Source organism: Pinus tabuliformis, chromosome 4_2 (genome assembly GCF_031772625.1).
Source record: "Pinus tabuliformis cultivar Carrire ecotype Pingquan chromosome 4_2, CPIR1, whole genome shotgun sequence".
NCBI classification, from domain to species: Eukaryota; Viridiplantae; Streptophyta; class Pinopsida; order Pinales; family Pinaceae; genus Pinus; species Pinus tabuliformis.
This window is the reverse complement of record NC_142304.1, coordinates 25,766,068-25,838,156: the sequence shown is the minus strand read 5'-3', so window position 1 is coordinate 25,838,156 and position 72,089 is coordinate 25,766,068.

Sequence of the window (72,089 nt, the reverse complement as noted above, 5' to 3'; positions counted from 1 at the left end):
GAAATCTTTTACCTTTTCTTTCGACTCCATCTTCAAACTTCCCAACTCTTTGAGCAACATGGTCGAGGTCTTGTCATCAGCATTTTTTTCCAAAAACACCTGTTTGAAGATACCACAGTTATGGATGGAGCTGATAGGAAGGTTGTGATACCATACCACTACACATCCATCCAAGGTACATAGAAACAATCTACATGCAACGTCATCGTACGGTACCTCAATTGTTTACAGTTGTAGGTAGAAGTTGTCCAAGTGATCTTCAGCCTTCACTGCTCTGTCAAGGTCATACTTTGTGAGCATTCTTTTCGAATGCTTTGGCATCCTGTACAAAGTGCCTGGGAGAGCCAATGGTCCCTGAGTCATCCATTCCAAGTTTTGTTCAACCATGTCTTCTTCTTCTTCTTCCTCCTCCTCTTCTTCAAAATATGACAGTTTCGACTCTGAGTCTGTCAATTCGTCTCCACCTTTGCCTCCTCCATTGCCTTCCCCTCCGCCTCCTATCCTAGAGTCTGGGTCCAAGATCACGAGGGTGTTTCATTCTCCCTATCACAAGACTGGAGGTTCCTCTTAGTTCTCAACAGCTTCTACCAGACCTTCAATCATGGTAAGAACTGATTCTTCCATCGATGATACAAAAAATCTTGTGGGAGTGGTCTTTGGATTCTTTGATGCATATGGAAGGTATTGTATTCCTGGGATCAGTCTAACTTCTTTGGAAAACTGACAGGTGATGGGACAGATAGAGGAGAGGTGCTGATACTAAATTTCATATTCACGTTAGGGAGGTGAGCAGTAACCAACTTCAGCATTTCACATAGGTGAGAGGGAGTGCGAGTTACTGCCTTGGCTAGATGATTGATGAGTGGGGATGAGAGGACATTCAGCCATAAACAACTAACAACCCTCCTCCTAGCACCAAAAATGTTGACGGTGCTAGACCCGCCAACATTCAGGGGATCACCCCGATATGAAGTCCCAACTAGACCTCACACCATTTGGTGTAGGAATCTCATCTAGTATGATGGCCTAGTTTCCATTTTCTTAAAGGTTTTCATTATCTCTTGCTTGTCAACACATGAGAGTGGTTTTCTTTGTCTTCGAACAGTGAGGTTCACGTGCCTGGTGAGTGCTTAGTGTTACTTGTGTCAAGGTTCTTTCACTACAGAGGGAGAGGGTGACAGTGAGCCTCAAGTCGAAAGGGAATAGTCTCAACTCTGTTTGAGACACACAACACAGTAAGACATGCGTAGCTTCCTAAAGAATAGTTCACATAGATGCAGTAGTTATAAACACATAGTGAATAGATAGCACATACAACACCCAGCGGAATAGTCCACACGATCATGAAGGTCATTATAACAAGTGTTTTGAGAATGGTTTTTTCGAGTGTCTGGTGGAATATTCCACATGGGTGAGACAACATTAACAAATTATAAAACACATTTTTGAAAGCATATGTATTAGAACAATCGAAATAGTTCAATTGTCTTAATACAGGTTAAATCAACATGCATTGCAACCATCCAAAGAATAGTCTTACAAACGAATACAATACATGTGTGAAATTGTGCTGACTTGTTATCAGGCTTCTGAATTAAGAGAAAGTTCCAAGACACGTCATTACACCATTACATCACTAGCCTCGATAGTGGGGCATTGGAGCCATTGCTCGCTCCTCAAAGAAAATACTATAGACTCTCAAGGCTATGTAGCAGGGCCAACGTGAAAATTATGCTTTGCATGTACAAATGAGGGGTATATATACATGTTGGTTTAGGGCTTCCTAACCCAGGTTTAGATTTAGTTGTGCCAAATAAATCCCTACACTACTGGCCCTTTCGGCATCAATCCATTGTGTGCAGACTAAAGTCTCACCTGAAGCAGTATGGGGGGATGCTGGAACCAAGTTTCTGCACCTAGAGATCAGTGTGATGTCCTTCTGTGACCTAGATCTACCTTCACGCAGATCTCTAAGCCCTTATGGATTATCACTGTAACTTCCTTTAATCAGCCTCTAGACCTCTGCGAAGGTCTATGACTAGCTTTTGCAGACCCTGAACAGGCTAATTAGTTGTTTACGCACACCCTAGATTACCCTTAGATCAGTATTTACTGGGATCTACCTAAGTGTTTAATAAATTTAACCGAAAGTGTTAGGATCTTCGTGTAATCACTTAATATTAATTGTTTTTAGATAATAATACAAATCAAGTAAAGTCACGCATCAATGCATCATTATTTCATAAAGACATCATTCATCACAACATATATCGCAATCATACATAATAGAAGTAAAGAGATAAAACATAGGAAATTCTATAACAGTCTTCTTTATTAATCTTCAGTATAAGTTTACAAACTCAATACTTCCCTGTGCACTCAGCTGCAGGCATCCATGCACTCAACTGCAGACACTACTCTAGGCCTTTGCGCACTCAGCTGCAGAGCCTTTTCCTCCTCTAAGACTTCTATCTCAATATATCTTCTATCGACCCATTAGATCCATCATCATCAGATTATGCCTTAGACTCTCTAAGACACATCTATTTATATAATCCCATGGTTCATGGACCATGGGTGGATCTCAAAACCGACTCGACTTTTCATGAATGAGGGTAAAAACCCTTTTTGACTCTTAGCTAACTTCACACTCCGCGTCCACAATTTGCAGAGACTTTACATCTTGTCACGTCAAAACTTGGGCTTTTTCCCCAAAACTTGGGCTTTTGCCCCAAAACTAACCCAAGGGATCCCATCCCAACAGGCCCCCAACACAAAGGTCGTGACTCACCCTCAAGTCACTTGGCTAGCATGGTGATCTTGCTGCGAAGATCCCCCATCTCTACCTATACAACTGCTACTTCAGCTGCACTCTATGTGGTTGCCTACTTCACTTTCTCAACTAGCTGCTAGGTGGCTCGTCCTTCACTGGCCTTCTTAATCTTCTGTTGTGTGAGATGCAAGTTCGCCAACTTTTCCTATGTATTAGCCGAGACTAGGTAGGCTTCATCCAACCAAGGACCCAACTGTGCCTTAAGCACTACCTCTTTTTTCTACACATCTTCCACCTATGTAAGGAGCTACTTTGCCTCCTATAACTTGGTGAGGCGTTGCGTGTTGGGTTGTGTTATATTCTTTCCATGACTAGCCCACATAGTTAACCGGGGGACTAGAAAGCAGGCCGAGCCCCCCCTTCGTTGCACTGATTGCGTAGTGCGAGGAGTCACAGGGGGTTTGAGGGATGCAGATAACCTCACTCTACGGGGTCCGGGGTAGCACCCCAGAAAATTTTGTTTTTGGACCCTATGTTAGGTTGGGCAGACCTACCTATGGTTTTGTGCATGATTTTCGCACATGGTTTTGGACGTGATAGTTTTCAGTCCATGGTTTTGGACATGATGGTTTACGGTCCATGGTATTGGATGCTTCGACATGTATAAATATGTATTGTAACATTGAAAGGAACATAATGAAAAATCAAGCTGGTAGTCCCGGTTTTGGGATCCAGGGGAAAATATCTATGTATATGTGTTTTATGTGTTATGCTCTCGCATTGTTTATTTTCTGTGTTTTAGAATTCGTATGCAGGTAATTTCCGTATGGGGTTAAAACCTACATTTGGTATCAGAGTTGTTTCGGCTTCAACGGGACACCTTTGTTTCTAAGGGGTTTCGCTTGGGCCTATGCTAGACCCTATTCAGCGGGAGATCTGCGAGATCAATTCTAGTGGTGAAAGAAGATGGCGAGTAGTGGAAAGATAGAGATCGAAAAATTTAATAGTCAGAATTTTGAGTTGTGGAAACTCAAGATGGAGGATCTGTTGGTGGATAAAGATGAGTGGATAGTGGTAGATCTGGGTACTAAACCAATGGGATTGTTTGATGAAGAATGGAAGAATTTGGATCAGAAGCAAAAGAGCACAATATGATTGTGTGTCTCAGATTCAGTATTGCTGAATGTATCAAGGGAAGCTACGGTGAAGGCTTTGTGGGACAAGTTAGGGACTTTGTACCAATCTAAGCCTCTGGTGAATAAATTGTTCCTATGGAAAAAGTTGTATAACCTAAGGATGAAAGATGGAGACTCGATGACAGAGCATCTGAACACATTTAATACTGTGGTAAGTCAGTTATCATTTGTTGGTATTAAAATTTCAGATAAAGATAAGTGCATCAATTTGTTGTGTTCTCTACCAAATTCGTGGGATAGTCTAGTTATTGCAATAGGTAGCAATGGAACTTCCTTGCAATTTGATGAAATAGTCTCATCCTTGCTAATGGAGGAGATGAGACAGAAAAATATGGAGTGCCAGAATGGTGATGCCTTGTATGTACGAGGACGGTCCCAGAACAGAAACAAAAATAAGTCATCGAGTGGGAGATCTAAATCTAGAGGGAGATCTAAATCTCCAAGAAAACCTGTAAAGGTGGTGTGCTGGAAATGCGGAAAGGAAGGGCACTACAAAAGGGATTGTAAATCTAAAGCTCCTGACAAAGGAAAGGGATCTGATGATGCTCCTTCTGCTGAGGTGAAAACCACCTCAGATGAGGGTGGGGATGTGTACTTGGCTTCTTCAAGTACACATGTAGATCACAAGGCATGGTTGTTTGACTCAGGTGCATCCTTTCACTTCACTCCCCATAGAGAGTGGTTCTGTGAGTATGAGAAATATGATGGTGATGATGTCTTCTTGGGGGATGACAGGAAAGCTAGAATCATTGGTCGCGGAAAAGTAAAGTTGAAGTTGCAAGGTGGAAGGGTTAGAACACTTCCGGGTGTTTTTCATATTCATGCATTAGCTAGAAATCTAATTTATGTAAGTAAGATGGATGATGCAGGTGTAAAAAACAATGTTCAAGAAGGATACCTCCAAGATGGTTTAAGGGGCACTGGTATTTATGCGAGGAGTTCGAATTGGAACTCTGTACAAGTTGCAAGGTAGCACTGTTGTTGATGGGTGCAACAGTTCTGTGGTTCCTGAAAGTGGAGCAGAAAATCTAGTGGTCTCTGGAGAGAAGACCATGATGTGGCATCAAAGGCTTGGACATATTGGAGAGAAGGGCCTTCAAATACTTCATGGTAAAGGTATGGTAGAAGGTATGAGTAATAGCTCTCTGGATGTTGATTTTTGTGAAAAATGTGTATATGGGAAGAAGAATCGGGTGGGTTTCCCCTCTGGTGGTAAGAGGGCAAAACAGATATTAGAGTTTGTGCACAGTGATGTGTTTGGACCTGTGAAGGTTCCATCACTGCGTAAGTCTATGTACTATGTATCCTTTATAGATGACTTCTCAAGGAATACATGGATATATTTCCTTAAGAATAAATCTGAAGTCTTTGACAAGTTTAAAGAATTTAAGGCTCTAGTGGAAACCAGACAGAGAAGAAGATAAAGGTGCTGAGAACAGATAACGGTGGAGAGTTTTGCAATAAGGAATTTGAAGAATTCTGTAATAAGTGTGGTATAGCATAGCATAAGACTACTCCATATACACCTCAGCAAAATGGAGTTGCAGAAAGAATGAACAAGACGTTGATGGAAAGGGAAAGAAGCATGCTCAGTGGTGTCGGGTTATGACAAGAATTATGGGCAGAGGCCATGGAGAAAGCATGTTACCTAGTCAACAGATCATCTTCATCAGTGTTGGAGGATAAGACTCCACAAGAGGTATGGACTGGTAAAAAACCCTCTCTTTCACATCTGAGGGTATTTGGATGTGATTCATATGTACATGTTCCAAAGGAGAAACGAACCAAGTTGGATAGTAAATCTGAAAAGTGAATCTTTATTGGGTATAAGGATGGTTTAAAGGGTTATAAGCTTTGGAAACTAGTAAGAAGGAAGGTTGTGTAGAGCTGAGATGTGGTGTTTAGAGAGGTGAAAGATGTTATTAAACATGAGTCCAACGAAAGGAACCTAAGAAGATAGATTTTGAGCTAAAGGAGGAAGAATCATACTCTATAGTAGAGGAGGAATCAGAAGATGAAGAGCCACAAACTTCGAGCATGAGAAGATCAGTTCGAGAAAGAAGGCAACCAGAAAGGTATAGTCCATCTGCTTTCTGTTCAAATTTTTCTTTATCTATTACTGATGATGATCCCAAAACTGTGAAGGAAGAAGTAGATTCAGAGGATGGAAAACTCTGGAAAGAGGCCATGGTTTATGAAATGGCATCTTTGCGCAAAAATGATTGTTGGGATCTAATGGAGTTGCTGACTAGAAGGAAACCCATCAGCAACAAATGGGTGTTCACGAAGAAGACAAATGTAGAAGGAAAGGTGGAGAAATACAAAGCTCAGTTGGTAGAAAAAGGTTATTCCCAGGTGCCGAGAATTGATTTTGGTGATATTTTTTCTCCTGTTGCCAAGGTAACTTCTATTAGATTACTTTTACCTATTGCTGCTGCTTTTGATTTTGAGGTTGAATAGATGGATGTGAAGACAGCATTTCTTCATGGGGATCTAGAAGAGGAAATCTACATGAAGCAACCTGAAGGTTTTGCAGTGAAGGGTAAGAAAGAACTGGTATGGAAGTTAAAGAAGTCTCTATATGGGTCAAAACAATCACCAAGGATGTGGTATCAGAAATTTGATACATTTATACGGGGACTTGGGTTCACCAAAAGCAAAGAAAATCACTGTGTGTATTTTAAATTAATTGGTGACCATGTTATTTATCTGGTCTTGTATGTGGATGATATGTTGCTGGTTGGAAATGACAAAAAAATTATCCAGGATTTGAAGTCCCATTCGTCCTACAAATTCGACATGAAATGTCTTGGTGATACAAACTATATTTTTGGCATGGAAATTAAAAAGGATCAGACAAAGAGGAAGCTCTGGTTAAAACAGAGGAAGTATGTCGAGACAATATTGTAGAGGTTTAATATGCAGGATAGTAAACTGGTGAAGTTTCCTATTCCTTCAGGTGTAAAGTTATCTGCTAAACAATGTCCCAAGACACAAGAAGAGGAAGAGGACATGTCCCATGTTCCATATGCAAGTGCAGTCGGTAGCCTGATGTATGCGATGGTCTGTACTAGACCAGACATTGCACATGTAGTGGGAGTATTGAGCAGGTTTATATCAAAACCAGGGAAGGAGCACTGGACAGCAGTGAAGTGGGTTTTCAGATATTTGCGTGGAACTAGTGATTATGGTTTGTGCTACCAAGGAAGACCAGGATTGGAAAGAGTGTTGGATATTCGTGGCTTTGTTGATGCAGAATGGGCTGTAAATCTGGATCAGAGAAGATCTACAAGTGGGTATGTGTTTAACCTATTTGGAGGTGCAGTCAGTTGGATCAGTAAGAAACAATCTATAGTGGCATTATCAACTACAGAGGCAGAATACATGGCAGCCACTCATGCAAGCAAGGAAGCAGTTTGGTTGCAGAGATTGTGTTCAAGTATGGGCTTAGTACAGGGAGCTATAAGGATAGTCTTTGATAGCCAAAGTGCAATTTTCTTGGCAAAGAACCCTGTATATATTTCAAAGACAAAGCACATTGATGTTCAGTATCACTTTGTGAGGGATATGATAGAAGACAAAAAGGTGTTGTTGGTAAAGGTTGACACTTTGAAGAATACTGCAGATGCATTGACAAAATTGTGAGCTCTAAGAAGTTCTCTTGGTGTAGAAAAACAATGGGCCTTGCATGGCTGGATAAATGACCAAGCTCTCTTGTGGCCCCCTGTGGAAAGAAAACAACAAGTGGGAGAATGTTGGGTTGTGTTATATTATTTCCATGACTAGCCCACATAGTTAACTGGGGGATTAGAGGCGGTGGGGGGGGGCAGGCGAGCCCCCCCCTTCGTTGTGCCAATTGTGTAGTGGGGGGAGTCACAGGGGGTTTGAGGGGTGCAGGTAACCCCACTCTATGGGGTCCAGGGTAGCACCCCGGAAAGTTTGTTTTTGGACCCTATGTTAGGTTGGGCAGACCTACCTATGATTTTGTGCATGATTTTCGCACATGGTTTTGGACGCGATGGTTTTTGGTCCATGGTATTGGATGCTTCGGCATGTATAAATATGTATTTTAACATTGAAAGGAACATAATGAAAAATCAAGTTGGTAGTCTCGGTTTTGGGATCTAGGGGAAAATCTCTGTGTATATGTGTTTTATGTGTTATGCTCTCGCATTGTTTATTTTCTGTGTTTTAGAATTCGTATGCAAGTAATTTTTGTATGGGGTTAAAACCTACACTACGCTGTAGTAGTGGACCCCTATATCGCCCTCACTTCATCATACTACTGCTGGAACTCATGGATATTTGTACTCAATCTCTACAGGGTAGGATCTTCATGTAGGGTCGTCACCACTTCCATGGCCTGTTTAAACAAAGTTGTGTAGTCTATGACCATGACATCCACAATATCTATCCCTTCCTTGATGACTACTTCACGCTATTCCCTGACTTTGAGGGGAGTGGAAGGTTGTGACTTGAGTTCTAGCTCAGTGATCTTCATATTGAGTTCAAACTAAACTCTAGTCACCTCCACCTTTGCATCATGGATGCCGGCAGCTAGCTTCTGGATCTTGGCCTCGAGCATTGCCTCCTCATGCATGTGCAACTTTGGCACTATCCTCCATGCCTCTGAAACCACGGTCGCCAACTGGGTGCTCTACGTCTGGATCGTTTACTTTTCATTCAGGGCCTCCATCTTCTTGGTGAACATTTTCTCATTGTTCACCCGATACCCACTTATTAAGTTGAGAGCGCGTTGCTCCCGCGCTCTCAATTCCATTTTCACACCTGTTTGTAGCGTGCTTCTCCCGCACTCTCAATTTCGTTGTCACACCTATCTAAAGCGCGTGAAGATATCCATTGGGAAGTGTTGCAATGTTGAGGCTGATTTTCTTTAGAGTGCTAATGATGACCTTATCATCGGTCGATTCCGTGCTTAGGGATCCTTCTAATAGCGTGACTGTCTGGAGATCCACTATCCTGACCAACTCTGCAGCCTGACTTGTCCCTAGAGGTAGGCTTGTCTATGCAGCACCCACCTGACCTGTTCCCACCTGTATATTGTTGGTCTTGATCTGCAGTTTGCGCAGATCCTTCTAAAAACTACCCAAGGACAGTGTGAACTGTTGCTAAAATTGTTACAACAATTTGGAGGTGGTGTCGTGCACTTTGTCCCCAATCTCTTCAAGATCACCCTCCGTCAACATAATGGAATCCAGCGGTGGCTTAGATGCATTTGTCTTCTTCCAAGACCCCTCCTACTATTGTTCCCTGCACCCTTTTACCCAAAATGGAGTGCTTTTTCCCTCATCGCCTCCACCTCCCTACGCCGACTACTCTTCCTCTTAAGTTTCAGGCAAATGGGATTTACCGCTCTACTTAGAGTCGCACTACTCCTATTCATCCTACTGCTTTGCAGTGCTCCTTTTCCATTCGAGCCTTCTCCTCGGCCTCCTTTCTTTGTTGTGTGGCTAACTTCTGTACCACCTGTTTCACTGCCTCCTTCCTCTTTTTCTCTGTTAAACTCCCCACGCCTTTTCTTGTACTTGTGGCCAAGTCGGACAGAGTATGCCAATATTCTGGCCAGCACTTGATTACCTCATAAATCGCATCCTCCATGGCAAGATATGTTAGATTAAACCACTTCTGTTTCGGATCCTTCCGTGCCCGGATATAGATGCGGTGGAATTCTGCCTTGAATTCTACATACTCTCATAACTATTCATACACAGTTGGGGACAACATTGGACGCTAGTTGATGACCATGTGAATGCTCATCTCCATCAAAACCCAGAATATCTTCATTTCTGTGAACCACGAGGGGTCCTTTACCGCTCTGCTTAGAGTCGCACTACTCCTATTCATCCTTTTTCTTTGCAGTGCTCCTTTTCCATTCGAGCCTTCTCCTCGGCCTCCTTTCTTTGTTGTGTGGCTAACTTCTGTACCACCTGTTTCACTGCCTCCTTCCTCTTTTTCTCTGTTAAACTCCCCACGCATTTTCTTGTACCTATGGCCAAGTCGGACGGAGTATGCCAATATTTTGGCCAGCACTTGATTACCTCATAAATCGCAGCCTCCATGGCGAGATATGGTAGATTAAACCACTTCTGTTTCAGATCCTTCCATGCCCAGATATAGACGCGGTGGAATTCTGCCTTGAATTCTACATACTCTCACAACTATTCATACATAGTTGGGGACAACATTGGACGCTAGTTGATGACCATGTGAATGCTCATCTCCATCAAAACCCAGAATATCTTCATTTCTGTAAACCACAAGGGGTCCTTTGTGGCCCAAAGGGAGAAAAATTGTGCAGCCTCCAGTAGTTCCTAGGCAACTAGCACAATGGAGAGCATCAACCACACATAGTGGAAGGTCTTGCTCTCATCTTGAGCCTCATGACAATTATGAAGGAACTCGCTACATAGACAGCACGCCCAGTTAAACTACACGCCCTCTGCACACTGTGCAGCTAACGAGATCATGATCGACAAAACCTCGTCTGCGCAGCACTTCCTCATGACCTTGTCGGCTACTATCTACATGGAAATTTTCACCGCAGGGTAAGTGATGGATTTTATGGAGTACCCACATGGCTTCTTAAGAAGCTTAAATTTCTTCTTCATCTTCTCAGCCAAGTCCCACTCACTTGTTTTTCCATCAAACTCCTTAGCCGGATTCAAGCCTTCATGTGGCAGGAGCGTGATCCTGTGGATGAGCATGTCCATGATGGGGATACACGTCCCGAGCCATAGACACCCATCATGCACCAAAGTTAGTAACTGTTGTATGCAGGTGGTATTAATGTTGGAGTGGTGATAGTGGGGAACCCACATCAGGTTCAACAACCCCAATTGATTTACTCTACGAATCCACTCAACTACCTCCAACATTGTGACACCAGAGTCTTTGTAATATACTCTCTTCATGTAATTATCCATTGCAAGGAGGGGGAACCTCTCATGGTCATCCAAGTCTCAATCCTCCATTTTTAAAAGAGGAACCCACACCTGGCGCAGACCTTCAAAGGTGATGTTTTTTGGTAGCAGGGGTGTATGAAAGAGGAATTTCTCCGCGTCTGGGTCCTTTGTGACCTTCACCTTTCCTTTACGTGGAGGTATATACTCTGGCAACTTGGAGATGGGCTCCATTCCCTCAGTGTCTATATCCTCAGTGCCCTCTTCAGCCTCCAAATCCATAACCTTCTTAGGTTGCTTGTCCTTCTTGTGTGCCTGGGTAGCAGAGTGCTTTCTAGGTGACTCGCGCACTGGCAACGGCATTTTCTGCTTGTCTTTCTTCAGCTTATGGGTCTCATGCACTAGTGTAGGCTTCAGCCTAGGTGACCTTGGCGCCTTAGGCACCGAAGTCAGAGCCTCCATGCTAACAACTTCTAGAGCCGCTCCTTCGGAGGCAATAGTTCCTCCGATGCTTACAATCTCTCCTAGTCCTGACATACTACTGTGAATGAATTGTTGGGTTTCCTCAGGTAGATTATCAAACACGAAGCTTGTGACCAAATACTCAAAAAACTTACGATTTATAAGCGATGGACAGCATAGCTCAAAAATTCTAAGAGTGAAAATTCTTCTCTACTAGACTAGCATGCATAATTTATAGGGAATTTGAATTCAAATTCGACCATTCCCCCAAAACTTCACTCATTAATGCTAATTTCGCGATAGATCTCCAAATATTTCAGCCTTAAATGCTACCCACCTACTCCCCTTAACTGTCTCATGGTTGTAAATTCATGAACAGTGACCCTAACAGTCATTTTCTAGTTGTGCGGCATGGTTTTACCCTCCACACAGCTCCCTTCGCATGGCTTCTGGTACTGTGACATCACCCTGTTTCGCTCAGCCCCCCTGTCGCAGAGTCCCCAAAACTAGGCAATGTAGTTTATAGCCCCGCACTCCCTTACAGCTACCTAGAGCACTAAGACTATTCTATCGTCATGTATTCATTGAGCTGGATCTCCCACATACAGCTTCAACCAGCTCCCATTCACCCTTCCCAAGAAAGGTTCTTCGTTCAGCTTCGCTAGCTGAACCGTGCCTCCATCTATGATTTCTTTGATGACATATGGCCCCAGCCAGTGCATTTGAAACTTTCCTGGAAATTTAGCAAAATTAATATCATATAATAAAACCAATTCATTTCCCTTGAACGTGCACATCTTGATGTGTTAATGATGACATGCTTTTTCATGTTCCTTTTGTACTTGTTGATGCAATCTATCCAAGAATTTGTCCTCTTCAAGCTCCATCAACTACATGAGCCGTTCTTCCAAGCCTCTGCAGTCCACCATCCCTGTGAAAGTTGCTATGCGTAGACTAGGCATGATATATTCCATAGGAATCACAACTTCTACACCATAGACCAACTGGAAAGGTGTCTGACCTGTCAGTTTTTGGCAAGTAGTCTTTTACGCCCATAATACTACCGGTACGTGCACATCCCAATAATTTTGTTGTGCACTGCAAATCTTTGTCAACACATTCTCTAATATCTTATTGAAGTCCTCAACTGTGCCATTAGCCTGAGGATGATATAGCGTACTCTTCTAATGATAAACTGAGAACTCTTCGGTCAGTGTGCTAATTGTTTCATTGAGGAAGTGCATACCGCAATCACTCGTCAACACTTTTAGGCAAATAAACCTAGTTAACATATATTCAATAGGAACTTTACTTACATGGCCCTCGTACAATCCTTCACAGGCTGTGCCTCTGCCCATCTGGTCAGATATTCTGTCACGGTGATGATATAGCATGCACCTGTTTTCTTACCTGGGGGTTGAATTAGTCCTACAAAGTTAATAACCCATTTCTCAAATGGTTGTAACAACACCAGCAGATTCAATGGAAGCTCATCCCTCCACGATGGTCTGCTCGTTCTCTGACATGCAACAAAACCATTTGTTGGCTTAAGGGGTCCTGACCCAGGTGTAGAGTTAGTTGTGCCAAACAAATCCTTACACTACTGGCCCTTTGCGCATCAATCCACAGTGTGTGGACTGAAGTCTCACCCAAAGCATTATGGGGGGATGTTGGAACCAAGTTTCTGCACCTAGAGATCAGTCTGATCTCCTTCTATGACCTAGATCTGCCTTTGCGCAAATCTCTAAGCCCTTATGGCTTATCATTGTAACTTCCTTTAATAAGCCTCTAGACCTCTGCGAAGGTATGCGACTGGCTTTTTCAAACCTTGAATAGGCCAATTAGTTGTTTACGTGCACCCTAAATTACCCTTAGATCATTATTTACTCAGTTCTACCTAATTTTTTAATAACTTTAACCGAAAGTGTTAGGATCTTCACGTAATCACTTAATATTAATTGCGTTTGGATAATAATATAGATCAGGTAAAGTCACGCATCAATGCATCATTATTTCATAAAGACATCATTCATCGCATCATATATCGCAATCATACATAATATAAGTAAAGAGATAAAACACAAGAATTTTTGTAACAATCTTCTTTATTGATCTTCAGTATAAGTTTACAGACTCAATACTTCCCTGTGCACTCAGATATAGGGGTCCGCGCACTTAGCTACAGACACTACTCTAGGCCTCTGCGCACTCAGCTGCAAATCATTTTCCTCCTCTGAGACTTCTATCTCAATCTATCTTCTATCGACCCATTACATCCATCATCATCAAATTATGCCTTAGACACTCTAAGACACATCTATTTATACAATCCCATGGTCCGCGGACCATGGGTGGATCTCAAAACCGACTCGACTTTACATGAATGAGGGTAAAAACCCTTTTTGACTCTTAGCTAACTCCATGCCCCGCGTCCACATTTTGCGGAGACTTTACATTTTGTCACATCAAAACTTGGGCTTTTGCCCCAAAACTCACCCAAGGGACCCCATCCCAACAATACCCAAGGGTGAAACTGACCCTTGTGATTTTTGAACTTCCCTCATGACTATTTGACTTACATGACTCTTCAATTTTACATGACTCTTCAACATTACATGTGGATCTCTTGGACTTCCACGTTACCTTAATTTGATTACAATAGTATGGCCAACAGTAGCAATGCGGCCGAGATGACTCATTACATGACTCGACATGACAGAGCTGGTATGTTCATGTTGTTGTCGGTGTCCATGTCGAGCTATAGGGTTGATGAGTGATGAATGTGCTCTTGGTGTATCATAGATTCACCTTCGCATGGCAGGGTGTGCAGAGTCTTCAATGGTCTTGGTGTTCTCTTGATGTTACACATGCATGTCTCTCCTTCACTTGTACTCGACATGCTTCATGTGTTCACAAACAAGTCTCCTAACACACGCTCCTTGTTCATCCTATTCAGTGTCACACCATGTCTCATCCATGTACCTATATCTGCAATCACTCGTGATGAGATGACCTTACATCCATAAATCTCCTAGTCTACCATGATGTATCATCATTTCATTTTCAGGTGCAAGTGATCAAGAGAGAGTTCAAGGCTCTGAAACTGCACAAATCACATTTCAGGCTGGGATGCGAGATTTGGGCACTGTCAAGGGAAATTGCACAAAGGTCATTTGGAGGCTGATATGGGTAGTCTATATCAGTAGTGACTATTTGTGGGATTTGGATCAACTAAAGGGTAGATCTGTGCAATTTTTCCAGGGAGATAGTGCAGGAAATAGTGAGGACACTAGCAGTGAAAACTACACAGATTCTCTGGGGAGGCTAGCAGCAAGTTGCGGGAGCTTGTTGGCCAAAACTACCCAGAACTAGGAGGTTAGCCTCAAAGACATCTCTGAGCAGTTTTTGGGCTAAGTCAAGAAGTTGGGAGATAGCCCATGCAAACTAAAAAGTTTTAAGGAGGATCAGGAGGTCAGTTGACGGGGTGACTGACTAACAGAACTACATAAATTTCGAGGACAATGCGGTGACAGGCACTGGGTGCCCATCCTTCATGTCTTCGCAATTTCTTTAGTCAGCAAAGTCAACCATGCTAGTTGCTTCTGTAAAAAAATTTGGAGGAGTGGAGCACAGGGTCACTACCTGCTCAAACTCTCTGGTTGACCAGCTAGAGGCTTGATGGATTTGCTTCTGGGCAGTGTGGATTGAGATGGCTTGATGAGGAACTTCTGCGTTGTTCTGGGTGATAGTCAATCGGGTCAATTCTAGGATTGCATAGTGCAGACTGCCTGGGAGGCAGCCTCAAGCTCTACGTAATTTTGGGTAGTAGTACATCCTCACTAAGGGATGAGACTACATAGTGCAGCTCAGTGGAGTTCTAGTTGTTGGGGGCTAGTCCAGTCGATAGAGTTTCAGCAAAATTATTAAGTGTGTGAGCGAGTGAACTTGTTCATGCATTACCTTGCGAACACACACTCATCATGACTCAACAACAAGACACCGAAAACCATCAATACAACATACACTCAGTTTGACTGACTAATGGGTGCAAGCAACAAGCGTAACACTTGAGATAGATTATTGAATGACCGTGACGACACTTGTGCAACATTACATACAACTTCGTGTGTGAGTGCGACATATGCCTACGTAGTGAATACAACTTGTGCACACGAAGATGGACTTTGTGTATAGCTAGAACATGGTTGCAAGAATGATGTTGTGACCAACATACTAAAAGATGTCCATCAAATGGTTAAGCGAGAAGGTTGTGAAGACTCAAAATGAGCTCATGGGATGAGCTCGAGTGCTTGCAAACATCAAGGAAAATCCCAAGGGAGGCTCTGAATTTGGATGCAGGACAAAATTTTGGAGGGTATTGTAGTTGCTACAACATAGTCCCATCCAAAATAAAACATGTCTACTCTTTACTTAAATATACACCTTGGCTTTGGCAATTAGCATAAGAGAGAAGCACAAATGTGCTTTTGAATGAGAAAGAAATTGTTCCTTGTGAATCTTTGATTGTAGATGTATCAAGGTTCTTTCACTGTACAGGGGAAATAAAGGGAGCCTCTAAGAGAGAAGTAATAGTACTACCCTAATGGAGACACACATAAGTGAGAAAGGCTCATTTGACATCAAGCGAAATAGTTCACATAGACGCAATGTTCATTACAATCATTACAACACATTTCCAATAAGTTAAGCACCAAAGTCACCAAAATAGTTCAATTGCTTTAGTAAATGTGAGATCGAACATGAATCATAAACATTCAAAGAGTAGTCTTAAAACATCCACAATCCATGTATGAAAATGTGTTGGCTGAAAGGCTTCATGTATTAAGAAAAAGTTCCAAGATACATAAATACAATGAACATCACTAGCTCCAATAGTGGAGCATTAGAGCCACTACTTGCTCCCCAAAAGTACTAACTCTATCTCTGTAATGCCTTGTGGGAGAAATCAAGGTTAAAAGTCCTTTGCATGAGTAATGAGGATCCTTTTATAACTTGAGGCATGACTTTCACATCCTCGTGACTCTTGGCTTTCCAACTTCTAATAACATTTATACTTCGACAATCTTTGGACTTCCAAAATGAATTTTGGAATTACATATGACTCTTAGTATTATATGTATTTTGGACTTCCATGGCTCTTTCGTCCATACATGACTCTTGGAATTCCACATATTTTTCTTTACAATGATTACATCATTACATCTTAACTTCCACATCATCATGTGATGAAGTGGAAAGTCACTATCCCTAATGGTTGGCACTAATAGTGTGATAACATGGAATTTCTGCAATAGTGGCATGGCTTCCACTCATGTCTTTGTTCCAGATGTAGCTTCCAATTTTTGATGTCTTCACCCTCTAAAGGGTCTTTGACCTTATGGAGTATTTAGAGTACTTAGATCATCAATACCTGAATGTGTTATTTTTCTTTTAATGCTTCCTTTGTTTTCCTTCTTTACCTGATCTTCTTCATGCATGCTTGCCACGATGTTCCTGAAATACCTGTAGCTACAATCACTCATGACAAGAAACCACTAGCCTGAAAATATATTACTCTGACATGTTTCATGCATATTTTTTGTTCATGCCTTAACAATGTGCTTGGGAAGAGCAAGAGAAATTTTGGGCGCACGGACACACTTTGAAACATTGAACGGTTGAAGGGAAGAAGCTTCAAGGCTTCTGGATACACTCACACTCAAGAGAAAGAGGCAATCAAGGGAGGTCATAGGGTGCAAGTCCGAAGGACCAAGGAGAAGGATTTGGGATTCACAAGTGCATTATGCACTCAAGGGATACAAGGAGGGCGCATGGCATAGAGCTGAAGGCTAAAGGGAGAGGTTGCAAAGCTTTAGGGTGTGCTCATGCGCTTAAGAAAGAAAAGGATGGTGCATGGCACATTCTCGAAGGGTGAAGAATGAGGCTTTAGGGCTTCAGAGTGAGCTCATGCGCTCAAAACGTCAAGGAGGGAACATGACACATTGTTGAAGGTTGAAGGAGTTGACCCTTCAGGTCTTTAGGGTGGGCTCATGTGCTCAAGGGGGGCACACTTCTTCCAATCGAAGGGGTGCACTCAAAGAAGACTTTTTTTCTCAAAGGGAACAGTTTGTAACAAGGAATGGAAAAGGTATCTTAGGAGTGCACTATGTGGTCTTAAAGGGCACAAGGTGCACTTCCGAAGAACAAAAGGTTCCTTCTTGAGTCTTAAGAGTGAACTCATGTGCTCCTAGCTGCGACAGGTTCACTTTGCAACCAAATTTTGTCTAAGTCTGGGTTATAGAACAAGGGGTGAACACAATGAGCTTAGACACAAAATCATGTTCGACATGTACCAACTCATTGAGAAAACTTAGACAAGCTTGAACAAGGATAAGTACTTTACATACATTCCCCAAGTACAACGGACAAAGTGTGTGTGACTGCGACCCAAAAGTGTTGTTTTAGAGTAACAAAGGTATTATTACCATGACATGTGTTAAATATGTTCTAATCAATGCAATGACACAAAAGGATGATCAAGAACACTTGAAATATATAGAATAACCTGAAATGACACTTGTCAACCAAAGCGACACTAGATACGATGGTGAAGTAGGCTCCAAAATTTAAATGTAGTGAAATTTTTGGAGGGTGTTGTAATAGCAATAACAAGTGGAAAATAATTTAGTACACATGTAGTCATCTATTAATTAGAAATGAATTCTCCAATCCCTTGAAATTGGCCTCCCAATTGTGGGATCTTCATAATATATGTTGACATATATTCATCCTTCGACATCCTTATTCTATATAGTTGATTCCTCAAAGATATTTTTTGACCTGATGTACTTATAGAGTACAACTTAACAAATTTTTCATATATAGCCTTAGATGTAGTGGTGGGCTCTAGTATTGCAGCAATAATGCTGCAACTCCTGGGACTCCCTTCTTTACTTTTATCAACCCGGTAGTTCGTAACAAACTTGGAAGCGACGGTGCTATATGCACAAGTACTAGCTCTTGCCGCAGTTGTCACTTGGTCAGCTGGCACAACTCCGTTAGGGGCTTAAGCCAACTTCCATGAGCTCTTAGAAGAAGCTTTTTAACTGATGGATGAACGCTAACTAAAAGGAAGCTAATCTACTTGCAAAAAGAAACTGAAAGCAAAAAAGTAACGCAAACCCTAATTTTACCAGCTAGTCCTACTGATGCAAAGGAGAGGATGCAAACTATTAAAAGAGATGCCATTACTTCTATGAAGGTAAAATGATGTGTCTAGACTACCTCTATCTAAAGAAAACATCTTTTTGTGTTTTTGAATAAGTTATCAGAATTATCATGCATGTGTTTTTAACTGGCTTTTTACTGTGCAGGGGTGGATCAAGGAGGAGAAATTCTTGGAAAAGGTTGGGAAGGTTCAGAGGGGGTCTAAGGAGTCCCTAACACTCTTCCGAAGAGTTTCACAAAGTTTGGCTATCAAGAAACCTCATTTGTGAGCTTCTACAGGAAGTCTGCAGGGGTTCCACAGGATGTTTTAGGAATTTCTACAAGATGTTCAGAAATTTCTACAGGATGTTTAAGAATTGGATTTTGGAGGATGGGTGAGTGAAGGAAGATGCATGGATGGATGTGAAGATAGGATAGGGGTTTGAAGTGGCACAGGGACTGATGGATGGAGTTGTGAGAGGGTGTAGAAGGCTGACTTGGCTTGAAGAAGGCTAAGACAATAGAGGAGCAAGAAGGTAGGGTTACGTGGGCAGAAGAACAGTTGTGAGACAAGGAACCTAACTAGGAGATGGAGCAGCTGGCCTAGACGAAGCTTAGGTGTATGAGAGAGTGGTGGAGATGCCCTGCACGGTGTACACTTAATCGAATCAACACAGTCCTGCACACAATCAGAGTCTTAGCTAATCTACTCTAACTGTCAATGAAACAAATGAACAGCAGCTTTATTTGTAAAGATAACCATGTACATCACTCAAGCAAAGAAACATTTCATAGGTTTGAACGCATAACTAACTTCTACAAATGAAAACATTACACCAAGGATTGCATGGTCAAGCAAACTAGTGTTTTTGTTGGGGCAGCATTGTTTCTACAATTCCAGCCCCTGATCCAATAAGGATGAGGTGAAACTGAGAGTGTTGTCAACCCTTTTCTTGGAGCTTTATCTGATATTATCCTACCAATCTATTCTACACACCTGCAGCACTTCTATTTATCACCAGTGACCTATTTAACCAACACAACTAAATCTGCTCAACAAAAACACGTTTCCAATGCATAAAAGGAAAATCACGATGTATAAAGAAAAGATAACAGTACAAAGAAGGAGGCCCTAGGCTCTCAGGTTGGGCCCAACCCCGAGAGCTATGGCTCCTATAGAAAACTCAGAGCTGATATCAAATTGGACTGCTTCTCATTATCAAAAAATAATCATAAGTCAAGAGTTATGCCAAAAATGGCTACAATAGAACAAAAGAAAGCTAGCAGCACTGTAGTGCAAGATATGCAAGAGTTTCCAAAAAGTCCCTCACGAAGGCTGACGCCTTAAAATTTATACACCACGAGGCCCTAGCTGGCCTCCTAAATCTATGGGACTTGGATACCCAAACTGTGAGTGAACTGCTCCTTCCAAAATCTGTTTGGCTGCCTTCTAGATCCGGTTTTGGTAGCCTTTGGAGCTCGGAGTTGGGGTGAGGATCTTGAGGAAGGCTATTTAATGCCATAGACAACCCCCTTACGAATCCTCAACCCACGCTTGGTTGTCTTCTAGCCCATGATTGCTTGGTTTTTCTCCAACATGTGTCAAAAAACCTGAAATGAGCACGTGTTAGCCACCTAGGAAGAGTGACTACCCTTATTCGTACAAATGACATAAACATACTGAAAGATAATGCATAAGTTATGAAAAATGAACGATTGAACAAGGATAATTAGGCCAAATGAGCCCAAAATGTTACCAAATGTGGGGCTCATCATCACCCCCCTGCTAAAATGATTGCTCATCCCTGAGCAACTAGTCCAGCTCCTCGTCTTTCATTGCTTTAATTGCCACCCTCACATCCCAGGCTTCTGAAATAGTATCCTCCTCACTGTCATGGAACCCGGCCTACCTTTCCACCTCTTCCCACTGCTTATGCTCTTCTTTTTATGTGCTTCCTTCTACCAATCCCAAAAGCAAAGGTGGGCTTAGCTTGAGGCCGATCCAGTTGATCTGGAGGTTCTGCATGGACTTCTTGTAGAGAGGCACCCATGCCAGGGCCTCCCTCATTCTAGTTGGAGTGTGATATTCCCTGATTTTGAGGCTGTGGGACAGTGTGTTCCACCTACGGGTGCAAGCATGAACACAGTTGTCCCCTAACAACCGCTCCATATCCTCGAAGTGTGTTATGGCTTGAGCCTGCCGATCCATGTATTCTAATAAAGCCTGAGAGTTGGTTGCTAGGTGTTGGTGGGCTGATATCAATGCGGTGGGGTCCCCTGGCTCTACTCTAATCAGAAGTGGCTCATGTAGCTCTCGGTTCATGACATCTTTGACCTCTGCCGCTCTCTTTTCTTTGTGGTTTAACCATGAGGTCATTACCATTAGCTACATATCCCCTACTGCTGTGTTGGGGTCCCATGAGGTTACATTTGGAAGGGCCAAATTATGAAGGTATAACTCTGATAGCTTGGCCTTGTCCTCGGTTGAACTGTTGTTACATAAATCTGTGAACTGCTGGGGGTTTTGGATTTGGGAGATACCCCTCTGTGCCAATGCATTAATTTGGAATTGCAGCCATTGGTCTCGTAGGTATAGGCCATAAGATTTGGTCGGCTGCCTACATTGCAGAGCGTCCATTGCCCAACTGGCCATACAGGCCAGTTGTGCCTCCTTTTCTTGCACCTGCTGTTTTAGAGCTTGTATCTCTATGCTTGCCTGCAATTCTCTTTCTTGTAGTTGTTAGATTAGTAACTCAAGATCAGCTTGCATTCCTTCTTTTTCTTGGGGTTCTGTTGTGGTGTCCTCTGGTGTTGTGTCCCCTTCTTTCCTCTGTCCTAGTAACTGTAGTTTGAGCTTCTCATTTTCTTCCTGTAGAAATACTCGCTGGCAGTTTCCCACATGTTTTGCCATATCCAATTCTCTTCTTGCCTCCTTTAGTTGTTCCTCCAAAGGGCCTATATCTGCTACTCCTTTAGACTTGGCTATTCTCATCCATGTGTGGGTCCTCACCCTTTCTTCCTCTAGTGCAATGAAAAGCAGCACTGTGACTTTCTGTGGAATGATTTTTCCGGCCTCCAAAAAGTTATAATAAGAACCCAAGCTGTGCTGGGGGCTAGGTTCCATAATGTGCTCTACCTCTTCTTCCTTTTGTGGTGTTTTGGTTGCCTCCCCTTCCATTCTTTTGGTCTCCTTGAGCCTGGCTAATGTTTCCTGTAGAACGGCTTCAGCATCCTGTAGAGAGGCTTGTGAACCCAATCTTTCCATTCTCTCCCTCCAGGTAGATGTCTTCGAGCTCCCCCGCTCATAAGTGACTGATACTTTGGAGGGGGACTTCTCCCTTGGCGAGGTAGGGGTGTCCTCAATGGTAATTGGGTCTTTGGATGAAGGTTGGGGTCTACCGGTTTTAATTCTTACACTTCTTCTTGCTTTGAAATACAGAGGAGTCTCCCTCTTTCATTTTTCCTTGGCTTGGGAGAGGTACCTAGGGTGGCCAGCACAGCTGCTGCCTCCCTAGCAATAATTTCAGCCATTTTCTCCTTCTGTTTTCCTTTTTCAGGACTTCCTGTAGAAAGCCCTATAGTGGCTGATTTCTGGCTTCCTGTAGAAGCCGTTTTTGAACTTCCTGTAGAAACAGGCGGCACCATTTTAGCCTGCTTGGCTGAGGGTGATTTTTCTTTTAACTTGGCTGAGGCTACCTTAGAGGTGCCCTCACTGCCTTGGACTTTTTCAGTCCTTTCTACCCTGCTCTGTAGTCTTTTCTCTCTGGGTGTTGGTGTAGTTTTACCACCCCCTGTTTTGGCAGCTTGGCTTTTTTCTTGTGTTTCCTTCTGCTCTTTCTTTGGTGTTTTTCCCAGGGTTTCTTGGCCTTTACCTTTCTTCTCTGCTTGAGTGTGCTCCTTCTCCTCGCTGCTGGAGGAAGTGAGCTCCTCGGCCAAAATTTGGATGTCATCATCCTTAGTCAGATTCCGAAAAGTTTCCCAGGAGAGAGGGACGGTGTAAGTGTGGAGTGCATCTTCCACGAGGAGCTTGATAAGCCCATGATGGGCTAGCTATTCTGGTGTCCCCTCTCTTAGTTTGGTGGCACACTCAATCATGGATTGCAGGAGGAAGTAAGGAATGCTCAACTTTTGCTCTGAGGGTAGGTCCATTTGGTGCCTGAGTTCTGTGAGCAACCGAAAATGATAGCCATACACGATGCTAAATCGCCCCTCACACGTAATATACTTCATAATCTGGAGGCTAACTTCACTCCAGAGTGGCTGTAGGCTAGTTCTTCGAACTCCATTCTTGTCCTCTGAAAATTGTTCCTCTGGCAAGAAGAACTCCTTCTTAGCTTTCTGACCGAGTTTTCTCTCCTCCTTATCCCAGGGTACCCCCATCGGTAGATCAGTTACTCTGCTAATGAGCTGTGGGGTGAGTATGAGGGTCAATCCTCTGAAGTTGACAACGGCCAATGTCTGTGACTTTGGCTTTAAAGACCTCAGGAACTCTTCTGTAATTTCGTCATCGTGACCTTGCAACTTGTCACAGAATGACATCCATTATGCACGGGAAAACAAGTCCACCACCTCAGGGTTTTCCTGTAATTTCTTGGAGTCCGAAGGCTCTTTTCTAATGAACCCTCCCGACATGGTAAAAAAATTGTTTTTGGTTGTTCTGAGCTTTCCTGCTCGTGTACAGAAGGAGAACTTCGGGGTTTTCTAGATAGAGCGCAGAGCTATGTCTCTGTTATGCACACAGTTATATAAAATCCACAACTTTCTACCAGTGAGCCTTGCTAGTGGCTCAATTGTAATTCAAAACCCCAGAGAAAATCCTGCATACATACTACGACGAAAATTCTCATGCAGCGATAAGAAAACGGCTTGTAAATTCATGAACAGACTTTTATTCACACTTTCCTACCCCTTCAACACGTCGACTTCACCACCTTTTGAATCAATTGCATGGGAGAATTATGTTCAGGCTTACCTTATTCCAGAATTTCCACCTTCGACATGAACAGTCCAAATTCCTCCGTAATGCTGGGCTTCCTGTAGCACAGCTTCCTGTAGGAGTCGTGCATGGATTCTGGGGAACGCTTCAGTGGTTTTGGACTTTCTGTGCAGCAACAGGACGTTGGAACAGGCCGAGAACTCGGGCTAACAGCCTTCATAGAATTGAGGACGCGTACTCGGCTACAAAACGGTTGTGAATAAATGACTGCAGTGCATCATAAGTGATTTAGCCGGCCGATTTGAATTGCTGTGGAATTCATGGCGCAGGGGTGAGCTGTCCCCGTCAACCCGTTGGCCGACGTCACCACTATAATTCCGCTGCATGTATTCCTGACCGCCGAATCCTACCCTTTGCATTTACCGCTGCGATTCCTATTAGACTGCTGCTTCTCTCCGACTGGACGCTTCCCACATGTCCATTTCCTATCTTTTCGACATAACCAAAGCCTTTCGGATCCGACGAGGTCGTTGGACTGGTTGTGGTGGCCAGTTGAATGGCTACCCGACTTGTTCAATCCATTCATTTTCACAGTTACACACATTTTAGAGTATAGCTCATGTAATTTGACGAAATAAGGTTAGGCACTTACCTGTGCGGCCGTGGACGTGATTTTTCTCAAGCTTCAGGACGAGGAATGATGGATCCGCTTGCTGCTGCTTCGTGCACGAGCGCTGGAGCTCCTCTTCATTGGCTGCTGCTAGCTGTGAGACCTTGAGACCTGATTTCCTAGAGGTGAATGTTGCATGCGCCGGCTTCATGAGTTGTTGGTGTCTCCATGGGATGTGCTCTAGCTGGATCAGCTGCTACAGGATTCCTATAGGACATCCTGTAGCCATTTCTCCTCCTCGGGTGCATGTTGAAATGATTGAGTTGCGTTCACAGGTGCAGGGTCCTGAGATTTTCTTGACAGGTAAAGCATTGAGCCTCTGCATGCTTTATTTCCCACTTAAAAAAATATTTTTTCTGAGAAACCAAAGTTTTGGTATGACTGCAGGTATTTCGATCATATGGCAGCAATGGTAGTGAAAGGAGGTGACACAAGTGGAGGATGGAGGAAAAAAAGAGTGGTTGCATGCCTCCTCAATGGACTTCGAGCTTCAAATTCTTCTTCATAATCAGTCCTGGCCCGCTCAAAGGCTCTACAGGATGTTTCCTGTAGAAACACAGAACTTCCTGTAGCTTCCTGTAGAAGGCTAAACCATGACTAGATTGTGTCCAAATCTTGGAAGAAATGAGTGTTCATGGAGGGAGTGCATGTGAGGTTGCCTGGTAGCTTGGTAGGGACCTTTGTCCTTGAGTTGAGAGGCCTCCTTTTTGCATTGAATACCTGCAACCTACAACAATTTCCAAAGATTAAGCCTGTTTTTCTCTGTTTCTGCCTCTTTCTCTTTTTCTTTTTTCTTTTTCTCTCTCTTTTTTTTTTTTCTTTTTTTTTTTTTTTAAGAGACACCAAGGGCACCTCAATGAGGTTTTCACCCCTACTATCTGCCTTGGGCGCCTCAGAGAGTTTTTCTCCCAAGGATCTTTTTATTCCACTTCTTTCCAGAGAGACAGCAGGGGCGCCTCAACGAGGTTTTCACCCCTACCATCTGCCTTGGGTGCCTTAGAAAGGTTTTCACCCAAGTATCTTTTTTATATGCATTTTTTTTTATTTTGATGATGTTTGGGGTATGCCCAAAACAGAGGCAGAACCCTTCTCTATGACCAGCACTGATTTTTCCACAGTTTTGATGAACTCTTGCCTCGAAAGAGGTTTCCTGTAGATCTTTAGTCGATGCCCATTGACGAGCATGGGGATGGCTTCTTCATCAATGGTCCGAATAAGGATAGAACCATTGTCATTACACTTCTCCACTGCATATGGTCCTAGCCATCTTGTCCTTAGCTTCCCCTTGAAATCCTTATGTAAGGAATCATACAGCATCGCCCAATCTCCCGGCTGGAATTGTTTGTCATTGAGGTGCCGGTCATGCCATATCTTCCTCTGAAGTTGAACCACTTCTGATTGAAGGAGGGCCTGCATTCGGTGTTCATCTAACCCATTCAGCTGCAATAACCTTTGTTTTTTAGCATGGCTGAGATCTAGGTCCAGCTGGGTTGCCATCCTCAATGTGTTGTATTCGAACTCAATGGACAGCAAAGCTCTCTTCCCATAGACCAGCTCATAAGGTCTGAAGCCGGTTGTGGTCTTCCAAGTGGTGTTGTAAGCCCAAGTGGCCTCAACCAGGTGATCTGCCCAATCCTTTCTTCTGCTGCTCACCACCTTAGTCAAATTCCCTTCTAATGCTCTATTGGTGACTTCCACCTGCCCATTTGCTTGAGGATGATAGGGGGTGGAAGTCCTATGCTTGATCTTGTGATGAGCAAGCAAGTCTTCAATTAAGTTGGAGGTGAACTAGCTTCCTTGATCGGTGACTAACTCTCTTGGGTAGCCAAATTTGTAGAAGATGTTTTCTCTTAAAAACTCAGCCACCTTTTCTTTTGTCGCTGCTTTGATTGCCTTGGTTTCTGCCCACTTTGTCAGATAGTCTGTGCACACAATGATGTAAGACCTTTGCCTTGAAGGAGGGTTGATAGGACCCACAAAATCCATACCCCACTTCTCAAATGGCTCAAGAGTCACTTGAGGTTGGAGAGGAATTTCATCCCTCGGAGTTGGTTTCCCCATCCTTTGGCATCGGTCACATTGGTTGATATGTCTTTTGACATCTTGATGAAGCGTGGGCCAATAGTAGCCTGCCTGTAGAATTTTGAAGGCAGTCCTCTTGGCTGCAAAATGTCCTCCACAAGTCCCATCATGACAGGTTAGGAGGATGTCAAAGACTTCCTCCTCCCTTACACAACGCCTTAAGATCTGATCGGGGCCAATTTTGAACAGGTTGCCCCCGATCCAAGTGAATGAGGCACTTTTCCTCACAATTATGCTCTTCTCTTTTGAGGATAGATGCGGAGGGAACTGTGCTGAGACCAGGTAGTTTGCTATATCAGCAAACCATGGAGAGAGTACTGAGATAGCAAACAGATGTTCATCTGGCATCTGGTCATCCACTGTCCCATCTTCACCTGCAGGTAAATCCAATCTAGACAAGAAGTCAGCAACAACATTTTCTTTACTTGGTTTGTCAACAATATTCAAATCAAACTGCTGCAACAAAAGTAACCATCTAATAATACGAGCATTCACATCTGGTTTATTCATTAAATATCTAATTGTAGCATGATCAGTATGTACAAATGTTTGATAGCCAGTGATGTAGTGTCGGAACTTGTTCAGGGCATGGACCACGGCCAAGAACTCATTCTCAGTTACAGTATAATTCATCTATGCCTTGGATAAGTTTTTGCTGACAAAGTATATGGCATATGGGAGTTTTTTTTCAACCTGTCCTAAGGCTACCCCTATGGATTTGTTCAAGGCATCAGTGTGGATGTGGAAAGGTAGGGCCCGGTTTGGACCTCTCAAGATCGGGGCGGACACCAACTTATCCTTTAATTCATTCAGAGCCCTTTGACAATCGTCTGTCCATTTGAACTCAACATCTTTTGCTAAGAGGCCAAACAATGGCGAGGCTAGCTTACAGAAGTCTTTAATGAATCTTCTATAATATCCTACTAAGCCTAAGAAACTCCAAACATCTCTTACCTTCTGAGGAGGTGGAACCTTTTTGATGAGAGAAATTTTGTTAGGATCCACCTGTAATCCTTGGCGAGAAATGGTATGTCCTAGCACGGTCCCTTCAGTCATCAGGAATTCACATTTTTCGGGACTGAGGGACAGGTTCATCTCAATGCACTTGGTTAGAACTTTTCCCAGATTGGACAATGCTTCCTGGAAGTTGGACCCATAAGGAGTGAAGTCATCCATATAAATTTCCACCGAATCATGGACCAGCTCAGAAAAGATGCTCAATACTGCTCTCTGGAAAGTGGCAGGAGCGTTGCATAGCCCAAAGGGAAGGACTCGGTAAGCAAAGGTACCCCAAGGACAAGTGAAGGTGGTCTTATCTTGGTCCTCTGGGCTGATTTGGATCTGGTTATACCCACTCAACCCATCTAGGAAAGAGAAAAACTTCTTTCCCGCCAGTCCATCCAACACTTGATCTATGAAAGGCAGAGGGAAGTGGTCTTTCTTGGTGGCTTTGTTCAGTTCTCTGTAGTCCACATATATTCTCCACTTCCCATTTTTCTTGGGAACCAACACCAGAGGGGAAACCCATTCGCTATCCGAAATGGGGTAGATGAATCCTGCATCCAACAATTTTTTCAGTTCTTCTTTGACAATGTCCTTAAGGGCTGGATTCATTCTCCTCTGAGGTTGCCTGACCGGTTTACAATCTTCTTTAATGTAGATGTGATGGGTACAGACCGAAGGATGGACTCCTTTCATCTCCTTATAACTCCAAGAAAAAGCATCTAGATGACTGGCCAGCAAGCTACACAGCTCCTTTTCCTGGGAAGGAGATAGGGAGGAGCTGATATTTAAAGTTCTCTCGGGGCCAAACTCCACATTCTTAACTCTGGGAGAGGTTGGATCAGTCACATAGAGGTCCACTAAGGTATTGGCTTGAGTATCCTCCACCAATTCCTCTAAGGACAATGCACTGGGAGGCGGATTCTGAATCAAGGTCTCAATCAAATCATCCTCGGTTTGAGGACCTCCACTGGTGGTTTCTAAGGTGCACAAGGGTGCAGAGTATACCTCATCCTCTTCTCCTTCTTCCAACCAAAGTGATAATTCATGCTCTAATAGAGGTTGGGCAGGAGGGTATAGGACTAGCTGCTTGGACATAGGACCATTTTTGATGGTCATGTTTCCTGCTCGGCAGCTTATGTAAGCATCCGCAATGGCTAACCAAGGCCTTCCCAAAATAAGGGGGTATCCAGTAAGCTTTGCCTTTGGTTGGAGGACCAAGAAGTCCGCAGGATACTCCCAAGAGTCAACAGAGACCAAGACATCCTCCACAATCCCTTCGGGAGTCACGGTGGAGCGGTCTGCCAACTGCAAGACTGTCGAGGTCTTCCTTAAGGAACCCTGAAGGTTGAGTTTGAGCATGGTATTCCTGGTCATCACATTAATGGCAGCCCCTAAATCAATCAAGGTGTGGGGTATGATGGTGCCATTGATGTGGAAATCAACTACAAGACTCCCAGGATCCAAATACTTTGGACAAATTACTTGCCCCAACATAAGATTGGACAGTTGTCCTATGACATTGATAGTTGAGGCATCTCTTTTTCGCCTGCCTGGGTGCCTGAAACACTTTTCCTTAACCAATTTTTTGTATATCGATACATATTTGATGGCCTGGAGAAGTGGTATTCTCACACACAACTGTTTGACTTCTCCTAGAAGCTCATTCTCTTCTGGGTTGGGTTGTGTGGTTACTGTTAGTCTCTCAGGAAAGGGTGGAATGTCTTTTGGTTCACTTTCCTGTTTGTCTTCCTTGTCCTCTGGGGGAGGAGGTTGGCGATCTGGAAGAGTCTTCCCGGATCGTAGGTTGATCTCCTGGATCTCCACAGCATAGGTAGGGCATGTTGTTTCCCCAGTATATACCTGCTGGGCCTGTCAGTTGTTGGGGTTCGGGTTCAGTTGAGCAGGCATTTGGGGTTGTCTTGGAGGAGCAGGAGGTAATGGTTGTGGTTGAGCTGGTGGAGGAGGCAAAATGGCGGGAGGAGTGTTGTATTGGGGCCTCCACCCCGGTTGAGGTGCATTCCACTGAGGCTGTGGCTGGACATGTGAGTGAAACGAATGAGTAGTGGGATGAGTATGGTATGGAGGTGGGTAATACCATGGAGGAGGTACAGACCAGGAAGGATGAGCGGGGGGACCCCAAGAAGGCATAGGAGCAGATTGGTTGGGGCTATAATAAGCTTGGGATGTCCCTTGCATCCCCTACTAGTAAGCTCTAGGTCCATACGACCTCCTTTGGTTGAGGAAGTAGAGAGGTTCAGTGGGTGCCTCAGTCCCTTGGTATATGAATTTAAATCCAGGCAAGGTTGGGCATTGGTTTGTGGGGTGGTCCTCCTCACAAACGAAACATACCTCTACTGAGTGTAATGGACACTCGTTCTTAGGGTGCTTCCTGGTACACCTGGGACAGAAGATGGCCAAAGCCCTCTCAACTTCCTCTTTCTTTTGCTGGATTAGGAATGTATCAAGTTGCATGGAAATGGTCTATCTCACCTCACTTTTGAGGTCCTCCAGCTGATTAGCAAACTCATGCTTGGAGAAAGTAGTGCTAGCTGAAAGTGGGTTTCCCCTACCTCTTTTCCAGGCTACCCTAGAGTGGTTTCTAAACACAGTCTTTATATCCTCATAAGGTAGTTGGTAAATATCTCCTCCACCTAGCATGTGAAGGGTATCTAGAAGGTCTTCAGGGACTCCTCGGAGCCGGACCAACTTGAGAGATTCAGGGTCAAGTGTGCACCTAGCCCGTTTATAGCTAAGTTCGAACCTTTCCTCGTAATCTTCTAAAGACTCATCGTTTCCCATGGTCATCAAGATTTCTCCCTTGGCTTCCTTAGACCTACAGTAGTCCCAGTATTTGGTATTGAAAGCTTGCTACATCTGAGCCCAAGTGGTGATACTGTTTCCAGGTAACCCCATGAACTAGCGTAATGCTGCATCCTTGAGGGTAGAGGGAAAGAGTTTCAATTTTTGCTCATCTTTTGTATAGTCATAGGTTCGACAAAGGACAACAAACTCAAATAGGAAGGTATCAGGGTCTTCAGTAGTCAATCCATGGAAGTGAGGTAAAGCGGAGGGGCTTATGTTTTTCATTTTCATGTCTCCATTGGTCTCTCGGATGGGAAAGGCACCCTCTATTCTTTCATCTTCTCCTCTACCGTTCTGATTTTCAGCCATGGCTTCAGATGGAGTGTTCTCTAACTCTTCTTCTATTATAGGATCTTCGTATATCTCAGGAGGCTCTCCTATAGGTTCTTCTGGATCACTGTCACCAAAGAAGAGAGAAGGGTGACTCAGTGAAGTGGTGGGGGTGTTGGGTAAGAATTTCCCAGTTTTATCTCTGTTCCTACGAGGCATGAAATGGAAATACTTTTGATTGCTTTTGTTTTTTTTTTCTCCTGGTACCTGCAAAACTAAAATAGATTGAACTGCAACTAATCTATCTTGCTGAAATGGAAATGCAGAATTGAAATGAAAGCATGAAAGGACTAATCTATTTTGCTCAAATGAAATTGCAAGAATGAAATGCTAGTCTACGCTTGCAGAACTGAAATGCTAATCTATGCTTGCAAAATTGAAATTGTGGAATTGAAATTCTAATCTATGAAAGCAGGAAATATCTACTTTACTTTTGCGGAAATGAAATTGCAGAATGGAAATGAAATAAACTATTTAGCAGAAGGCGGGAGTAGGAAAATAGAAGAAAAGCAATAATCACCAATACTCTGACGCTTCCCCGGCAACGGCACCAAAAAGATGGTGGGCTCTAGTATTGCAGCAATAATGCTGCAACTCCTTGGACTCCCTTCTTTACTTTTACCAACCCGGTAGTTCGTAACAAACTTGGAAGCGACGGTGCTGTATGCACAAATACTAGCTCTTGCCGCAGTTGTCACTTGGTCAGCTGGCACAAGTCTGCTAGGGGCTTAAGCCAACTTCTATGAGCTCTTAGAAGAATCCTTTTAACTAATGGATGAAAGCTAACTCAAAGGAAGCTAATCTACTTGCAGAAATAAACTGAAAGCCAAAAAGTAACGCAAACCCTAGCAAACCCTAATTCTACCAGCTAGTCCTACTGATGCAAAGGAGAGGATGCAAACTATTAAAATAGATTCCATTACTTCTATGAAGGTAAAATGCATGTGTCTAGACTACCTCTATCTGAAGAAAACATCTTTTTGTATTTTTGAATAAGTTATCAGAATTATCATGCATGCGTTTTTAACTGGCTTTTTACTGTGTAGGGGTGGATCAAGGAGGAGAAAACTTGGAAAAGGTTGGGAAGGTTCAGAGAGGGTCTGAGGAGTCCCTAACACTCTTCCGAAGAGTTTCACAAAGTTTGGCTATCAAGAAACCTCATTTGTGAACTTCTACAGGAAGTCTGCAGGGGTTCTACAGGATGTTTCAGGAATTTCTACAGGATGTTCAGAAATTTCTACAGGATGTTTAAGAATTGGATTTTGGAGGATGGGTGAGTGAAGGAAGATGCATGGATGGATGTGGAGGTAGGATAGGGGTCTGAAGTGGCACAGGGACTGATGGATGGAGTGGTGAGAGGGTGTACAAGGCTGACTTGGCTTGAAGAAGGCTAAGACAATAGAGGAGAAAGAAGGTAGGGTTACGTGGGCAGAAGAACAGTTGTGAGATGAGGAACCTAACTAGGAGATGGAGCAGCTAGCCTGGACGAAGCTTAGGTGGATGAGAGAGTGGTGGAGATGCCCTGCACGGTGTACACTTAATCGAATCAACACAGTCCCGCACACAATCAGAGTCTTAGCTAATCTACTCTAACTTTCAATGAAACAAATGAACAGCAGCTTTATTTGTAAAGAGAACCATGTACATCACTCAAGCAAAGAAACATTTCAGAGGTCTGAACGCATAACTAACTTCTACAAATGAAAACATTACGCCAAGGATTGCATGGTCAAGCAAACTAGTGTTTTTGTTGGGGCAACACTGTTTCTGCAATTCCAGCCCCTGATCCAATAAGCATGAGGTGAAACTGAGAGTGTTTTCAAACCTTTTCTTGGAGCTTTATCTGTTATTATCCTACCAATCTATCCTACACACCTGCAGCACTTCTATTTATCACCAGTGACCTATTTAACCAACACAACTAAATCTGCTCAACAGAAACACGTTTCAAATGCATAAAAGGAAAATCATGATGTATAAAGAAAAGGTAACAGTACAAAGAAGGAGGCCCTAGGCTCTCAAGTTGGGCCCAACCCCGAGAGCTATGGCTCCTATAGAAAACTCAGAGCTGATATCAAATCGGACTGCTTCTCATTATCAAAAAATAATCATAAGTCAAGAGTTATGCCAAAAATGGCTACAAGAGAACAAAAGAAAGCTAGCAGCACTGTAGTGCAATATATGCAAGAGTTTCCAAAAAGTCCCTCACAAAGGCTGATGCCTTAACATTTATACACCACGAGGCCCTAGCTAGCCTCGTAAATCTATGGGACTTGGCTGCCCAAACTGTGAGGGAACAGCTCCTTCCAAAATTTGTTTGGTTGCCTTCTATATCTGGTTTTGGTGGCCTTTGGAGCTCGGAGTTGGGTTGAGGATCCCGAGGAAGGCTATTTAATGCCATAGACAACCCCCTACAAATCCTCAACCCACGCTTGGCTATCTTCTAGCCCATGATTGCTCAGTTTTGCTCCAACATGTGTCAAAAAACCTGAAATGAGCACGTGTTAGCCACCTAGGAAGAGTGACTACCCTTATTCATACAACTGACATAAACATACTGAAAAATAATGCATAAGTTATGAAAAATGAAGGATTGAACAAGGATAATTAGGCCAAATGAGCCCAAAATGTTACCAAATGTGGGACTCATCATGTAGTCAAATCAATAACAAAGGTTATGATATGACCCTTTATGGATTCAATGAGGATCCTTTGAGATTTTATTTCTCCTTTCATATACTTGACCGATTCTTGAGTCTTTTCTTTTTCCAGATGTGTGATAGTACCTTCAATGTGTCACATGCATTCATTCTCTGCTAGTGTCAAATCAATTATTTTTTTCCATGCAAGGAACTTTGTCAATCCAACAATCCTGTCTCTATCCTTGCAAAATGAATCCATTTTACTTGTATATTGTGACATATAAGATGATGCAGTACATACGTGTCAAATGATAATGCCTTCTTGATGATGATGTCTTCCAATATGTATATGTTTTTTCAAGGGCTTCCAAAATACTTCAAAAACTTCCAAAATGATCCTCCTTCTTTAATATGACAAAGCTTCTTCTTCAACATGATAAGGGTTCTTCTCCAAGATGACTATGATTGAGGTATGGTCCTTTAATCAATATGAATATGGTCACAGGGTCTTCTTCCCCTTCTTTCTTTTTCCCTTCATTTGTGTTCTTCTTTCAATAATAGTCTTCCACTTCAAGATGACCAAGATGATCTTCAATTTTCCTCCTTCTCGCCTTAGCTTTCATAACATGTTGGGAAATCAATATGGCAACTAATTAGGGTGAATTATCTTATACTTGATAATTTCTTGTGATATTATGTTAGATTCTTATTCTTTATTATTTTTTTTCATAACACAATGAAGATCATTAAACACAATGAACAAAAAATATATTCTCCAAGCCAAGGAAAAACCCCTCCAAGGGGAAAACATAGAAGGAATCTCTTCTCTTCTTATAGAATTATATTAAATGATAATTCCAAAACCCAAACACTTAGACTAAGACACCCTCCAAGCACCAAATCATCCGTCCAACAAAACCCTTCCAAGTAGACAAAATTCAACCTTTGTTAACAAAAGTAAACGCTTGTCAACAAAAGTCAAACCTTCCAAAATCTGCTTCAAACTCATATTTCAACCTTCAATTTCAGAACTACAAACCTGCAACAACTTCAAAAAAATTCATCTTGCAACTTTGGGCCTCCCTGCAATAGAATAAAAACCCTAATATTCGCACATGTGGGTGGAAATAATCAAAATTTCATCTTCTCTCCTTCGCTAGGGTTTTCTCCTTGACTCCTTTTCTTTCACTCTTGTTTTCTTCTTGTTTCAATTACTAATCAAACTTGTGTGATTGTGCTTCAAATGAGATCAAAGTTTATTCTATGTATACCGTTTGCAGTGGTCGAATTACCCCTCACTAGGTCAACTTTGATTGGCAGGTCCGACTTGGTCTTTGAGGTTAACTTTGACACTTTTGGCTCAAAAATAATACTTCTTTCTTATTACAAATTTCCCAATAGGGTCTTATATACATGGAAATAACTCTCTTGAATCAAGACAAATTATATTTTTCCTTAACAAGACCTAGAAGCATGAAGAAAATGATTGACGTTTAAGACCAATTGACTTGAGCATGAAACCAATTCTTATAAAATAATAATTATTTTTCTTCTTTTTATTTTTACATCAAATATACAAAATCAAGAGTACATGAGTCATTATGAAGACCAAACCTAAATATATCTATCAACAGGTCTAAGAATTATATCCATGAATAAAAAAGAGCAAGAAACATCCAATGCTACAGGTGATCCTCCTAAATGTGTTATGAACCTTGTGCCTTAAAATGATAAGAAGCCAATAATTATAGTCCTCTTCAAGGGGGGGATCTCCTTTTACTAGTTTTAGTTTGTGTGTGTGTGTGTGTTAAGGGAAACCAACCTCTCTCCCAGTTGGAGGGTGAGAGTGAGGGTCAATAAAACAATATTCGTAGGCATGTAGCCATTACAACAATATTTCTCATCATCATGTCACTTGCATGGAATTGAAACTAGGTGGGAGAGATAACAACCATTATTCCCAACCACCCAAGATAACCCAAATTGACGATATATATATATATATATATATATAGAGAGAGAGAGAGAGAGAGAGAGAGAGAGAGAGAGAGAGAGGAGACAAAGGCTACAATTATAATAAAATGGGACCATGAGAGGTTCTAGTCTACGTAATGATATAGCAATATAAATGTAATCACATAATATCTAGGGATTAATTAGGGGTTTTAGGGTTAACATGGGGATTATATAGGGCTTAACATGCCCATTCTCTTCAAAGAAGTGTTGTCCTCAAAAATTGACTATATTTCGGTGTTTCTACATAAGAAACTCATCTTCCCATGTTGCTTCTTCCACTAGTAGGTTGTTTCATTTGATGAGGTACTCAGTAATTGCTCGATTTCTCAACTTCTTAGTCATTGTCTCTGAGATCATTTCTAGTACTAGTATTATTTTTGCTTCATCATTAATATTTATTAGAATAGTTTGGACTCTGATATTTTCACCAATTATCTTCTTTAAGTAAGAAACATGGAACACTGGATGTACATGTGAAGATGAAGGAAACTCCAATTTTCAAGACATGCTTCCAATCCTTTCCAATTTATTATCCTTATTTTGTTTCTTGAGGGAGATATGTTTATGTGGTTGTAGTCTTACAAGTACCCCATCCCCAACTTAAAATTCCCTTTCATTGCGATGTTGATACATTTGTTGTTTCATCCTATTTTGTGCCATAATTAGGTTGTCCTCCAATAGTTTTAGAACCTCTTATTGGTGTTGTATGTGGTCCTTTATTGTTTCAGCCTTTATAATCCCTTTAAAAGGTGATGTGATGGATTGAGGATGATATACATTAAGTTCCACAAATGGTTACATTTTTTATGAGGTATGGAAGGATGTATTGTACCACCATTCGGCTAAGGGAAACCATTTGAACAATGGTGTCAATTTATCAAATGAAAATAAATGTAGATATCCTTCTAAACATTTATTTGCAATATTAGTTCTCCCACTAGATTGAATATTGTAAGATGAGCTGTGAGAAAATTGAGTACCCAAACAAGAAAATAATTTAGTCCAAGAATTTCCATTGAAAATTGGATCTTTGTCACTTCCAAATAATATTTTGAATTCCATGTAGCTTTTGGAATGATCCCATAAATGTTTCAACCACTATACTTACTTTAAAAGGATGAGAAAGAGAGAAAAAATGGGAATACTTTTTTGTCCAATCTATCACTACCATAAACAGACTCTTTCATTCATATTTAGGTAAACTTGAAATAAAATCCATTGAGGTTTCTTCCAAACACTGGCTTGGTATGGCTAATGGATGAAGGATCCTTGGGGTCTTGATTGTATCTCCCTTATTTTTTTGGCATACCATAGATTCTGCTAAACAAATCGTGCACGTCTTTTTTAATACCTTCCCCCCCCCCAAAAAAAAAAAATCTCCTCATTCTCAATCTATACTGCTATTTGCAACATTCTATCCAAAAATTTATAGAAAAAATTCCAAGGTGCCTCATTTGAGACCAATTTCAAGATTGGTCAAAAACCCTAATTTTCAAAGGTTATATCTCTAAAAGTATAGTAATCCAAGACCTAAATATTTTACCGTAGGTACTTTGATGTGTCTCCTTAAGCTACCAAAAAATTAACAATCTAAAACTACTAAAAAAAGTTATAGAAAAAATACCAAAATGACTCGTTTCAAGGAGCCACACCTAAGGATCACATGCTTTAAAACCAAATGTTATTCACCAAAACACCCAAATAGTATAAAAATATAAAGAGAAGTAACTCCACACCTTGATAATGAAAGAGAAAGATGAATCAAAAGCTCCTTCGAAAGGAAAACCTCCTTTTACAATTTGACAAATGTACAAGAAGAGATGATCACTAAAACTAGATCTTCTTAATCTATAAAATACATACAAAAAAACATACATAATTACGGTTAAAAATCTAACAAACCAATAAAAATAACACTAATATAACAATAAAAATATAGCTTCTTAATATCTTACCATTAGGAAAATCTCCCTGATGGGAGTTTCATTTAAGTGGCTTGAAAGGTAAGATAACCACATGATTACCATGCGTAGCGTAAGAGTGGAGGAAGGGATGGTGGATGTTGGAGGCATACCAATCCCTACATTTTTCACCCCCCACTCCTTGTGTGGCATTTATCTTGTCCACATGACAAGGTTAACCTAACCTAATCTCATCATGATAAATGCTCGCTAGGGATTGCATTGCGAGAGCAATATGAAATACAAATAAGAGCAGAGATGCATCATCCTCTAGTGGGAGCATTGGTTATTACAATGATGGAGCCTAATAGGCATTACTGCAAGTTTATTGATGTTTTTTTGTACTAGGGAAGGAATGTGGGTTTCAAACGAGGTGTCAGACATCACACTTGGTTGTGCTTGGATCTTGCATGCAGTATTATTTTTTGTTTGAATTTGAAGGCAAAGACGTCATTCTGCTTTTACAAATGCATGGATGTTATAGCAGAGTGGTGTCCTTATAGATACACTTAGGGTTGTAAACACAATTTCTTACTCTTTGATCACTTTTGGTCTCCTTATTAGGTATATCTTGTCTCTTATGGTGGTTACATTTATGTTCTTTATCATTCTTTGGATACTTTCACTCCTCATTATCTTTCCATGGTAAATTGGCTTGGTTTATACAATGTTGCGACATCAAGGGAGGTTCCATGTTTTTTTTCTTCATTGTATAGGAATTGGTTCGACCTTTGGGCTGGCGGTAGTACTCCCCATCACGTCATTTCAGGACCTTGACCTGGCATGGATCTCTTTTATTTTTGCAATTCTGGTATGTGTGGTTCGGTACACAAGTACATTCTCCACTTGGTTCTAATGGTATCGAGTTAGGTTCTTCTTTTCTCGGGCATGGGTTTTCCTTAGTCGCTTTGCATTGGCTCATGGAGTCAAGTAAATGTGAATTTCTTATATTTTGTTTCAAAACTATAAATTTTGTGGTTTATTACGTTTGGTGCTATAATTCTTTGGTCTGCTTCTTGTTCCCTCTCTTCCTAAAGGGGTTTCACAAGGTGGTTTAGATAAATGATGTTGTGATATATGGTTGTCATCCCATGTTCCATATCATTACAATGCATTTCCTTGGGTGGGTTGGTAGTCATACTTACATGAGTCCTTTACTTTTACATAGCTATTGTTGGGCCAGTCTCTAAGTACCAATAATTCCTTCAGTATTCTTATTAATCTCTAATTTTCTTTTGTAAATACTTAAAATTCATTTTTAATATCATTTGCACTCAACTTCTCTGTTATTTATGGCTCCTCGGCAGAGAATTCCCAGTCACCGAGGTGGAACAAGTGCGTCTTTTTCCCACAGGAACCAATTGTCTAGATGGGAGTCAGTGGCTTATTACTTTGATTTTATCCCTCTTGAGGTCAGGAAGGACATTCTACTTCTTGAATCAAAGGAGTTTAGTGATTTGGCTTATTTCTAAAATTCACAAGTGGGAGGTGTCTCAGCAAAGTGGGTACCAAACCTGTGAAAATTTTGAAAGCACAAGCTCCATTTCCTACATTCTATCATGGTGCATCAGCAAATGGAAATTATTCTATGTATGGTCCTCATGGATAATCATATCGAAAACCATAAGTTGTTTGTAGGGTAGGAGGAGATCAAGAGGATCCTTAAGAATATCCTCTACAACTTGGATGGCATTGTAACACAGCTTACAAGGGTGGAGAAATTTTTTTCTAACACTGAAACTGAGTGAGAGGAGCTAAATGAAACTCTCTCACTCACTGCATCTCCTTATGTTTCTCCCTCACTCACTACATCATTTCATGTTGCTTTCCTCCTCAGGGGAATTCCTCACCCCTATCTCTTGTCATCATCTCTAATTGAAGTGGAAGCCACCTTTGCAACACTTGATTATTTTGTCATGGAATTTGATGTCAACCTACAGCGGTGGTGGTAGTTCGTTATGGAATTTCCATGGTTAACTTCTATACTTTTGGTTCCAGTCGACTAGTATACTTTTTCTCCTATGATGGACAAATTTGGTTTTGCTTTTTATCAAGGGCCCAACTAATGTTATCATTCATACATTTTTTTTACAAATGTACTCATAACATACAATATCTCAGTAGACTTATGTATTAATGGATTATATGGTACACATGGTTCAATCTTTTGTCCCCAGGATTGTCTTTTTTACTAAGAAAACTATATGTGCTTGATGTAATCCTTTTATCATAATATAAATCATTCGAAGAAGTTTACAAAAAAAAAAAACATTAGCAAAATCATGATACCTTATTATGAACTATAAGTACAAAATACTTTAAGCCACCTCAAAATAACATATCTCCTCAACAATCTCACTCATATCTTCACTTAAACCCGCATATAAATAATAATAATTTTCTTTGATCCCTTCCTTATAAACCCAACTAAACCAATCATTCATCATTTTATACTGAAAACCATATCATTCATCATTTTATACTTACTAAAATAGTCTCAAAATTCTTGAGTTGCACATCTCTATAGTGCATCATTACTTTTGTGTACAAGTATATTTCTCTCCATCTCTTTTACATATTTCTGAAGGCTTGTGAAATGGTTTCTATTGACGGCGTTGGATACCACCAACATACATGGGGTCCTCCCAATGTGAAGTCCCAATTAGACCTCACACTATTTGGAGTGGAAGCCCCGTCCGAAGTATCGGCCCGGCCACCATAACTTAAGATTTTCCTTGTTTCAATGGGTAACATAAGATATTATACACATAACCTTTGAAAAAACAAGTTTACATTGTGAAACATCAGTTCCACTATGTAAAAGGAAGCCTTTACAAGAGAGGAGATAATAGACAGTCCCTATAAGGAAATTAATAGTACAATCCTAAGAGAGGCACATGAGAGAAAGAAAAGATGTGTTACTTATATAGTGAAATATTTCACATAGACACAATGATCATTAAAGAAACTACAACACGCATACAAAAAAAAGAGTACCAACGCCAATGAAGTAGTTCAATTTCCTTAGTACATATGAACACAACATATACAACAAACATCCAAAGAGTAGCCTTACAACATTCATGATACATGAATGAACATGTGTTAGCTCCATGAGCTTCTGATAAGTACATAGTTACAATGGTGAGCTACTAGCTCCAATAGTGGAACATTAAGTCACTTCTTGCTTCTCCAAGGAATAATATTCTCTCTTATGCCAAGCTGAAGAAGCCAAGGCTAGCTCTCCAAAGTCTATGACTCCCAAAAATCCTTTTGCATTAATTATGAGGGTGTATTTATAACAAGAGGAATGACCTTTCCTATTCCATATGACTCTTGAGCTACCCTCATGACTTTTGGACTCCTAAATGACCTTTGAACTTCTATATGACTCTTTTGTCTACATGTGACTTTTCATATTCCACATGTGACTCTTGGACTTCCACACATTTACATTTTTTCATTTTTATTTTGATAATACATAATTACATTCCACATCATGTGGCATGACTCATTGACACATTGGACTATGTCATGACACTCGTACAAGACACAACTTGGAAATGATGACATGGAACTTCATGATGATGTGGCAGTAACAAGTTGCTCCCTTTGTTGTTATGTCTTTCATTCTTGATGGTAGATCTGATTTGTACTCCATCTTCACCCTCCTAAAAGGCTATTGGATCAATATGGGGCCTTTTAAGTCATCATGAAATATCTTCATTCTGTTATGGTCCAGGATTTTCTTCATGTCCTCATGATGGTTCTTCTTTGTGCTTCTTCCCTACAAGTTCTTCTTTGTTCCTTCTCCTTGAAATCTTCCTTGAGTATCACCTTGTCATGTTGAGATGGCACACCTGCCAGTGAAGATCACTCATGACATTGAAAAATCACTCTTGAAATCATCTATCCTATCTCTATTGTGTTCATGGAATAATTTGCTTGTGATAGGCCTGTGTGAGGACTGAAAGAGGAAGGATTGATGAGGATGGTGTAGTTGAGCTCTACAATGGTTGAGGAAGGCACCACTTCTCACTAAAAATTTTACATGCGCTATGAGGAGGGGCTCTTCAGGGTCCGACATGGTGGGAAAGTGCAAGATATAATGTGATTATCTTACAGACTAAAACTACGCCATGCACTAGGTTCAAGGGTGTAGAAGACTTTGATAGTGTAGTTAAGCTTGACAGTGAGTAAGGGATGACCCTATTTCTCACTAAAATTGTGCCATGTTTTGAGGAGGCAAGGGAAGATAATTCTTGGTGTTGTGAGGAAGTTTAGTGAACAAGGGTTGATGGCTTGTTGACTAAAATTGTGCCATGCACTATGACTAAGAGTCAGGCTTAAGGGAAGGCACAATTGTCCTAAATGGTGATCTACAGGAAGCTCCATTGTCCACTAGAACTATGCCATGCACTAGGAGGAGGAGGAGGCTTAAGGCTAGAGTAGTATTCTTCAATAGTGGTTGATTGTTTACTAAAAGTGCACCTTGTGCCCTATGCTACACATTTTTCTTCCACAGTGGTTGATTATTCACTAAAAGTGCACCCTACACTCAAGAAGGCTCATTGGAATAGGAAATTACATAGTTGTCTAAGGCAAGTAGCAGAAGGAAATTCACTTTGCATAGGAAGAGGCTTAATTCACTATGAGAGGGAAGAGACCTTGTATGGCTCAGTTTTATTTTTCAGAGGTCCACTAGAAATTCTCCATGCACCCTATAAGGCATAATTTCTCAAAACTCATCATAGCGAGTTAGTATAAGAAAGAAGGGTTAGGTAACTATACTTTAAAGGTTTTCAATATGTAATTATAGGAGCTTACCTTCAAGAGGATTTTGTGCACAAGTACGAAAGGGAAATATTTTATCAATGAAGTTTATTAATAGGATGTTCTCATCACCTGGAGGAGAGTCCATTTATTCACAACTACTGGGTAGTAGAACCAAGAATATCTTCAAAATGACTATGTGTGGGACCAGTAGAGTAAGAGAGAGAAAAGCATTTGAAAAATTCCAAAACACCAATCACACACATGAATTCCATCAATACAAGCTAGGGGACTACATGGTACTCATGGGCTTCAATCTCACCTTGAAACAACAGCAAAGCGACACTTATTTCTAAGTGCGGCAATTGAACCATAGCATTACGACACTAAGAATACAAGTTGCAACATGTGTGTCGACTATGAACAGGAAATGTGCTTAGTTGTAGGAATGTTTCTAGCACATATTTAGCATGATATGTAGGACAATCTAATGCAAAAGAGTGCTCTAGGGATACCTCTAGTGATGTGAAAAGTTGTGCAACATATACCTGGAGTACAAATAGTTAAGAGGGACACTTGTAATTGTAAGAAAACATTAAAATGAGACTTTCAAACGCTAGAGAAATTGAAAGGGGCACATTCCAGAGCTAAGATAACATGAAAATGACACTTTTTAAAATGAACACAAGCCAAAAAAATAGTCACAAACATGAAAGAAACACTTATGAAAGCAAAGGTGTGCAAAAGAGATAGTTGGGAAAACTCACTAGAATGATGAAACAAATACAACCGACAGTGAGAGGGAGATTGTTAATGGAGAGTGCCAACTCATTGTCAAAAATCTATGATTACATAATAAATATGTGCTCGTGCATCTATCAATGACCAAGCATGTGACAGCAAATGACTTTGAGACTTAGAACGTAAGTATAAGACTGAAACAATTAGCAAACATCAATCGATGATTAAGTGACCATGGAATGATAGATCATAATATCCTTAGTAGGGTCCAAAATTCAAGCGTAGGAAAAATTTTGGAGGGTGTTATTTTAGCAACAACACTTGGCGACATGTTGGTAGAACTCTAGCTTTTTTGTTCAAGTTTTATCCTTAAGTAAAAGGTCTCAACTATTAGGAAGTATTGATTCATCATGTGGATTACCTTGGCTTCCCCATTTGACCCAATTATAGGTATAGTCTCCTCTATTCCTTTTCTCGATTAAACTCATTGTCAAAGCTTTCCAAACCATAAGTGTTTCGATCTAGGAGAATGATAATATGTAATTGAGAGTTTAAGATAATAAAATTCCTATTTTTGATCTCTGGTGTTGCTCCACTACCAGCAAGCCTGAACAGTACCCTATTGGAATCACTACATGAATAAAAGAATTGCTTCATTTCTAGTGAGCCTAGTCAGTACCCCAGAGAAGTTACTTGCTTCACCTCCTTGTGCAAGAATCATTTCTTTTATTTAACCCTTTATTTGTTTATTTACTTTAATTTTCTTAGGAACTTATTTATTTACCACGGTGGAAGAGGGATCTTGACTTATTAAGAGAAGGAGAGTCTGTCTCTTCATAGAATATTATATATACCTATGATATTGGTTTTGTTGGGACGAGGTCTCCTAGGTCAAATTTTGTAAAGTTTTGGAAAATATTGTAAACTCTTCGCATTTTAAGGAGCGGAGCGTGAGTAGCATAGGTCGATAGGAGTTAAAGGGGCTTTAGGAAATTCAAAACCCATTATTTGTTTTGAGATCTTCCTAGGGTTCATGGACCATGGTATTATAATGAAGAAGGATAAAAAGGGAGTCATAGAAGATTCATAGAAGGAAATAGCGAAAGATAGAACTGAAATATTTGGGTTTGTTTTTGTCTATTATGTACTTGGGTAAAGGGGAAGGCTCCTACAACTGTGTGGGCGAAGACATTGGTATTTCCACATTTGAGCGCGCGAGCCCCTACAGCTGTGTGCGCAGGGTTGGAAAGGACTGTAATTGAAGATCTTAAGCATAATAAAGACTAGTTTTGAAGAATTATCTGTATATCTATGTATTACTGTTTATCTCTGAATTTGTTGTATTTTTTATATGTTGAATGAAATTAATCTGTAAAAGTACTTAATAGATTTGCAAAGAAGTAGATTTGTGTATTTATATGATGTTATGAATGTTTAGCGTAATCAGCGAAGGGCATAGATCTCCTAACTGTTAGTTGCTGTAATTTTTGAGTTTTAAGGGTTAGGGTTCATGAAGGTCAAGATAAAGCCCTAAGTTTGTTAGAAACACATCACATGTTCCTTTGGATGAAAAAACCTAGTTCTAGCAACCCCCACTACTGGCTTGGGTGAGACTACAACCTGTGCTACGTGGGCTATTGCTGAAAGGGTCAGTGGTGTAGGGTTTTGTTAGTTAGCGTAGCTAACTCTGAACTTAGCTTCAGGCACCCTCAAGCCAACAAATGGTTTCGTTGCTAGGACCGGGATTTATTTGAGGAATGTGTGATGTGGCATAAGTGGATACCAACTATGAAGGATATTGAAAAGTGGATAGATCAGAAGCTGCATGAGTTTGCAGCTCAAGAAAATAGGAATGCGCCCCTATCAGAAGAAGAGTGGTTGCAGAGATACCTGTATACCAAGGAAAATTTTAAGGATGGAAAAATTTCTTGAAGTTTAAAAACATTGGCGAATCTCACTAATCCCTAATATGCAAACTATAAAATGTTTATTGATATATTTGTAAAATTATTCAAATTTATAATGATTTTATATATAGCCTCTATACAATGTTGGTGATTTTTAAGGTAAAATAATTTTATATTCTAAAGTTTGGGCGAATCGTCTTTTATAAAATTGGAAATTGGCGAATCTTTTTTGTGGAAAAATCATGGAAAATTAGCCCACTGGGCGAACATTAGCCCTAAAATTTTCCTTGCTGTATACAGAGGAACACGAAGTTTTCTTCTGCTCTTTTCCGTGCGAATTATATGAATGGTTGGCTAAATTTGCAGATGGTCAACCTACTTGGAAGTTGGATAATCCTATTGTGTGACTCTAGAGTTAGTGAGGTGCCTGGAAGGATCAGAAAACAAGGTCGCGAAGGTTGTTGATTATTGGATACATAGTATTTTGGGTGGATTTATTATTGAGTTCATGATTGACACGTCTATCGGTTAAAGCGAAGTTGAATGCAAGATTTTCAAATGACCAAGAGTAAGTCTATGAAGTCTCTAAAAATTTGGATTAAAATACTATTGTGTGAGAAACAGGTTATGCCATTAAATTGATGTTTAGATGAGACTTGACGGGAGCTACGTGAAGTGGGAGATCATTCAGAAGAGACCTAGATACAAGCACTAAGTATAGTCCTATGTTGGGAGCATCTGATAGCGATGAAGAAAGTAATAGTCTGAAGACACCTCAAGGTGTGCCATAGATGATGGATCAGGATATTGCAGGAATACCACATCCATCCACTCCACCTCTACCATCACCTCCACCTCCACCTCCACCTATGCTATTCAGTATTCTAAACACTATGAAGATTCCTATATTCAAGGGCCTCGCGATAGAATACCCTTATCAATTCTGGTTTGTAGCAGATGTTGTGTGGGAGTCACAGCAGATAACGGATGATGATCTGAAGAAAGCACAGTTGGCCACAACATTGCAGGATAGGGTGTTGAGTTGGTAGATTAAGTACAATACGACTCCTCCAGCTACGTCATTGAAAGAGACAAAAGATGTGTTGAATAATTAATTAAGAAATCCTAAGTCTCAATCCCAGTCTATGACTGAGGTCAAGGAAATTAAGCAAAAGGTGAATGAATCTGCATGGGATTTTGATCAAAGGTTGAAATTTTTGCTACAACAAGCTGATATGTAGATCTCAAATGAGCAACATAAGGATTGGTATATTGCTTCATTGTTACCTCATTTGAGATTACCATTGTCACAGCAGAAGGGTGGATCGTAGGCTGAAGCATTATAAATTGCTACGAAGTGAGAGGCTTCACATATTCAAGATATGAATCTTAGAGTGCAGTAGATTCAGTCGCAGTTGGCTAGCCTACATATGGAGTTGCAGGATCTCAAAAAGGGGAAAGAGGTCCAAAATGAGACTCACGTGGAAGTGTCGTGCTTAAAGTGCAAAGGCCATGGTCATGACAAGGATCATTACTTGGTGTAGCAGAAATATCTAATTGCGGGAGGTCCTATCCCCCTGAAGCCAGAAAATACCGTTGTATCAAGTACTGGTGTAGTGCCATGGTGCATTATCTGCCAAATAATAGGAAAACATTCGATAGACAACTGCCATATGTTATAGAATTTTATACAATCTCCCCAACAACTACTCTACAATTTCTGTAAGTCTATAGACCATGATGAGTGCAATTGCCGATATGAGTTAATGAGGTGACAGAACCCTCACATATAGAGTATAGGTTAAGACACGTCCTCAGCAGGATCAAGGTGCAACTGCAACACACAGAGGATTCCAAGGATGAGGAAGAGGATGGGGGGGAAGAGCTAGAAGAGGTCACGAACATATTATTTGTTACAATTGTGGGGAACCAGGCCATTTTGTACGAGATTGTCAGAACTTGACATGTCCCTCTTGTCAATATTGTTGACATTTTGACTACATTGTAGAATATTGTCTCATGCTCATCGCAAAGATGCAAGAGAAGAAGAACTAGAAGCCCACCCAAAACATCCATATGATCAGATCAGAACCGTGCGAAGATGGGCCCAACGTTAACATCATTACACGAAGTGGTATAGCTACCAGGGAGGATAAAGTCGCAGGAAAACAAACTAGAAGAAAATATATGGGTGCACAAGGCTACTAAAAAATATTTTGGATTTGATTTGCATAATGCAAAGGAAAATTTTATGGAAGCAAGAAAGAGCTTTGCGGATTCAAGAGCTTCCACATCAAAGGCTCAGAGTACACGAAAGGAGAATCCTAAAGAAATCATTGTTATGCAGGAAACATATCCTTCAGTGCTGGTATCCTTCTTACATACTTGCATGAAGCTCTTAAGGGACCAAAAAGCAGTGGAGGGATTACAAGAGTTAATAGACAACTGTGTTGGCAAGGCTAAGTGATTTCCTGAACAACATCAGTGCATAAAGTAGGAAAAGGTAAGAAAAGGATTGGTCAAGAGATGAGATTGACTACACAAATTGGAGAATTTGAAATGGACCGGGTGATCTTGCATTTGGGATCCGATGTGAATGTTTTTCTTAAACAGACCTGGGAAAGAATGGGAAAGTCGATGCTACATTGGTCCCCAATCCAGCTGCGAATGGTGAACCAACAAAAGATTATTCCTATGGGGCACTTACATTGAGTAAGCATAGACATTGAAGGGGCACACGCTATAGTTGATTTTGAGGTAATCGAAATAGTGGATGATAGTAATCCCTACCTAGCGTTGCTTGGAATTGATTGGAAATTTGATATGAATGCGGCCATCAACCTGAAGAAGCGTAGTATGACGTACAAGAAGAAGGAACTGAGAGTTATTGTTCCATTGGATCCAGCCGAGGGTGTACAGTATATGGAACCATTCTGAGATTCCTATGAAGAGGATGATATTAAGAAGATCTATAAGCTTACTGTACAAAATGAGGATTAGATCAACCCTACGTTGGATGGCAGAATTACTTGGGAAAATTACATCTCCTGCAGCTTGCATTCAAATGAGGATCTCGAGCATTGGCAGAATATATTGTATGGTGTCGACACTACGATGCAACAAGCTTACTAAATCACTCTGGTGTCTATCTACTTAGGTACGTAACTTACCATATTATGATGTCTTAGAATATGTAAATTTGTTTCTTGATAAATTTGAAATGGATGTACTGGAGGAGCATTGATTCCAAGCATTGGACATCGCACTGAGAGTTACGCCTGCCAGATGGTGGGGTACGCATAAGAATAATTTTTCAGACTGGAAGGAGTACCGAAGGATGATGAAGTTGCGATTTGGATATGGAAATACCCACATTACTGAAAAATATGCAGGGAAGGATGATCCGCACGAGCATCTGGCTCATTAAACAAAAGCATGGGGAGAGGAACCACAACCTGAATGGGTGCACAAATTATACCAGACTTTGGATACTATTCCAATCAACTGGTATCTAGAAACAAAGCTGTGACATGGAACCATAGAGTGGTACATTCTAAAGGAAATATTTTTGTTAACATTTAGTTTTTATGATGGATTTGAGTGTATTGATGAAGCATTATAGGAAATCAAGGTTGTGATATTCAGAACACCTGTAGAACCTGTCACATGGGTACAACCAGACTGGAGTATGCAGTTGCGTCATTCTCTTGAGTGCTAAAATGTTGCCATAGAAGAAGGTCAGGAAGACCCCAGGAATATCAGTATCCGTAGGTCAAAGGGATAGTGCGAAGTCACAGGGCCTAAGGTAGAAGTCCCTGACATCTCAAAACCATTGAAAACTAGGCAAGTGAATATTGAGTCGGGCGCGCCGACGATGCTCGCAAATATAGGTAATTACTAGGATGAGGACACAGTTGACAAGGTCCCGGAGTTATTATGAGAATATCAGGACTTGTTTTCGACAAAGTTTTCTGATTTGAAGAGGATAGTAGGTGATCTGGGAATTATGAATATCAATCTGAAGCTAGATGCAAAGTTGGTAAAATAGCGCCCGTACCGGTTGGATCCTAAGTACAAAGAAAAAGTGCGCAAAGAACTGGATATGCTTGCAGCATGGATTATTGAGCCTATAGAATAATCGGACTATGTTAGTCCTATGGTGGTTCAGGAGATGAAGACAAAGGGCCAAATCTGGATCTGCGTAGATCTAAGAAAGCTGAATGATGCTTGTGTACATGATCTATTCCCTACATTGTTCACAAATGAATTCTTGGAAAACATGGGTGGTCAAGAAGCCTACTCCTTTCCATATGAGTTCTCACACCATAAGGTCAGAGTAAGACTACTTTCGCTGTAGAATGGGACTCTTTTCAGTATACAGTTATGCCCTTTGGACTTAAGAATGCCCCTACAATCTTTTCTAGGGTGGTAGTTGTAGCTTTTAAATAATTTATTCATAAGTTTTTGTACGTTTAATTTGATGATTGGACAGTGTTTGGGTTAGTGAAAAGGAATGTTGCAAGTCTTCGCCTAGTGATGGATACTTGTCGAAAGTATCAGATATCCCTTAATCTGAAGAAGTGCATATTTTTCATACCATACGGGATACTTTGGGCCATGTTGTTTATAAGCAAGGGTTGATGGTGGACCCTACTAAAATTGTAGTGATTATCAATTTGGACCCTCCAAGGAATGTAAAACGGTTGCACACAACATTGGGCCATACAGTATATTATAAGAAGTTCATCAAGGCATATGCACAGATCACTACGCCCATGGAAAAATTATTGAAGAAGGATGTGACGTTTTGTTGGGATGATGATTTCCAGAAAAGCTTAGATGTGTTGAAGGAAAAGATGGTTACTGTTGTTGGGAAAAGTATCCAATTTGGAATGCCCCTATCCCACTCTAAGAGGTGATAGTGCCTTAGCAACAAACAAGGAAACTTATTTGAGTATTCTTCTTTATGAAATGTAAATGAAGAAGAAGGATCTAACTAACATGTGTCTTTCGCTAGTTTGTCGATCCAAATCACTCCTCTCTTCAGTAGCTCCCAGCTTCTTGCTCCTTCACCGGCCCAGCTTCACCGAATTCCTGCAAGATCACAAGAGAGAGAAACTACACAAAGATACATATATACATTCATAAAAAGCTCAAGACCAGATTAAGCTAAACATGTAGGCATAACAAAACATCATTGGTACACAACATGTAGAAGAAACTCAAATAGTTTATTGATGAAATAATAAATTCCAAGAGGAGATACAACCAAGTGAGTTCCGATCCAGCATCTACCTCCCAGCAAAGGAATCCCTTCCTCTCCTCCAACAAAGCATAAATCACCCAATGTACTAATCTCAATCTCAAACCAACAGTAATTCTCTGCAAAGTACAAAATTCCAGCCTCCTGAACCTCTGGGTGAGAGATCCATATATAGCTGTAAGCAGAGAGGATGAGTCAGCTTATGTTTTGACTTGTGGCTTCTCTCTATCATTTCTTGCTTCCACTTGGAGGTTGAGAACCTCTTACTCATCACCAGTCGAATTCATTGAGGCAAGTGTCATTGGAGAAGATTCTGGAAGCTTCCAGGGTCTTTCCACCTCGTTGAATGAGCTTGCCATTTGTCATTTCCCACTCAGCGCACCCTGGTAGTGCTTCCACCTGCGTTGCAGTGCACCTAGCCAGTGTAGACTCTACATTTCAACGCAGGAAGCTAGTGGAGCCTCTGAATTGATCCTGAATTGACTATTTCTGAGTGGTTTTTGGTGGAGAACTTCTGGGAGAAGCTGTCATTGGTTGACCTTGTTCCTTTAGGAGCTGTAACAACATCTTTAGGGACTTTGGATCCCTTAAATTATGGACATTTCATGCTTATAGCTGTAAGGCACAAAAATGTCTATAACATTTTCCCCCTAAAGTATGAGGCCGTTTATCAGGTGAAATGCTTTATTAGGAGGATCCGAAGTTCATTCAATGCTGGGAGGAGACCTGTAATAAGATACAATACAATACATTATTTTTCATACTGTTTTCATGATCTAGCTGAGGCGGGCATTCCCATGCTCAGCTTTATAAGTTCATTTTTATGTACATAGGACAGACAATTGTCTGATGATAGACTGATGATCCTGCTGAAATCATCATCCCTTGGTAGGATGATTGTCTGTGCTGCAATGTTGTACATGTCAATGTCTTTATTTTTCCTGAATATATATCGCAACCCGGATGGATGAAACTAGATCCGGGGTCTTCAAACTTGTTCGATCTTCACTCTAAGTACAAGTCGATCCATGTGAGAAATGTTCTGAAGTCGAACATGGAAAGACATCGCTTGATTACCAGTCAATGAGGTAAATCGTTAACAAGCGCGAGAGGAATCACCGATAATGATAATGACCCTCAAGGTACTGCAGTACAATTCACGTGGTGTGAATAAAGGACTTGGCATCGAACACCACGCAAAATCTTTCGGTCGAAGGTCATTGATGTATACCTGTCGCCGGAAGTGAGAAACTTGCCATTGAAGCTTGCATGCCTCAATGGCAAGTTTCTCACTTCCGGCGACAGGTATACATCAATGACCTTCGACCGAAATATTTTACGTGGTGTTCGACACCAAGTCCTTTATTCACACCACGTGAATTGTACTGCAGTACCTTGAGGGTCATTATCATTATCGGTGATTCCTCTCGCGCTTATTAACAGTTTACCTCATTGACTGGTAATCAAGCGATGTCTTTCCATGTTCGACTTCAGAACATTTCTCACATGGATCGACTTGTACTTAGAGTGAATATCGAATGAGTTTGAAGACCCCGGATCTAGTTTCATCCATCTGGGCTGCGATATATATTCAGGAAAAATAAAGACATTGACATGTACAACATTGCAGCACAGACAATCATCCTACCAAAGGATGATGATTTCAGCAGGATCGTCAGTCTATCATCAGACAATTATCTGTCCTATGTACATAAAAATGAATTTATAAAGCTAAGCATGGGAATGCCCGCCTCGGCTAGATCATGAAAACAGTATGAAAAATAATGTATTGTATTGTATCTTATTACAGGTCTCCTCCCAGCATTGAATGAACTTCGGATCGTCCTAATAAAGCATTTCACCCGATAAACGGCCTCATACTTTAGGGGGCAACTGTTATAGACATTTTTGTGCCTTACAACTATAAGCATGAAATGTCCATAATTCAAGGGATCCAAAGTCCCTAAAGATGTTGTTACAGCTCCTAAAGGAACAAGGTCAACCAATGACAGCTTCTCCCAGAAGTTCTCCACCAAAAACCACTCAGAAATAGTCAATTCAGGATCAATTCAGAGGCTCCACTAGCTGCCTGCGTTGAAATGCAAAGTCTACACTGGCTAGGTGCACTGCAACATAGGTGGAAGCACTACCAGGGTGCGCTGAGCGGGAAATGACAAATGGCAAGCTCATTCAACGAGGTGGAAAGACCCTGGAAGCTTCCAGAATCTTCTCCAATGACACTTGCCTCAATGAATTCGACTAGTGATGAGTAAGAGGTTCTCAACCTCCAAGTGGAAGCAAGAACTGACAGAGGGAAGCCACAAGTCAAAACATAAGCTGACTCATCCTCTCTGCTTACATCTATATATGGATCTCTCACCCAGAGGTTTAGGAGGCTGGAATTTTGTACTTTGCAGAGAATTGTTGTTGGTTTGAGATTGAGATTAGTACATTGGGTGATTTATGCTTTGTTGGAGGAGAGGAAGGGATTCCTTTGCTGGGAGGTAGATGCTGGATCGGAACTCACTTGGTTGTATCTCCTCTTGGACTTTATTATCATATCAATAAACTATTTGAGTTTCTCCTACATGTTGTGTACCAATGATGTTTTGTTATGCTTACATGTTTAGCTTAATCTGATCTTGAGCTTTTTATGAATGTATATCTGTATCTTCGTGTAGTTTCTCTCTCTTGTGATCTTGCAGGAATTCGGTGAAGCTGGGTCGGTGAAGGAGCAGGAAGCTGGGAGCTATTGAAGAGAGGAGTGATTTGGATCGACAAACTAGCAAAAGACACATGTTAGTTAGATCCTTCTTCCTCATTTACATTTCATAAAGAAGAATACTCAATTAGTTTACCTCGTTTGTTGCTAAGGCACTATCACCTCTTAGAGTGGGATAGGGGAAAAGTATCCAATTCGGAATGCCCCTATCCCACTCTAAGAGGTGATAGTGCCTTAGCAACAAACGACGTAAACTAATTGAGTATTCTTCTTTATGAAATGTAAATGAGGAAGAAGGATCTAACTAACCTGTGTCTTTCACTAGTTTGTCGATCCAAATCACTCCTCTCTTCAGTAGCTCCCAGCTTCTTGCTCCTTCACCGGCCCAGCTTCACCGAATTCCTGCAAGATCACAAGAGAGAGAAACTACACAAAGATACAGATATACATTCATAAAAAGCTCAAGACCAGATTAAGTTAAACATGTAGGCATAACAAAACATCATTGGTACACAACATGTAGGAGAAACTCAAATAGTTTATTGATGAAATAATAAAGTCCAAGAGGAGATACAACCAAGTGAGTTCCGATCCAACATCTACCTCCCAGCAAAGGAATCCCTTCCTCTCCTCCAACAAAGCATAAATCACCCAATGTACTAATCTCAATCTCAAACCAACAGCAATTCTCTGCAAAGTACAAAATTCCAGCCTCCTGAACCTCTGGGTGAGAGATCCATATATAGATGTAAGCAGAGAGGATGAGTCAGCTTATGTTTTGACTTGTGGCTTCTCTCTATCAGTTCTTGCTTCCACTTGGAGGTTGAGAACCTCTTACTCATCACTAGTCGAATTCATTGAGGCAAGTGTCATTGGAGAAGATTCTGGAAGCTTCCAGGGTCTTTCCACCTCGTTGAATGAGCTTGCCATTTGTCATTTCCCGCTCAACGCACCCTGGTAGTGCTTCCACCTGCGTTGCAGTGCACCTAGCCAATGTAGACTCTGCATTTCAACGCAAGCAGCTAGTGGAGCCTCTGAATTGATCCTGAATTGATTATTTCTGAGTGGTTTTTGGTGGAGAACTTCTGGGAGAAGCTGTCATTGGTTGACCTTGTTCCTTTAGGAGCTGTAACAACATCTTTAGGGACTTTGGATCCCTTGAATTATGGACATTTCATGCTTATAGTTGTAAGGCACAAAAATGTCTATAACAGTTGCCCCCTAAAGTATGAGGCCATTTATCGGGTGAAATGCTTTATTAGGAGGATCCGAAGTTCATTCAATGCTGGGAGGAGACCTGTAATAAGATACAATACAATACATTATTTTTCATATTGTTTTCATGATCTAGCTGAGGCGGGCATTCCCATGCTCAGCTTTATAAGTTCATTTTTATGTACATAGGACAGACAATTGTCTGATGATAGACTGATGATCCTGCTGAAATCATCATCCTTTGGTAGGATGATTGTCTGTGCTGCAATGCTGTACATGTCAATGTCTTTATTTTTCCTGAATATATATCGCAGCCCGGATGGATGAAACTAGATCCAGGGTCTTCAAACTCTTTTGATCTTCACTCTAAGTACAAGTCGATCCATGTGAGAAATGTTCTGATGTCGAACATGGAAAGACATCGCTTGATTACCAGTCAATGAGGTAAACCGTTAACAAGCGCGAGAGGAATCACCGATAATGATAATGACCCTCAAGGTACTGCAGTACAATTCACGTGGTGTGAATAAAGGACTTGGCGTCGAACACCACGCAAAATCTTTCGGTCGAAGGTCATTGATGTATACCTGTCGCCGGAAGTGAGAAACTTGCCATTGAGGCATGCAAGCTTCAAAGTACTAAAGGGGTTGTTCCTAGATCAACTTCTTGGATAATGAGCTGATGTCGACAAGAAGCGATCCGTCAAAGGAGGGCCTTGATGTATCCCACATCAGTGACACGGAACGGAGCAAATGATTTTGATGGAGGTGAAAACGATCTGATGATATATGGTTCAGGGTGGCGGTCATGAAAGAATGAAGGATAATGTATGGTAGTGGATGGGACACGGTTGACTTCTCTGGATGACTTCTCTTGAACATATCGGCGACACTTATGTGATGAATTGGTAGCATTTACCCCAAAGATGGATGGTATGGTGAGACCATGGCGATGTGACCGGTGAATGAAACAACCCAACCCGACTCAGGCACGGAGTGGAAGTGTCATGTTCAAGAGTGACTTGCTACCAATAAAGTTCTTTGAGTTTCTTCCCAATTTTTCCCCAGTCATTGCTGACCAGTACCTCTTTATTTTTGCCAAGCTTGAGGAGGATAACATATGCTTGTTCTATAATTTGCCCTTCGGGCAAACCCATCTCTATGTTTTAACGAGCCTAGCGATAGTGAAACGCGTTCTCGTCTAAAGACAAGTTTGTCGCTATTTGATGTTTTTAACGAGTCTAACGACAAAGATAACTCGGTCCTTTTCATTTTTAGAGAGTCTAAAAAGGTACGTAAAGTCAACTCCGAAATTCCTTTTTCGTCATCTAATCCCTTAAGTTCGAAAAAGTATAAAACAATACAGAAGGGATGAATTTTCGATAGTTTTTACGAGCCGAACAAAACAAGCGCTCGATCTTTTTGTGCAATAATCCCTCAGGTCCAAAAAGATTAAAATCTAGAGGAGGGATAGCACTTCTGGTCGCTTTAACGAGCTGGAAGGCCAAAACTCAGCAATCTTTTCATGTTTTACAATTCAGATGAAAAGAGCTTAAAGAAGACTCGTCTTTTGAGGAACGAGTGATAAAACGGGTAGTAGTTGATTCCAAGTAAGGGTTTGAATTTTCCAATCACGGCAGTGTCACAAGGATGGCTAGTGAAATCACTCTTCGCAGCTGTTCCTCAAAATGGGTAAACAATCATATGGAGGTGAACGATCGGCCAAATGAAAAGTGGAGGTGACGGTGCAAACACGACCAAGGCTTTAATGGCTGATAATGTTACATTCACGGTGGTTATTTACCGGAGGGTACTTCATTTTTTAACGAGCTTAAACGCGGAAAAACACTGCTCGGTCTTATGTTTATTTTTTAACGAGCATGAACTACGTGCTAAAACTGCTCAATCTTATGTTTATTTTTTAACGAGCATGAACTATGTTCTAAAACTGCTCGATTATCCAGTCATATGATAAGAATGTCTCATGTAAGATGCCATTTTTTATGGAGCTTGCACCTTACCAAAGCTATGCCCCGCATCCTTTCGTTATGCAAGTTCGTAAACGACTAATCCTACGAGTTTAAAGGGTTAGACCTACAGGTTTAAAGGGAGGACCTAAAAATTTTAAAAATAAATAGCCGCCCCTTGCTTGCACTCCAAAAGGTTTGCATGCCCCCAGGTATAAAATATGGTTTCAAGGTTACCCCTTCTTAGTCCAATAAAACATTTGTTTTACCGGGAGAGGCCTACCTCTTTCAGGTTACCAAAGATTGTCTCATTTGCGCAGCAAACAAAACATTTCTTCGGCGATGTCTACCGAGATAGACAAAGGTGAGTGACAACGAGCGCCAAACACATAACTTTGACAAAAGAATCTTATTCTAGAATAACCCCTCTTCCAAGACAGACGGGGTACAGACTAGTTATATTCTCCCGCGGAAACCTACCCTATATCCAAAGTTTTCCTGCCGAAGCAGACCAGGATGCATGCCCCCTGGGTTCCAGTCATATCCTTCTGAATTACTCGCGCTCATCGGGAGGATGGACCGTGGGTTGAGACATTTCTTGCGTGAAGAGACCATTTAGGGATGGTATATGACTATTTGCGATGTGTGATCCGGGAAATGAAAGCTGGTCCACAAGCTTGACCTCTCTTCCTTCGTGCGGAAAACACATTACTCTAAAGAGTGAGGAGATGATGGCTCCCATGCAATATATATAGTCTCATCCAAGGAGTAGGTTATAATCCAAGGGTCCTTGAACGACCATCACGTTCATTTGAACGGTCTTCCCTTTCAATGTGATAGGCACATTGGGGAGGATCCCTAAAGGTCGACTGGTTCCTTTATCAAAGCCTGTCAGATTTGTCATTTCAGGCAAAAGCGTCGGCGAACCAAGCGCTTTCCAAGCAGTGGAGGAAAGGATACTCACAGATGCCCCTTCATCAATGATGGTGCCAGCCATGACCATTCTGTATATTTGGACGATAATTCTGAATGGTATGCTTGCTGGCAAACAGGGTCTGCCTAGTTGGTTCCAGTCGAAGGAGACAACTAGGTTGCTTGGTGGTGGGACTGAGTAAACGGCCGGGTATCGCTCTGACGAACTTCCTTCCTGCGATAAAGGAATGGGGGGAGTGCCCCCGTGCTCGTCGGAGTCTGTGTTGATGAAGAGAATTTGGATGGTGTCATCTTTATCCTCTTCAGTGACTGTATCATTCGAAGATAAATCCTCTGAAGGCAAGACCGGGTCAACTGCCGCCTCGACCTTTTGACTTTCGTCGGGTATGGATTCAGCTGGTTCATCTTCAATGACCGGCACTTCAGCTGACCACTTGAGTGGGCCAGCTGGATTTTCAACTAACGAAGGACTCGGCAAGAGTTTTTTATATCCAGGAGGAAGTCGTAACGGTGAAACCGGACGATCATCCAAAACTCTTTTCGCTTCGTCTAAGAAGGGACAACGGTGGATGGCATGGTTGCCTTCGCACAGTCTACAGGGAGATCTAGCTCTCCCTTTTTGTCCAAGGACTTCACTTTTGCTAGTTGACGGTATGCATTCAACATGGTTATCAGAGGTTGATGCCACCGGATTGTGCAAACGGGGAGAGCAGTCCCTTAGTATCCGAGGGATGCAGGGACAATCTCTGTGGAAGTGGTCTCCCTTGCATATGACACATGGCGATTTAGGCCTAGTCAGTGTTGTGTGAGGATTTTTGTCAGACGACACTTGTTTGCCCCCAGTCGCTTTTGGCTCCTTCTTCTTCTTCTCTTTCTTCTTCTTTTCCTTCTTCTCCTTAGGAACTTGGTTTTTTGTTTTACCAGTTCCGTCAAGCGAAGAGGAAGGAGGAGAGGAAGAATTAGAGGAAGTAGAAGGCTGGTGGGAAACCCTAGATTGGTCTAACTTTTGATTTGACTGTTCAGGAATAGTGGTGTTCTGAACGACATTGGTTGAGAAGAGCCAGACCGGCAAGCCAATTGTCAGTCCTGGAAGCGACAATGTGGCCATATGGGGCGCACCAACATCTCCCCAAGAGGAGAAGGGACTAGGATTTCCACCAAGGGGAATTCCTTGGTTGGTGGGTTCAATTTTCTCAACCTAAAGATCAACGCAGGAAAAAAGGGGTGATTGTTCCATTTAAAATAAATTTTAACGACGCTTTAGACACAACTTGCTTTTTCAGTTTTAAAGAGTCGAGAAAAAGCTAAAGATGACTCTAGTCTCCTTCGATGTTTTAACGAGCCCGAAGTGACAAATGCTCGGATGGACTTTTTCCATTATAGAGTCTGAAAAAGGCCAAAAGGAACTGCTCTGGACTTCTAGGTAGAGGGTGTGCCAAACTTTTCGCAAAACCGCAGAATACTTTTTAAGGTACGGGCGGTCAATCTTCCCGAATGCTGTGTTCAGTGCATTGCGATCAGTAGGGCGGCCGACACGGCTTCCTAAGGATAAAGGTTTTATGCCTATAGGGGTCTCCCAATATATACTCGACGGTACATGGGAGCACAATCCGTACTGGCGCTATCGTCTCTCAGGAGGAATCACCCAACCATCAGCAAGATCGACAGTCACCAGGTTTTACGACGCCGGAACACGTCTCTAGCCTAGACCTCTATGTTGTGCGTTAAGTTACAAAGCGTTGTTAAGTTCATTCAATTTATTTTAGGTTGATCTTTCTTAGAAGTTTGCCTTTTTGGATCACCACGAGATGTATGATACAATTCCTAAATGCAGTCTAAAGATGATAAGCAAGCTTTTATATCTTTTCAACAATGAAAATCCTAGCTACAAGGGGAAAAGGAAGACACAAACTTTTCTCAAAGAGAATAGAGCACACTGTAATGCACTTTTCCCTAAATCAAACCATACAAACTATCAATATGCAAATGCACAAATGCATGTATTTGTTTTCACTTTCTTAATATTGATGCCTAAAAAGAAAGCTGTTGTACAAATTTGAATTCGATTTCAAGTGAAAACATAAACAAGTTCCTTTTTCGAAATCAAAAAGACGATTACGACACTTTATGATTTACTTGTTTCGACACTAGAAATGCATAAATTCAAACCAAACGACAAAAGTAAAAGCTCAATCAACTATGAACAGCAAACAAACTCACTCCTAAGATCAAAACGACACTTACGAGAGGTCTAGATCTAAGGGCGACAGTATGACTAGTTTACTTTTGTAATGGGAAACTGCAAATGATGTAACAAATACACAAAGAACAAATACAGTTTCTTTATACAATCGAGGCAGAATTGAGGCAAAAAAAAGGGGTTTCAGATAGGTACACTGACTGATAACAGGCTGCAAAAAACAGAGATAAAACTGAGAAAAAGGAAGCAGGGAACCACAGCTGCACAAGGCAAAGGGCTGATCAGCGCACCCTCAGCACAGAGAAACTGAACTTCAGCACAGGTAGCCTTCACGGGACCTGCGTTGAAATGCAGAACCTCTTCACAAAGTCTGCGCTGAAGCAGAAACGAGATTTGTTTCTGGGTTCTGGGTCACGGTTTGCAGTTAAATCTACAGGTTTTGGCCGGATCAAAGCTATCAATTAGGTACAATTAGGAGGATGATTTAAAGGAGGACTAAGATCTATCACAAAGGGCTGTTAGAGCACTTGTGGATCAGTTTGTTCAGATCATAAAAACAAGCCCAGTGAGTGGACTAGAGTGGCAGATCTCTACTTTGCATTTGAAAATGGCAAATGCATTTCGATTCGGCACTCCTGAGTTTATGAGAAGAACAACAATAGAAACACAAATAAACTAACAAGATTCTTTTCCCCAGCGGAGTCGCCAATTTGTTGTTGGGAAAAGTATCCAATTCGGAATGCCCCTATCCCACTCTAAGAGGTGATAGGGCCTTAGCAACAAACAAGGAAACTTATTTGAGTATTCTTCTTTATGAAATGTAAATGAGGAAGAAGGATCTAACTAACCTGTGTCTTCCGCTAGTTTGTCGATCCAAATCACTCCTCTTCAGTAGCTCCCAGCTTCTTGCTCCTTCACTGGCCCAGCTTCACCGAATTCCTGCAAGATCACAAGAGAGAGAAACTACACAAAGATACAGATATACATTCATAAAAAGCTCAAGACCAGATTAAGCTAAACATGTAGGCATAACAAAACATCATTGGTACACAACATGTAGGAGAAACTCAAATAGTTTATTGATGAAATAATAAAGTCCAAGAGGAGATACAACCAAGTGAGTTCCAATCCAGCATCTACCTCCCAGCAAAGGAATCCCTTCCTCTCCTCCAACAAAGCATAAATCACCCAATGTACTAATCTCAATCTCAAACCAACAGCAATTCTCTGCAAAGTACAAAATTCTAGCCTCCTGAACCTCTGGGTGAGAGATCCATATATAGATGTAAGCAGAGAGGATGAGTCAGCTTATGTTTTGACTTGTGGCTTCTCTCTATCAGTTATTTCTTCCACTTGGAGGTTGAGAACCTCTTACTCATCACTAGTCGAATTCATTGAGGCAAGTGTCATTGGAGAAGATTCTGGAAGCTTCCAGGGTCTTTCCACCTCGTTGAATGAGCTTGCCATTTGTCATTTCCCGCTCAGCGCACCCTGGTAGTGCTTCCACCTGCGTTGCAGTGCACCTAGCCAGTGTAGGCTCTGCATTTCAACGCAGGCAGCTAGTGGAGCCTCTGAATTGATCCTGAATTGACTATTTCTGAGTGGTTTTTGGTGGAGAACTTCTGGGAGAAGCTGTCATTGGTTGACCTTGTTCCTTTAGGAGCTGTAACAACATCTTTAGGGACTTTGGATCCCTTGAATTATGGACATTTCATGCTTATAGCTGTAAGGCACAAAAATGTCTATAACAGTTACCACACCCATTCTAGTGTTCCCCAATTGGAAGAAATAATTCCATGTACGTGTAGATGCATCCTGCATAGCATTAGAAGCAGTGTTAACCCAACCAAGCGCAGGAGATATTGACCATCCAATTACATTTGCGAGCAGGAAGTTGTCTAAGGTAATTATTATTCAACCATGGAGCGTGAAGGATTGGTGATGGTATATGCGCTCCAGAAGTTCAGGCATTATTTGTTGGGTGCACACTTAAAAATGTACATAGACCATTCCGCTTTGAAGTATCTAGTCAACCAGCCTGTGTTGGGTGGGGGGAATTTCTAGGTGGTTAATGTTATTTTAGGAGTATGACTTTGAAGTAGTTGTGAAGCCAGGGAGATTAAATGTTGGACCCGATCACCTTTCACGGATTGAGAATGGTAAAGAACCTACAAGTCTTGATGAAGGATTTCATGATGCGCAACTCTTTGTTGTGCGTGTTTCATATGAACATTTTTCAAATATAACCCAATTCATGTCTACAGGTACAGCTCCTGAAGGGCATACGAAGGAATAGAAGAAAGAATTGGTGGTCAAGGCTGTGGATTTCTTCGTGATTGTAGGACACTTGTATAAAATGGGCTCAGATGAAGTTCTGTGCAGTTATGTACTGAATTATGAATGACAAAGTATCCTCACTAAAGCAAATGGAGGAGCTACTGGAGGACATTATGTGGGAAGGGCGACTGCGTAGAAGATCCTACGAGTTGGGCTCTAGTGGCCAACTGTGTGCAAGGATTCCAAGGAATATTATAGGGTATGTGATGTCTGTCAGAGGATTGGGAGTCCATCATGAAGGGATGAATTTCCTCTAAACCATTAGGTCTCGCTACAGGTATTCGATAAATGGGAAATATATTTTTTAGGACCTATTCAACCACCAGGATAGAAGACAGGAGCATGATACATCATCACAGTGAAAAAATACTTAACCAAGTTGGCTGAGGCACAGCCCATGAAGGATTGTAGTGTGACTACAGCTACGAAGTTCATATTTGAATACATTTTTTCTAAGTTTGTTTGTCCTAATATTTTGATGAGTGATAGGGGTTTGCATTTATTCAACGAAACAATATCTACTTTTCTTGAATAATTCCAAATGTATCATTAGAAAAGCACACCATATCATCCTCAAGAAAATGGCACAGTTGAAGCCTTTAATAAACTCCTCGATAATTCTTTGACAAAGATGTGTAATGCAAATAGGAATTATTGGGATGTGCACATACTATTTTTTCTTTGGGCATACAGAACTACTTGTAAGAAGTTGACTGGGCAGACACCATTTCAGTTGGTTTATGGGTGGTTTATGGACAAGAGACAGTGATCCCAATGGAGTACATCGTGCCGAGTTTGAGGATTGTTGCAATCACAAAGATGGCCAATCAGGATACCATGGAAGAAAACCTTGCACAGATACTTGAATTAGAAGAAGATCGCTTCCTGGAAAGTTTTCATCAACAGGTGCAGAAGGCTAGAGAAAAGGCATGCTGTGACCGCCACATTAAGTAGTGCACCTTTAAAAATGGAGATTTAGTACTGAAGTATGATAAAAAAACTATGAAGTTTCCAGGAATGTTTTAGATGCATTAACTGGGACCATACATCATCAAGGAGACTATAGATGGAGGTGCATTTCAGCTCGCGAAGCTGAACGGGGAATTATTTCAAGGAAGAATCAATGGGATTCAGTTGAAGTTGTAGAGGGGTGATCCCACCCTTGCGCGATGACTATATGGATACAGGACAGTATTAGTACTTCAGGAAGTTGTAAGGAAGTGCGGGACTATAAACTACGCTACCAGAAGGACAGTTTGGTGAAGCGAATGGGTTGTGCGACAATTAGAAGAAAGGCGCAGAGTGGAGCTGCGATGAAGGAGTTGTGCTAGCACAATGGGTCCCACGCAACTTGGCCAGAAAGTAGTCGTTGGAAACATTGTAGATTATGGGATGGCTATTTTTCCATTAAAGGGAATACAAGGAAAGCATTTAAGGAGCATATCTTCGAAAATATGCCACCAAAATAGAATTAATGACAGAGATCTGGAGGGAATCGACCGATTACAATTTAAAAAGGGCTATAAATGTAGGATCCCGCTCCACGTTCGAACACTTTACTTCCAGAGAGATTGCCTTGAGATTTTGCGCCTTATTTTGCACCGAGATGATTATTGCATGTCTAGACAGGATTGGAAAGAGATACATAAGAAGTTTTCGCAACAAGGGTTTGTGTTTGAGGAGGGTTTACCTGAGTGGAAGAAGGAACTATTATGGGAGAGAATTACTGCAACACCCCTAGTCCCTACCACAGTGCCTAGGTCGTTGAGGCTTAAACCCACTACCTCTGCGGTAGGAGAGAAGAAGCAAAAGAAGCCATAGCAAGCGTAAGTGTGGAAATCACTGTGCAAAAATCCAATGGAGATTAGACATAAGGGTTAGATGGATAAAAGAAAGCAACTGACGGAACCCCTAGACTTGGATGTGGAAGAATTGAATATGGGGGTTGAATATGTTGATGCAAAGGAAGAAGTGTCGATTACTTGGCTAACACCTTATGTACCCCCTAGGAAATCCATCGCCAAAGTGACTAAGGACCAAGACTTAATGAAATTCTAGGTCTTCAAACCCTTGCTACTGGAGGACGTACCTGTGGACGATGATTTGTTGGCCTGTGTACCATTTTTCAAGATGGAGGACTGGGACCTGGGTGATCATGTGAAGTTCCCACAATTGGAACCTAGAAAATACTTGAAATTGGTCTACTATGAGGATTCGGGTGTCACCAGGCTTGAGCCAATGAAGTGGGCAGCTGGAATTGAGCGCGCAGGATTTCTTAACATGTTTTGGGTGCCACACTTTAGCCGCAGCATCATTAATACTATCTATGTGCGTCAATTTTTGGCATTGGTTCATGATGGGTGACTCTGGCTGGGAGGGCCCATTCCAATTGACAACATGTTGGTCCAATGAATAACCTTGTTGCCTTATCAAGGCCTGAACCCTGCAAATTCTTTTGTGGGGAAATTGCAGGAGAAGAATCTGGCAGACCAGAGGAAGAACGACTTCGGGTTGGTAAATAAGTCGCGCAGCTACGCCATCAGCTCCATATCGGATGGAGTTTTTCAGTTTTTTGCACAAATTTTGGCTGGAAAAATAATGTGGAAGTGTCACGTCGATGAAGTGTCAACACCAATAGTATCTCTAGTTGTGTAGTGCAGCAAAGGGGTCCAACACAATTGGTCCAAGTATCTTTGTCACGATTTCTTGGAGGATTTCGGTAAAGCCCAAGAGGATGGCAAGGCATTCCACTACACATGGTTACATATGTTGATTATGTTGGTAGCTTGTAGGATGCCTGAGGAGAGCCAGTTCCCAACACATGATCCAGACTTATGTGATGCTACAAAATTCCCCTCGCTTTAGGTGACGAAGAATCCTGACTGCATCATGGAAACAAAGACCTTATGGGTCTTATTCGAGTTAGATTTATGGATGGTGATCAACCAACAACCGTGATTATCACCAATCTTACATGCGCAGTATACTAATGTTGTAGATTTCAAGGTAGATTTTCACAATCTATCCATACGCGCAAAAAAGGATGTCGTAGGAACATAGCATAAGCTTCCATATTCAGACGTAGAGGATGACATTATGGGGGTCATCATCAAATGGTCGAGTGAATGGTTCATCCCATCTAATGAAGGCACAAGAACAAGTAAGGTCGCAAAAGGCGAAACCGGGAAAACCATCGCTGCAAAGAAAGACAAAGAGAAAGAATCACAAAAGGCTTCTACCAAATAAAAGGCAGTGCACAAATAAAAGGCTGCATAAAAATAAAAGGCAGCACAGAAAAAATGGTAACACAACAGGAAACGGCATCCACAAAAGAGAAGGAAGTGCCGAAAGAAAAGGTTTCTGCAAAAGAGAAGGAAGCACCAAAGGATAAAGTTGCAGCAACATTGCAGGTCACTATTGACCTCGAATAACCTAAAACGGAGTGCACTGATGTTGAGGTTGAAACCGAAGGAGAAGAGGAAGGCGACACGAACTTAGAGCCCCCCTTCAGGGTCAGGAAGAGGTAGAAGAGAATTACCACGACACCTTGTAAGAAGTAGAAGTCTGATAAGTCTTCGTGTGCGACACCATTGGTCCTCATGGAGGGGGACCTTGATGAATAGGTGATGTTTTCCACTCCGCCACTAAAAATATATGGGGACACATCGAGGACCAGTACCACCAGGTATTGGACAAAGTATAGCAGGGCCTGAAGGAATTGCAAGTCTAGATAGGGGTGATCCAAGCAAGCATGGGACAAGCATGCATGGATAAAGCTAGCGTGTCAAGAATTAGTGTTATGGAAATCACATGTGGGCTTCACCCAGTACCACTACCAAGGGGCTCTCTCTCGTTTGAGTTAGTCAAAGACCAGGAGCAGGAAAGTTCATCCAGACCAATATTGATGAGCTACATCTGAAGCCCACCATTATCTCCTCCAGGACGCAGATCTAGGCCAATGAGGCTAGCCAGCTATCTCAAACAATCCAAAGAAAGTTAAAGGCTCTGCAGTAGATGCAGATAACCATGGGCCTTGCAGTCAAAGGTCTAACCACAGATAAATTGGTCGAATAGGTTCATCAGGCCATTACGCAGGGAACAATAGATCTTCAAGCATTGAAGATCAAATTCAGTCGTCTACAAGAAAATGTCGAGGCAACACCAGCAAAGTGACTCGATACAAGTAACGACTATGTATTGGGGGCCTGTTGGGACAGGGTCCCCCAGGTCAAATTTTGTAAAGCTTTGGCAAATATTGTAAATTCTTCGCATTTTAAGGAGCGAAGCGCGAGTAGTGAAAGTTGATAAGAGTCAAAGGGGCTTTAGGAGGTCAAAACCCCTTAGTTATTTTGAGATCTACCCATGGCTTGTGGACTATGGTATTGTAATGAAGAAAGATATAAAAAGGAATCATAGAATATTCATAGAAGCAAATAGCGAAGGATAGAAGTGAAATATTTGGGTCTGTTTTTGTCTATTTTGTACTTGGCCAAAGGGGAAGGCTCCTACAGTTGTGTGCGCAAAGATCTTGGTAAGTCTATAGCTTAGTGTGTGGGCCCCTGCAGCTATGAATGCAAGGATTGAAAGGAATGTAATTGAAGATCTTAAGCATAATAAAGACTGGATTTGAAGAATTATCTATGTATCTGTGTATTACTATTTATCTATGAATTAACTATATTTTTGATCTATTGAATGCAATTAATCTAGGAAAGTACTTAAAAGATTCGCCAATAAGTAGATCTGTGTATTTATATGATGTTATGAATGTTTATCGCAATCGGTGAAGGGCATAGATCTGCTAACTGTTAGTTGATGTAATTTCCGAGATTTAAGGGTTAGGATTCGTGAAGGTTAATATAAAGCCATAAGTTTGTCAGAAACACATCACATAGTCCTTTGGATGTAGAAACCTGGTTCTAGCATCCCCTAATACTACCTCAGGTGAGACTACAGCTTGTGCTACACGGGTTGTTGCTGAAAGGGCCGGTAGTGTAGGGCTTTGTTGGTTAGCATAGTTAACTCTAAACTTGAGTCCAAGCCCCCTCAAGCCAACATTTTTCTCACCTTTGATTTTCCTTTTACCCTTCTATACTTAGTTGGATTGGAAACAAAAACACCAATAATTACAAAACCGAGTTAAGGAATGAAGATCCTAGTATAGGTATGGGTGTCATGATTTTTCTTATGGATTTCTATTCGAATGGATCATATTTTCCATTCAAACATCATTGAGTTTAAATATATGTAAACCAAAATAGAGAAGAGGCAACAAATTAACCAAGCATTATTCGTCATCACAATTTCCCTTTTCAAGTTTTATCACATTGTCTTTTGAGCCAAAAGAGCATCTTTCATGCAGAGTCTTATTAAACAAAACACAAAATAAAATAAAAGTGAAAACAATGAAATAAAATCAACACTAAAAAGAAAATATAAAACTGAACTGAAAAGAAACGTGTAGAACATAAAATAAGAAAACAAGACAAATGAAAATCCTAGATGGAGAGAAAGTGCGGAATGAGTGCAAAAATAAAATAGAATGCAAATAGACCTACTCTTAACCTAACCATATAGAAGGTCAGGGTCAAGTGTAATGGAATTTCTAGTGTAACCATCATAACTACTCTCGACTTGCAATCACAACTATACAAGTGATTAAAATGAATATAAAATAATGTGAAAAAGAGAAGATAAACACATGAATATCTTACACAAAAGGTTGAAGATATTTTCTAGATGCAAAAAGATGTATCAAATAAATTAACTTTAACCAACCTACCACCTTACTTTTTGGGTTAAAACCACAATTATACAAACCTTGAAAAATTATTGTGAGTGTACATTCATCCATGTTGTCTTGCTTAGCAAACATCAGAAAAGATCAAAGCCTATTATTTGCAAAAGATCTTGCTAAGTAAGTTGCTTTCAGCCAATCATAAATTTGATCATGAAACTCAAAGCCATCCTCCTGAAAACCTTGAAACCCATTAGAAGATGAATTTTCAATTAATGGCGTGGAATTTTGAGGAGGATATTGTAAGGGAAAATGAATATGATTATATTCAGAAGGCTTGTCAAGATAGTGAGGACCTGAAATAACCATCAGCAAGGCCTTAAGTGCCTCAACTACTTGAAAAGTACTTGGATAGTGATATGATAGACCTTAAATATGAACCACTATGAAAAAACTATCATCAGATATGTCAGTGGTAAGGTAGTTACTAGAACCAACATTATGATTAGATGAACTAATTAAAGCATAAGATTCTTAGTTAGAGTGCAATAGAGATAAATTAGTTTGAATATCTTTGCAAATTATTTGAACAATAGAACCATATTCCTCTCATGTTAAATGTGAAAAATCATTTCCATATACTTGGTTACAAACTGAATCAACATCATAATCATCAAAAGCATTGAAGATGAATGTCAATATAGCAAGTACATGAAACCATTCAAGATACAATGGGTAAGCATGTATATCAGATAGAGGAATTTGATTCACCATATATCAAGCATTTATTAACATTTAAGAGGACATATGGTGCCATTATGAAGATGATTTTCATCATGAAATTCGCAAGAAATACTAGGAGCTGATTAATTTCATATGCATTTGATAGGCATGAATCCTTCGACCAATGATAACCTTTTGTTAAAAAATGTAGTAAGAAAGGATCAATTTGACTTTAGCGTTAGTCAAATTGAGTAAATCAAATTTCTACATTAGAATGACAACTTGGAGGTATTTGACTAGTACGACATGGATTTTTTCACTCAATTAGCTCAGTAAATTCAAGTTAGGGGCTTGGAGTTCAGTTATGCATGTGTTGATTACTAAATTTTAGCAATCTAGTTAAGTTATTTTCATTTGTATTCAGTTAATTGACCTCTAACTATTGATAGATTCAGTTGAAGGTCAGTTATGAAATGGTACAACAATCTAACTCATAGATCTATCAGTTAACTAATCAATCAACCTAAAATAGCTCATGCATGCATTGAATTCGAATTTCTCAGCTGAGGTGGTGGAGCTAAGGCTAGTGTAACATGAGTTGTATACTAGTTGAGTGTACAATTGTTGCATGAAGTCAGGATATCAATTTCTTTGGAATTGCACAATGAAATAGGGACTTCCCGATTGTTTAGGAGCTATAATTTGCTCATATTTGCACAAGGAAATAGGAGGTTGGAAGAGCAGATAATTGGCTAAGTGTTGGCCATAGTTTCTCATTCAGCATAGAGAACAGTTATTCTTTTGCAGGTTGTGCTCAGAGTTTGAGCAAGCAATTGTAATAGTTTCTATATTCAACTAATTAATGCAAAAATAATTGAGGCTTTTTTCCCAGTTGAGCTCCCCTAGAAATCACTGTGTACTTGTAGTTTTTCTTGTTTCATGTCTATGCATGTTGTTCTAAATTGTGATTTCCATTCTGCATATCAGTAGAGTAGAATTGTGTCTCTTGTTTTTCAGTTTGAAATCTTGAGTAGTTGCAATTTCTATCAAATTTATGCACCTTTGAAAGGATCAACTTCACATCTTTGTACATCCATGAAATTTATACACTCAAAACCCAAGTTTGACACAAGATAATTGCATGAAGTTAAACTAACTAAAACAAAATCCTCTATCCGATCAGAAACCAAACTTTGAGAAATAGAAAAACTATATTCAAAGTCTGAAAGTTTCTCAAGAAAGAGTTTGCATCTAGTGAAACCATGCAAAGAAAAGAGTTCTGATAGAAAATACATATCTAACTTGGTTCATGGATCTTATTAGGATTAAAAGAACCTGACATAACCATCAATGGAATTTGAAGTGCCTTGACTTCTTGAAAAGTTCTGGAACCTTGAAAAGTTGGATAGCTACATGTTAAGAAAGGATTCAGATTTCAAATTACATGTGGAAATATACTAATATAAGTTAAATTAACCAAATCACTACTATCTGGATGGAATCCATCTTCATCATTGGTTTGGTCAAATTGATATCAAAATTGATTTCATTTTATTAACTATTGAGATTAGTAGATTTGAAATCTGCCAAGGATGGAGGAACACCATTTTGACAAAGCCAACTTTGAAAAAGAGAAGATCGAATGAATCTTCACCTTTCCACTCCTCTACCTATGAAATGTGACTACCTTGCACCTGATCATTGTTTATATTTGGAAAATACTAATCAAGTAGATCAAGGGGCAAGGGGTTGAGAATGAGATGATAGAGGAGGATACATGTCCCTTGAAAGATGCTTTCAAGATTGGAGTTACGAGTGTTAATATCATCTTGAAAATTCAAGGGATGAGTCTTCAACTTATGCCTCATGAACCATTCATAGGTTTCCTTCATTTGATCTGGATCATGGGAAGTGAATGAAGGTTGAATAGATGGAACAACAATTTGATTTTTGGATTTCCCCACTTCACCATCATCACCAAGAGGCACCCAATTTGGTATTGAAAATGGAGGACAAGGACAAAGTGAGTAGTAGGTTCTTCCTATGAAATTAGAGGTATCTCATGGTTTTCATAAGTTGGGAGGAAAGAATTATCTGAGGTTTCATTTTTACAATGATCCAAAGACATATGAACCAAATGTTGAAACTTTTCCTTGAAGAAATCCCAATCCAAATATTCTTTAAGAATTCATAACACTAGTGAAGAAATCTATTGGAAAATTCCTCTATTAAGTCATTAGGCTCCATTCTAAGTTGATTAATCCATTTATAAACATCTCTCTATTCATACCTATCAAAGGCCTGATGAAACTCCTTGAGAAATTGATCAAATGATTGAATGGAAGTAGATGGTAAGGTATGACACCATCAACTAGCTTGACCTTCAAGAGTGAGGAAGGAAAGAACACAAGAAACATCTTTACAATCGATTCCATAAAATTCACAAAAAAGAGAAAACTATATATATGCTAAGCTATGAATATTTCACCCTCACCATCAAAATTTAATTGAGACAATTTATAAAGGGGTTCATGAGGGATTAAAATTTTACCATTGGATCTATTAGAGAAACACCCCAGGAGTATGATTTAGGAATGAGTCATTTAAGGTAAGAGTTTCAAAATAGACTCAAGGAACTCAGCTTGTCATTTGGCCCTCCTAGCGTGGTGTTGGATACTGCCAACATGCATGGGATCTCCCCAATATGAAGTCCCAATTATAGCTCACACCATTTAGAGTAGGAGCCCCATCAGAAGAATCATTCTGGCCACCACAACGTTAGTGTCAATCTTTGCAGCCTTCCACCAGTGATCAAATATGCTCTTATAAAGTGGTCTTGGGGTTTCAAAGTCAAATTTTTGTTAATTCAGTGAGTCTTCAAGTAAATCTTGGTCACTAGGTATTAGGTCTAGGACTGTTTTCACTCCTTCCAAAGTTTTCCAAGTACTTGTCCATGTTACCATTCTGTTGAGTGTACCGTCATTCAAATAATTGTCATCATTATTTCAGGTTGCAATGGGTCATTTTACACCTTGTTTGTGCTTCAGTTGTGCTTAGGTAAGGCTCATTTCCCTCTCCTAGGGTTTTGAAGGTAATTTTTCTTGAATGGTCAAATCATCAACAAAACTAGTATCCTGATGCTCATACACCTTCCCCTACCCTTAATATACCTTCTTAAACACTTCCCATCACTTATATCCCTCAAATTCATCATTTTCCCACAAAGCCTAGCCTATTGCTACAATTTGACACTTTTCTAGGTTAGGCCTGTGTTTTTCCCTTTTAGTCCCCTTCCCCTCACTCAATCCTTAAAATTCCACTTTCTCCTACTTCCTAACATCCCTCCCTACTTATCAAAAGTTTCTCAAGAATTTAGAAGCCCCTCATCCCCTTCATTTCCCTTCATTTCTACAAATCCCCTGTTCCTCACATCAGGATAGGTTTTATTCAAATGATGTTTCTGAGCAATAAAAGATGAATTTGAAAAAAGTGAGAGAGGTTTTTATCCATAGAACCAACAAGAAAACCCTCCTTCAGTTTTTACAAAGGTCTAATGGTTTGGGATAAATGTCAAAAACATCATTTGCCTTAGGAGAGTAAATGCACTTCTGAAATGACCTTGGGAAAAGCAATTTTTCTCCTAGATGGAATGTCCAAAAGACTTACTTGATGAGTCAAATGATAACTAGAAAAACATATTTTTCCAATGAGCTATCATGCACTCAATTTGGAGTTGATGAAGACCTCCAAAATTTGCCTGCAACAGCACTCTGCATTTTGGCAACCTCATTTTGCACATTTTGACTAGTCTTGGGAGATTGAGCTTTTGACACGGAAAATGAGCTTCAAATTGAAACATTCAAGATGTTCTGGAAAGTAGACAGGAATATATTTCCAACGAGCTATCATGGGCTCAATTTGGACACCGGGAAGGTAGCAAAAATCAACCTACAAGTTGGAGGAAAAAATTGTGGTGGCGTTGTGCGTAGAGGCCAGAGCGCTACACGTAGGATAGAGCACTACGCGTAGGTTAGTTTTCCCTGTGCAAAAAAAAACGGTGCTGCTTGTAGAGAAAGGTGTTGCGTTCCTATAGGAGGTGTTGTGCATAGGGCCGACAAGGGCCAAAACGAACTCCTACCACCCAAAAAGCACCAAATTTGTCTTCTTTCCCCTCAAACAAGTAATTTTTGTCCCTGAACTTCATCATTGGCTTTCAATTAATGCATTTGAAGATAATTTGCTAGGCTAAATGTGAAACCCTAGAATCTCCTCTATTTATGCCTTAAAACCCTAACCCTTACTATTCCTCCCATCACTTATCCCTAAAACCCCTCCTACATAACAGTCCCTATCACCCCATATCCCTTTTTCCTTCATCCCCAAAGCAATACCCTAAAACCCTAGCCCCTCTCCCTCATTTTCATGGTTCATACCCTCCCACTCATTTTCATGTTTACCTAGTCCACTAAATACCCCACAAGATCACTTCTCCTTCCCTTATTCCTAATCAC